The sequence below is a fragment of the Myxocyprinus asiaticus genome, chromosome 34, assembly GCF_019703515.2.
Source record: "Myxocyprinus asiaticus isolate MX2 ecotype Aquarium Trade chromosome 34, UBuf_Myxa_2, whole genome shotgun sequence".
NCBI lineage: Eukaryota > Metazoa > Chordata > Actinopteri > Cypriniformes > Catostomidae > Myxocyprinus > Myxocyprinus asiaticus.
The window spans coordinates 31,572,314-31,644,402 of NC_059377.1; the positions used below are offsets into that span (position 1 = coordinate 31,572,314).

At 37.7% G+C, this 72,089-nt stretch overlaps 3 protein-coding genes across 7 annotated transcripts; all 3 read right to left on the reverse strand.

Moving 5' to 3' along the window:
* Window positions 1-26,254: 26,254 nt before the first annotated feature.
* Window positions 26,255-36,048, reverse strand: LOC127424899 (sorting nexin-10A-like). 4 transcript variants are annotated; one of them, XM_051670437.1, is made up of 8 exons: window positions 35,910-36,048; window positions 35,602-35,802; window positions 31,669-31,708; window positions 30,614-30,700; window positions 30,009-30,109; window positions 29,700-29,798; window positions 28,452-28,667; window positions 26,255-28,194 (listed from the first exon to the last, which is right to left on the reverse strand). In XM_051670437.1, exons 2-8 carry the CDS (start codon window positions 35,751-35,753, stop codon window positions 28,023-28,025), a joined length of 867 nt encoding a protein of 288 aa, XP_051526397.1. In that variant the 5' UTR covers window positions 35,754-35,802; window positions 35,910-36,048; the 3' UTR covers window positions 26,255-28,022. The 4 variants fall into 4 exon arrangements, with proteins under 4 accessions (XP_051526397.1, XP_051526398.1, XP_051526396.1 ...); XM_051670438.1 differs by having other exon boundaries at window positions 35,602-35,799; window positions 35,910-35,973; XM_051670436.1 differs by having other exon boundaries at window positions 35,602-35,946.
* A 2,730-nt stretch (window positions 36,049-38,778) lies between these two features.
* LOC127424901 (chromobox protein homolog 3-like) lies at window positions 38,779-41,016 on the reverse strand. Of its 2 annotated transcripts, none has more exons than XM_051670441.1 (5): window positions 40,803-41,016; window positions 39,965-40,104; window positions 39,642-39,810; window positions 39,407-39,501; window positions 38,779-39,114 (listed from the first exon to the last, which is right to left on the reverse strand). In XM_051670441.1, the coding sequence occupies exons 2-5, from the start codon at window positions 40,096-40,098 to the stop codon at window positions 38,988-38,990; spliced, it is 525 nt and encodes a 174-aa protein (XP_051526401.1). In that variant the 5' UTR covers window positions 40,099-40,104; window positions 40,803-41,016; the 3' UTR covers window positions 38,779-38,987. The 2 variants fall into 2 exon arrangements, with proteins under 2 accessions (XP_051526401.1, XP_051526400.1); XM_051670440.1 differs by lacking the exon at window positions 40,803-41,016 and adding an exon at window positions 40,377-40,760.
* Window positions 41,017-49,234: 8,218 nt separating this feature from the next.
* LOC127424897 (endoplasmic reticulum membrane sensor NFE2L1-like) lies at window positions 49,235-56,435 on the reverse strand. The gene is made up of 4 exons (XM_051670434.1): window positions 55,538-56,435; window positions 52,047-52,160; window positions 51,699-51,785; window positions 49,235-51,543 (listed from the first exon to the last, which is right to left on the reverse strand). Exons 1-4 carry the CDS (start codon window positions 56,051-56,053, stop codon window positions 50,347-50,349), a joined length of 1,914 nt encoding a protein of 637 aa, XP_051526394.1. The 5' UTR covers window positions 56,054-56,435; the 3' UTR covers window positions 49,235-50,346.
* Window positions 56,436-72,089: the final 15,654 nt, after the last annotated feature.

Here is a 72,089-nt window from a genome sequence, read left to right on the forward strand (position 1 = left end):
GTTTTTTATGTTATTATTCCCCACATCGATGACCTCCCCATTGCTCAAAACACAGAGTCTGGGGCAAAACTAAATCCGAGTGCCCAACACGTCACACACAACACACTGAACCTTCATCCAAAACCCCTGGATCTCAACACACCACCAAAAAACATGGCCCGTGTCTTCATCCTCTGATTGGCATCACCAGCAGATGGGTGTTTCTTTAAGACTGAGCCTATACAATCTAGAGGGTGTCCAATAGAATCCATGTATATTCTTGAATTGCATAAGGCGCATCCTTGCATCTCTAGATGCAGACTTGACGTTATTTAAAATCCTAGCTACACTCCTTCCTCCAACACCAAGTTTAAATCTTTCTCCCATAATCTCTTGATAGAAGTTAAAGCTCTGTCCCCCAGACTCTGAATTAACAGGGGGTAATACACTGATGCCTCATGACCTTTTCCAAAAGCAGTAATCACCACTCCCAGAGTATCTGCTGCTTTAGGGGGGTGTATGCTACTCCCAAAAATAGTACAGAGCAGGTGGCGCAGCTGTAAATACCTAAAAACTGAGATCTAGGAATCCCAAAATGTTGAACCAAATCTTCAAAAGATCTCAACACTCTGCTCTCAGAGAGTTCACAGAGTGTAGTAACCCCCCTCGCAATCCATTCTGACCAGCAGAAAGGGGACTTATCAATACATAATTTAGGATTCAGCCATATGCTTGAGGCAGCATTTAAATAAATGTCCGAATTAAACATTCTGGACACTTTTGTCCATATTGAGTGCAAATGCTAGATAACGGGGTGTAACTTAACTTCTCCGATTAGTTTGATAGAAAGGCTTTGCAATGGCGAAATAGGGGCAAGAACTTCCTGTTCAATACAAAACCTGGGAGGGGCTCTCTCAGGTGGAAGCGACCAGTGAGCCAAATGTCTGAAACCGAATACATAACGATAAAACAAAATCTTGGGTAGGCCTAGCCCACCTTTGTCAATCGGCCTATGTAACTTATTAAAATGCAATATAGGACGCTTACCATTCCAAATGAAGGACTTTGCTATGCTATCAAATTGCTTGAAATAAGAGAGGGGGACATCTACAAGGAGAGACTGTAGCAGGTAGTTGAATTTTGAAATACAGTTCATTTTAATAACATTAAACTTCCCAATCATAGATAAATGTAATGAAGCCCACCTGCTCACATCGCTCTAAAACCTTTTTATTTAGGGGTCAAAATTAACTAACTAAATCACACAAATTTGCTGGGAATAAAATGCCAAAATGCTTAATGCCCTGTTTGGGCCACTGGAAGGCACCTGGCTGAAAGGCCATTACTGGGCAGTATGCTTTCAGAGCCAAAGCTTTGGATTTAGACCAATTGACTATGTATCCTGAGAACCTAGAAAATGTATTAATAATTCTGTGAAGGCAAGGCATAGATCTAATGGGGTTGGAGACAAATAATAAAATATAATCTGCATAAAGCAAAAGCTTATGCGCCATACCTCCCACCACCACCCCTGGAAAATCCTCCTCCTTTCTTATCACAGCTGCTAATTGCTCCAGAGCAAGACAGAACAATAATGGGGAAAGAGGGCAACCCTGCCAGGTGCCCCTATCCAGAGTAAAATAATCTGAAATTAATCAATTTGTTTGTACCACCGCTACCAGATGTCTATAAAGTAACTTAATCCATCCAATAAAAGTGTTCCCGAACCCATATATTTCCAAAATCTTAAAAAGATAATTCCATTCTACCATATCAAACGCCTTTTCGGCATCAAGTGAGATGGCAGCGATCAGAGTCTGATCATTTGCCACTGACCACATGATATTGATGAAACACCTAATGTTATCAGAAGAACTGCGGCCCCGAATAAACCCCACCTGAACTATAAGAGATGTCATAATTTTACTTAATCTGTTAGCAAGAATTTTTGACAATATATTTACGTCTAGCTGGATCAGGGAAATTGGACAGTAACTCTTGCACTCACTTGGATCTTTGTCCTTTTTAAGAATCAGACTGATCCGGGCTTGTGTCATGGTTGGCGGAAGCTTTCCATTCTTTAATGATTCCGTATAAACTTCTAACAAAAGTGGAGCCAGTTCTGTAGCAAAGATCTAAAAAATTCAGCAGCAAAGCCATCTGGCCCCAGAGCCTTTCCTGTAGGCAAGGCTTTAATTACCTCGCCAAGCTCCTCCAAGTTTATCTCAGAATCAAGATAATTTTTTTGGTCAGTCATCAGTTTAGGAAGTTCTAATGGTTCCATAAAGTTTCTAATATCTTCATCAGTAGACGAAGATGTGGAACTATAGAGATCAAGATAGAATTTTTAAATATTTCACCACCAGCAGATTTCACTGAGGGAATGGTAGAAAAAGACTCTCTCTGCTTTATGTGTTTAGCCAAAAGCTTCCCAACTTTGTCCCACAACTCAAAGCATGACTGTCTTGCCCTGAATAGCCAAAACTCCACCTTCTGCGACAAAATAGTATTATATCTGTATTTCAGTCGAGTCAATTCTCTGAGGCTACCAGATGACATTCAGCACTTCAGCTCTGCCTCGGCACTTTTAACATTCCCTTCCAACTCCACGAGTTCTCATGCTTTGGATTTTTTGATGAATGAGACATATTGTATGATCTGGCCCCTAAGAACCGCCTTAAGTGCCTCCCAAGCCACGCCCACAGAGGATACTGAGGACCAGTTGGTCTCCATATAAACATTGATTTCAGCCTTTAACATTTGTTGAAATTCAGGATTTTGCAAAAGGGATACACTAAAGCACCAACTATATGATTTCTTTTTCTTAGTATATGGCAACACCTCTAAACTCACCAGGGCGTGATCTGAGACTAAGATGTTTCCAATTGAGCAATCAACAACAGATGAAATGAGGGACTTAGATATAAAAAAATCTATTCTATAATAAATCTTATGGACTGATGAAAAAAATGTATAGTCCCTACCAGATGGGTTCAAAAGTCTCCAAATATCTGCAAGACCAAGATTTTTACACATCCTGTGAAGCGTCAATGTTGCTCTAGTTGGCTTACACACTTTTGCTTCACTATGATCAAGTTTAATAGATTAAAGTCTCCTCCCAATATCATATCATGAGGGGTGCCAGTGGCTTGCAACATCCCTTCAAGATCTATAAAAAAGCCCTGATCATCAGCATAAGGTGCGTAAATATTAGCCAGAATCAAACTTTGCCCCTGAATTTCTGCTAAAACAATAATGACTCTTCCTAATTTATCATTAATCTGTTTGAAACATTTGAACTGTAGATGTTTACTTATTAATGTAATGACTCCCCTGCTCTTACTTGAGCCAGCACTAAAGAAAACATGCCCACCCCATATCTTCCCAAATTTTTCAGCTTCCTTCGGGGAAAGATGCGTTTCTTGAAGGAACACTATATCATATTTCTTACGTTTAAGAAAAGAAATAACCTTCCTTCTTTTTATGGGGTGCCCCAGCCCATTCACATTCCACATGGAGAGAGACAATCCATTCATATTAACATTTGACATTTTGACATATAAGAAAAAATAGATTGTGTGTCAAAAATAAAATTATAAAGACCACATTCCACATTGGTGGAATAGAAACAAGAAAAACGTGCGCATTAACCCCGCGCACGACAGCGCCAACCGGCGTCCATCCCTCTAAACTCAAACAGTCCATGTACGCCTACCAGAGTCCCCGCAACAACTTTGCTGTCAGATTGCTCAAGTCCGGTGTTTCTATGCAAAAATTTGTAAAACAGAATTACATAACAGAAGATAATCTATAAAACAGACTCCAGCCAATAAGTGAAATAAACACACACAAAAAACATGTAGATTCATCCACTTAACTGTCTCGAAGGTGTGTGCCTCCACAAAACAAGCTCCAACCACTAGCGGGGTTTTTTTTACTGTTCTTAAGGCAGTCAAACTCACACCAGTGTCCTGCAAGAAATATTCCACAAACTCCAGCCAATAGGAGGCATAAGCACCCAAAACGAGCAGATTCATCCACAAGCTGTCCCGAATAAATTATTCTACACAAAACAAACTCCAGCCGCTAGGCGGAACCAGCACAAAAAGAAACATAAAAGATGCCCAGTTTCCTCGGACAGTCGAGTGTATGTTCAGTGAGACAGGCCCACTAGGCAGCAACATGAAAATCACCAAATGGCTTACTCACTCCAGTGTCTTTATGTAGGATAATGCTTGATGTGGGCAAGTAAATTCTCTACGGACAACCTTAGAATCTATTCTCAGTTTGGCCGGAAACATCAGTGCAAAAGTGATCTTCCATTGATGTAAGAGATTCTTGCATTCCTTGAATCGATCATGATTCTCTCTTGTCGAATTCGCAAAGTCTGGGAACAAAAAAATTTTGTGGTTCTTCCAAGAAAGCCTTCCTTTACTCCTCGCCTCATGTAACACAAGATCTTTATCGGAAAATCTCAGAAATTTGGCCAGAATTGATCGGGGCCTGTCTCCCTCCACAGATCTGCAAGCCAGGACCCTGTGAGCTTGCTCGATTTCCAGCTTATGGTCTGTTATGTCAATCAGACTTGGGAGGAGCCCGTCTAGGAACTTCACCATATCTCAGCCTTCCTTATGCTCAGGAATTCCAACAATTCGGATGTTGTCTCGTCGATTACGATTCTCCATATCCTCCAGTTTTTCCCAAACGCGTTCCAAATCTATCTTGGTCGCAAGCGGATTAGCTGCTTATTCCCTCTACGATGACTCCAGATAATTGATCCGTTTCTCAACATCCGATATTCTTGTAACCAACTCAGTGAATTTCGCCTCCATGGAAGTGATTGATCGACGTATCACAGCAAGATCCTCCAAGTCTGCAACGGCCTTCATCAGCATTGTCGACACGTTCATCAATTCACGCCGGATTTCTCAGTTCACCGTCCGAATTGAGTTCGGAGCTTTCGGCCTGTTTCTCTCCATAGCCCGAGTATTTTGAATTTTTTCCTAGAACAGTTAAGAATCAGGGTGTATCAAATCTCACTGGTTTATGACACAAATAGTAATAAAACTAGCAAAGTGTGCAGAGCTCGCGTTCACACGTCCACTCCTCACATGATGTCACGTGACTCCCGAGAGCTCAGTACTCTTAATGGTAGCTGAAAGCATCATGAAATTAGCCAGAATATTTAATAAACAACAATATTTAATAAACAATGACACTTCAGTTTTCTGCAGTGTTCTGTGTGTGCAGATTCCGTCTAGGCCTAAACATCACTTGAATTTTTTTCCTCTTGGCTACTTGAATTATATGTTTTATTAGAAAGGTCGAATGGTTCACATTAGCATGTTATGTTATATGGCAAACAAATTTCAAAGTGCTTGTATCATATTCCATCTTCTGTCTTGCTGTGACTGGCAGCTGTTCCACCAGTGATTGTGAGTATTTCTTACATTTTGTACTGAGTTGATTTCCAGCTGGAAATTGACCCCTCACCCACACCACACACCCCAAACAGTCAGTGCCCTCTAGTGGCTTTGGTAGCTTTTCATGTACTTCATTATCACCTCACTGAAGAATCAATTTGTCTTTTTAAGCTGTGTTAAATGAACATCCCTATTTGTCATTCCTCTTTCCACTCATCATGTTCTAATCATATATTTAAAACATTTGTATCACTTGTAATTCATGTCTCATGGTCTTTTTGGCACTACAATTAGATAACTTTTACATGTCCAAATCCATCTCTTTAAGTGTGATAAAGTCTAAAATGTGAAAATGTCCTGTTGTTAAGGAGCTATTTCTGACCAGAAATTACATTTGATGATGAAACCCAGTCAGGTAATGTTAATTTAGGCACATTTACTAATACTAAACAGTTTACTAAACAGTTAATTCAGAGGTTACAACATTTTTAGGTTAGCCTACCTAACAAAACATGTTTTACAGTGTGGATAAATGTAGGCCCATACTAGCTTATTTTCTGTCTACATAAACCTAAAGGCTAGGGCCTACTAGTAGGGTAGACCGAGTAAAGTTTGAACAGTTTTTGCTTTTTGTTGTACTGCACAAATACAGAGCAGAATACACATGCCATTTATTCACATGAGATACCTTTATCTGTCCACTAACAAAATAAATGCCAAAAACCTGCATATATTGTTCCTATTTTCTACAATTACTGTTTGAAGACAAGGAGTGCTTTTGTAACAACTGTCCCCATATAGTTGCAACACTACCCCAGGACAGTTGTAATGTGTTGCCTAACTTAAGTGAAATAAACTAACACAATTTATATCTTAATTCATTAATTTGTTTTGCTTACTTATTTAAGCTTTCTGACCAAATAAAAGCTAACAAAACTCTAGAAGGAGCATTTGCTACCATGTTTCTTAGCGGGTACAGTTATAATGTTACATCTGTCCCCCACCGATCACCTTGCATGTTTGCCGGATTTTCTCTGTGACCTTACATGCTAGGATGACCCAAAATACATTAATTGAAGGTACACAAATAAATAATTGCAAGAAAAGTTTTTCTTTCATTGTGAAAGAAATAATGATTTATTCACAATGAAAGAGTAAGAAACTGAAAAAAATTACCCCCGATGTTCTCTAATAATTTCTCATAAAGGTAGACCATTTTCTTCAAATTTCCCACACAGAGAGAGGATATTATTGTAAATATGCATAAAGAAAATGAAAGCTCTAACTTGCTTTCATATTCACAGTGTTTCAACTGTTCCCTTACGACTCAGTACACTTGACATTGCATTTGCTAATGCATATGGGGAGTGTCCATCCACACGACCTAGTTGAAACCTCTCTAAAATAACGCTAATATTCTAATATTGGCTATGGTGTTTGAGCCCTGCCCGTTTAGGTGTGAAGCTGTCCACTATAATAGCAGGCGCACAAACACCATTCCTCAGAATTTTCTTCCTACAAGACAGCGATTCACCTCTAGAAGCCCTCCACTGCTTCGCTGTTGACTACACAAGTCAGCGGGCAGGATCTTCACAGCAACGAGAAGACTCTCCGCTCCCCTGCAGTGCTCCAGCGAACATCACTCCGCCACACCGCTTGACGCTTCGCTGGTGAATGGGCCGCTACAGCATCCTGGTTCCCCGCAACAATTCGGTGGGAGTTGCATATCCTTATGAGCATTGTATATTGTCATATTGTGTGTATATATACACTTACGGTCAAATGTTTTGAAACACTTACTCATTCTTTATTATAATTTTATTAATTTTCTATCATATTTTTTTTTCTTCACATTTTAGAATAATAGTAAAGTCATCAAAACTATGGAATAACATAAATGGAACTATGGAAATTATCTTGTGACTAAAAATCCAAAATAAATCAAAACTGTGTTATATTTTAGCATCTTCAAAGTAGTCACCCTTTGCCTAGAATTTGCAGACATGTACTCTTGACATTTTCTCAACCAACTTCTTGAGGTATCACCCTGGGATGCTTTTTAAACAGTATTGAAGGAGTTCCCATCTATGTTGGGCACTTATTGGCTGCTTTTCTTTATTATTTGGTCCAAGTCATCAATTTCAAAAACTTTTTTTATTTGTATTAAATTTTAGTTTTATAGTGAAATAAATTAATATGGTGGCACAATTATATTTTTGTCTACAAAACTAATTTCAAACATTTAAGCATACGCCTTCAGATCACAAGATTTTTCAGTCAAGTGTTTCAAAAGTTTTGACCGGTAGTGTATATGTATATTATATACATTGATCAGCCACAACATTAAAACCACCTGTCTAATACTGTGTAGGTCCCCCTCGTGCCGCCAAAACAGCACCAACCAGCATCTCAGAATAGCATTCTGAGTTGATATACTTCTCACCACAATTGTACAGAATGGTTATCTGATTTACCGTAGACTTTGTCAGTTCAAACCAGTCTGGCCATTCTCTGTTGACCTCTCTCATCAACAAGGCATTTCCGTCCACAGAACTGCCCCTCACTGTTAGTTTTTTGTTTTTGGCACCTTTCAGAGTAAATTCTAGAGACTGTTGTGTGTGAAAATCCCAGGAGATCAGCAGTTACAGAAATACTCAAACCAGCCCATCTGGCACCAATATGGTATATACGATATTCGGGGTATTCGATCCAATTTGCACGTCGGCCAACCCGTTTCAACAGCGTTCTGTCTTCCATGATTTCGTCCGAAGACGCATCAGTGTTACGAGCCGAAATACACAATCTCCTCGTGAAAAACGCAAAAGAGGTTGTTCCAAATTGTCAAACCCAAAAAGGGTTTTAAAGCCGTTATTTTCTTGTCCCAAAGAAAGGTGGCGGGCCAATCCTAGATCTGAGACATTTGAATCGTGCACTTGCAAGCGCTCAATCAAAATGATTACTCAGAAACGGATCTTATCACACGTCCACACACATGATTGGTTTGCGTCGATAGATCTGAAAGATGCGTACTTTCATATCCAAATTGTACAACATCATAGGATGTTTTTGAGATTCGTGTTTGAGGGAACAGCCTATCAATTCAAGTCAAGTGTACTGAGTCATAAGGGAACATCTCGGTTATGTACGAAACCTCAGTTCCCTGAGACAAAGGGAACTAGACATTGCGAACGCTTGCTGCACTACAAGACTCAGAGTTCTTTGTGGTGCAAGCGATGCGCTACTTGTCCCTCAGTCAGAAAATTCTGAGAAATTATGTTTGCGCACCTGCTTTTATAGCAGCCAGCTTCACGCCTAAATGGGCAGGGCTCAAACACCATAGCCAATATTTGAATATTGATGTTATTGTAGAGAGGTTTCAACTAGGTCATATGGAAGGACACTCACCATATGTGTTAGCAAACGCAATGTCTCGTTCCCTTCGTCTCAGGGAACTGAGGTTACATACGTAACCGAGACGTTTTCCGTTACAACTGTACTCGGTCCACCCTATACCCTTCGAAGAAAAAGTTCTATATAGAACCCTAAAGAACCTTTTTTCTAAGAATGTAGTGTGTCTTTTGTAAATTAGTTTATTTTATGAGCTGGTATTCAACATTTTTATATAAAACCTTTTGTAGGCTAGTTTTTTGTTATTAATGCATCTTTATGTAACACATTTGAGTTTATAAAGGTCAGTGATAGACCACAAAGGAACTCCTATAGCCTGCTGTCTTTTCATATGCCCGATATTAAAAGCCTTTTAATTATTCGCTGACACTATGTAGCCCTAAAGAATATGCCCCCACCACAACCTCTAAAGGCCTTCGGTCATATCGCCACGGTCATGAACTGATTTCATATGAGCACACAGAGACAATTAAAACTCATCTGCCACTTTGCCTATCTGCTGCGCGGGGCTTCATTTAATGGCCATTTGTCTCTGTGATGGATTTCCTATTTTTACCGACAGCAACAGAGCCGAGGGACGCTTGAATTATAGATGGGGGCTCAGCAGCTCGCGGTGAAATACTGTCACAGAAACAGAGAGGGAGAGAGGGGGGAGTGGTGGGCTTTCTGGCAAAAAAAGTGGACAGCAGCTGTTTTTTACTCACGTTTCTCTCAAGAAGGGCGCTTATCACCGGGGTCGCAGGAGGTGATGTATCGTCATGCAGACAAGCGAAAGAATGGCGGCGTAATTATACTATTAAAAGAGAGTCTGGACACAAAGCGAGAGGAACGTAATTTAAATTGTTTTGTTTCCCTGGAGCTTGATCCTGCCCTTGAGTGACACATTGAAATTGGAAGCAGTTATTTATGTCTTCACAATAAATGGAGGATTTAATAAGGTCTCTGAAAGAGACGTCTCGTTTTCGGCTTTTTAGTAGGGTAACAGTTTTTGGTAAAAGGGTGCACCATTTACTGTTAATTTCAAATCACATTTGGAATTTCATAACATCTCAAGTATTCCATAAACAAAGAAATCTTCATTGTTCAGTCAATGTGAGCCCAATTTAAACTAGGTTTTCATAACAAGACTATTCCCTCCACTTGAGAGTGTTTTTAAGGGGGGTCTTAAGCCCCTGCAGGAGGGCTTTTTGTCCCAAATACTGCACTTGTTGGTCAGTTATTGATTTTTTTTTTATATTAAAACACCAATGAACAAAACTGAAAAAGACTAACAAGTACTTTTTGCTTAAAAAATACATAAAATTGATTTTAAATAATAATTTCAAACTCATCCTAACAGCCATTGTAGCCAAGTACATTCAAAATGTTTAATGAAATAAAAATCTAGTTAAAGATAATTAATACAAGATTTCCACAAGAAACACTTTTTTATTTTTTTTATTTTAATGAACAGGGTGTGCAAAACCTACTACTTCAATTACGAACATTTTGGAATTCAGTTGTCATTTATTATTATTATAACACAACAATTATTTATTGTTGTTCATTTTGAACGGGCCCTAACTCATCCGTTTGCACGTACAAGAGTGAGAGCACATGTGCGAAACAAGTTCGAAAGGACTGTATATTTTTTCATATATTACAAACCCAAACTCAAAGTCCTACTTGAAAAACTCAACCAAACCCAGCGGATCTCTAAACGGTGAACTGCTCTGAGAGTGCTGACAACAGCATATTTGCACCGCACATGTACCCAGAACAACATGTCACCCCTCAAGCGGTTTTTGCAGAGCTTTGCTACCAGGGCGGGGGCCCTCCGATGTCTGGGGCCCCAGGCGATTGCTTGGTTTGCATGGTGGTTAAAACCGCTAATGGCGCTTCTTCATGACAGCAACGGCTCAACTGTGAGTGTTGCCACCTTGTGGACCCATTAATTAGTGCAAATATATCCAGGCGCAGTTAGAAAAATCGGGCTACGCGCGTTCAGTGCTCAAGCACTCTGCTGAAATGAAATTTGCATCATGTGAATGCTCAGTGGTTATACTTCTTTTTTTTGCATTCCAGATCACGTCTGGTCAACCGCGTTGTCTTTCACAGTATACTTTTTTGACAACAAATGAATATGGACGCATTAGACGCATGCGAACTACAACTGCTTTGTGATACTCTTTTAGTACAGTCAGTGGCTGGCACATGCGCCTACAATACAGACAAATGAGGACTGTGCACACGTCGGAAAAATCTGGACTGCGCACGGACTATTCGCACAGACTTTGGTGATGAAGAAATTGCCGTCACCCATACTGTGTGCGGAGGAATCAACAATGCAGACAAACTAAGTATACTTTGGGCTTAAAAGGAGATGTTAGACAGAATGGTAGCATCAGTCACCAGTTCCTACCAGTATATCTTTTTTCCATACAATGAAAATTAATAGTGACTGATAAACAGATTTATCAGTCAGGCTGATTAATCAACCAATATTGGGCCAATTTGAGATTACCTGCATTGGCCATTAACACTGCCTGCTTGACCGATTACTGTAATAGATTTGGTGGGAACGTATCAGAATCAGAATGAAATTTATTGCCAAGTGTTCTCACATACACAAGGAATTTGTTTTGGTGATAGGAGAAACAAGTGCACACAAAACACTACAATGAGACACAGAATATAAAACAAGATAAGAGTATAATACACGTAAACATACAAATAATAAGACATATAAAAGAATGGTGTATGTACATGTGCATGTGGTCATGTGTGTCAGTTATGTATGTCAGTTCCAAATGTATCGACAGCTTTGTCAATTGTAGATAATAAAAATGTTTTTTTTTTTTTTTAATTACACTATGTAATTTTTAGTACGTTTTGAGATAATATGTGTAAAAGGTATTCATTGCAGCAATTTTGTTTATGTTTCAGTTGCCAAACTTGCCATTTTATTATTTGTCAATCAGCATCATATACTGTATACCATCAGCCACCCTACTCTAGATATCGGCATCTGTATCTGCCACTGTAAAATCCATATCATTCGACCACTAATCTGAACTGATACAAGGGAAGGTAGTCATCAGGATGTAAAGGGGGTAAAACAAGGAGGAGAGATGAACAGATGGTCTCCCTTGCCTTTCCTCCCTCGGCCTCTTTCTCCCATTAGTCACTAAGCCATTTGCTTTTCCTCTGTCTTCCTATTTGTCTGTATCCCTCTCTCCATCATTCCCTCTTTCATTATCAAATAGGAAATATGATCATTTATGCTGCCTTGCAGCTGCATCATCCACACTATTATTAATATGTTTCTGTGAATGACTGGCATCCATTACAAGTCACTTTGTTACATCATTAACTAACATGAGAATAATGGTTGTCACAATAAAAGCTGCTGACTCTAAATATACTTGTATTTGATGGGTACTATGCTGTGTAGTGTGATGAACTTTCATGCCAAAGAGGGGCTTTTATGGTATGTATATCCTCTTTAATGAATGTTAAGTCAAAGTTACTTTGAAGGCAGAGGCTATTTGCACTAATTGCAAATAGCGATAGATTATATTTGCACTAAGTGTAAAAAGCAACAAAAAGCATCTTCTTTGCACTCAGTGCAAATAGCGTTAGATGCTATTTGCACTCTAGTGCAAATGGTGGCAGATACTCTAAAACCCTTATTTAAATACTAACATACAGTATACTGGCATCACTGCATCATTTTATTGTTTATTTGGCGTCTCACAGACACCCCACATACCTTATAAAAATTAACCATGGTTTTACTACAGTAACCATAGCATCGCCATGGTATTTTTCTAGTAAAATCATAGAAACCACAAAATTAAACATGGTTACTATTAACTAATATTAACAACATGTTACTGTAGTAACACCATGGTTAGTACATCAGAACTATATAGTTTCCACCAAAACACATGGTTACTACAATATTACTACAGTAAAACCATGGTTATTTTTATCTGGATCAAATCCTTCTCTCAACTTCCTGACCTTCACTGTGACCAAATCACTGTGAGGAATCTCTTTTATTTATTACTATAAGCAGTATTATTGGAAATATTAAGAGTAGAGACATGGGAAAAAGCATGTCAAGGGGTGGGATTCGAACCCAGATCTCCAGCATGACAACACAAACACATACTGGCATTACACCCAGAGCTACTGCAACTGCGCATGGCAGAGCAGTCTGTCGTAAAATCCTGTGTTACCACCAGACTACTGGAGCACAAACAGTCACTTAGTTATCCAGTCTCTTAATCCACTAAATATCTAACCTGTTAAACAGTTTAGTGTCTTTGCCTCATCGCAAAAAATTAAAATATGCCCGCCTTCATTTGATCAGCAGTTGAACCCAAATAAATCTGTCATGGCTGTCTTGAGTTTGGTCTGAGCAGTGGTGGGCGGAGTTAGTGTAAATAGCCTCTGCCAACAAGATGGGCTATTTGCTCTTAGTGTAAATAGACACTCCATACTTGGCAATCATGCTTATCAATGTTTTAAGGCAAGGAAAAAGTAAAAGCAAACAGAATGTATACCGAAGTATTAGTCAAATATCTAAATCCTTGACACTAATTCTGTCCAAGTGATTTTGTCCAAGCTGCATTGGGGTATACTCAGCACAATTGTCATAGCAACAAAAACCCCACCATCTCAGTAGCTGTTAGCCCAAGGTTATGAGCCAATAAACCAGAGAAACATAGCAATTACTGCACAATATAACGCACGCACAAACCCACAAACTAATCCATCTGTTCCTTCTCCCCAGCTGATCAGTAGCAACAAGATTTGGATTAGGTGACCGGTTACAGTGGTGCCATGACCCGGATGGGAGTGAGGTTTAGGGGGGTGAGTGTAATGGTAGCCAGCTGGTAAGGTAGCTGTGCAGTGTGTAAACCTCACTCCCCTGGCCTCAAGTGGCGTACTAGCGACTGACACTAGGGGCTGTAACCTTCATCCTCCTTGATAGCCTGCACGCCTCCCATGCCAGAGACCCCTGTTCGAATCCCGGTTACATGTGGAACAATAAAGGAGAAATTTTGAAGAATTTTACAGTGACAAACAAACTCCAAACAGGACAAAAAAACACCTAAAAGTACCATTAAAGTAGTCAATAAAACTTGAGTGCCATATTCCAAGTCTTCTGAAAAGCCACGATAGCCTTATGTTGAGGAACAGACCAAAATTTAATTAGTTAAATAATAAACAATACACTCTGCCATAGCTCTCATATCTCATTCACACTTTCTCATATCCAAACTTGCCACGTTGTGATTGGTCATGTGACACGGAAGACCCAAAGGCGTTCTGCATTATTGACATCAAACCTTCCGTCTACACAATGCATATTTAAATACAGACAAACGCAAATCAGATTTTAGACCTATGAGGTACAGGGAAATATTTTAAACTCTTTAAAATAAAAGATGCACATTCTAATATTAATACATTTACAGTATTTCTACAACACAGTCTGGTGACTGATTTTCGTATTACCTCCAGACAGAAAGGTATTTTAAAATGCTTGATCAGATTAAATACTCATCATTTTCAACATAAATTAACAATTTCCTTATAAATTGAATGTTTTATCTGCCGAATAGACCTTATGTAGCTTCTGATGTTTTTGCTATTGGGTATAAAAGGGCAGATGTGGTTGATTTTCACAGTCTCGCCTTTACCTGAATGTTAGCATTCCAGACAGCCAGTATAAATGGCCAATCCTTGTCATCTCAGATATCAAAATCAGATGTGGCAGTGATTGGTGAGCTTAATGGAGAATATGAGCATGTGACCATGCTTGAGGTGCATTTTATTGCTGTGTGAGGGGAATGATTAGCTGGCATTGCAGATCAAGAAGAATCCAATTCGTTGAGTTGTTTAATCCATCAGACTGCTGAGTTCTGATCACTGTATTGACGGACCACAGGGCAATGACAGCCGAGAACTCAGAGGAATGTTTAGTAGTTTTACAGGACTCTGTTATCGGCCTCTGGGACACATTGAAACAAATATTAAATAAAACACAGCATTAAAGCATAATAGAAAAAGATGGCATATCATATTTAGAGTGAACAGATACTGCATGTCCTGTTAATTGCATTGTAACCCATTCTTGCTCTTTGCTCTCTCTCTCTCTCTCTCTCTCTCTCTCTCTTTGTTTCTCCTAGGCTCCGTTATCGGTTGTGGGGAGTCAGGTAATCAGTGCTGATTAATTCTCTTTATTGTTGGTCGTTTGTCTGCAGAGTCTGCGCTGTCTTTTCCTCTCAGGCTCACCATGAAACTGCCAGTGATAAATGACCATCTCGACCCCCACCCCCAACATCCACTATTACCACTGCAACCCCTGCTCTGCCTAAGTGCTTCTGATTAGTGACCCATGACTTGAAGGTAAAGGTGGCTTTTTGTTTTATTTCTTAATGCGACAAGTTTCAGCCCCCTACTCTGCCCTTTAGGATTTATTTGGTACTTATACTTACAATATTGTACACACTACTGTCATTGCCGGCCATAGGTCAAACAGGTAGAGATGACAGAGATAACATCTCTTTATGATGTATATGTTTTTTAAATGTATGATACACTGCCGTTCAAAAGTTTGGGGTCACTTGATTGAAATGTTTCTCATGATCTTAAAACCTTTAGATCTGAAGACATATACTTAAATGTTTTAAATTAGCAGTGTTGTATAACGTATCCATTTTTCATACTTGAGTAAAAGTAAAGATACCTTCATGGAAATTGACTCAAGTAAAAGTTAAAGTAGCTCATGAGAAAATAACTTAAAGGTGCAGTATGTAAGATTCAGAAACCCTTTTTATTAATGACACCTGTGGCCATTAAGTGAACTGCAGCCAGCTACCTGTTGCTTGTGCTCGAGCTCGTGCACACACTCCATAGGGATGCGAGCATCGACCAAAACAATGACGTAACGTACAAAGAGGCTGAACGTGATTCACCGGCATCATGCTGACAGATGAGGTAGCATAATTAAAATTACACAGTTATGATTGTTTTACTACAAACTTAAACTACTTATCAGCTAACATAGCATACTGATAAACACATACAGCTACACACTACCGAACTATACAGTTTACTGTTGCACTGCAGTTATGTTGCACTATTGTATGTTTTGTATGTCATATGTTGTACTGTGAATAAGAAACCAGTGTATTTGCTTAAATTTATCCTGTATACCTGACTTTTAGTATAAAGAGAAGTTCGTTGAAATTATTTGAATGTTACAAAGCAAGGTAGCTTGCAATTCGTCAGCGTTAGCAGGCAAAAATTACACAGATCAGTCCTTATAGCACTAAATTTCACATGCTTTGCAGTTATAAGCTTACCTGTCCAATAAGAAGAACACCAGTTCAGGGTCGGTTTTGATCCCCAAAACCAAACGAAGGTCCCTCCAGGAATCAAATGCCCTGCAGATGTTCACTCTAGTTTTTGCTCGACCATGATCACGTTCCCGCTTAGCCAGACGGGATTCAGTAGATAATTTTTTTTTTTGCTTACTCTGAGTTTGTGTAGGAGTCGGTGTTGTGCTGGGAGCCGGACGTTTGCTGGATTCCATCTCTAAGATAATGTTACCCAGTGTTGCAGTTTGTTGTTGCTGTTGAATAGCCGAAGAGAAGCACTGAGGCAAGGCTCTCGGGAGCGCGCATAAACGTCACATCCTTTGGATTTTCCTGGCAAAAGCGACCCACTCCCTTCGCATGAAAGTCAGTCTACAGGCTTTAATAAGCAACCTAGGAAGTCCGGGAAGGGCTCATTTTTAAAGTTGCGTTACATGCCGTTCACACATTGGCAAAAAACAGTTGTTGAAAATTGTTACATATTGCACCTTTAAGTAAAAATATTAAAGTAACTGATTTTAAATTTACTTAAGAATCAAAAGTACAAGTAAATTGCATAAATTACAGAACAGTTCATTTAACCCATGGCAATTTATTTGATTGGTGGTGCTCATCATTTACTCATCCTCATGCCATCCCAGATGTGTATCACTTTCTTTCAATCAAACAAATCAAATCAAATCACTTTATTGTCACACAGCCATATACACAAGTGCAATGGTGTGTGAAATTCTTGGGTGCAGTTCTGATCAACATAGCAGTCGTGACAGTGATGAGACATATACCAATTTACAATAACATCAAATTAACACAACACAATTTAAACATCTGTTATACACATAATTACACTCAACAGTATACAAATAATAACATACACTGTACAGTATACAATACGCACTATATAGATACACATTATTCAATAAAAATAAAAAATAAAAATATATAAAAAAGTATATATATATAGAATGTACAGTATTGTACTGTATTGACATTCAGGCTGTCGGTTGATAGTCAGTTGTTAAGAGAGAATATAATATAATAATAATATAATTTATGACAGTCCGGTGTGAGATATAAGAGTAAGGGTAATAAAGTGCAGTGCTGATGTATTTGATCGTGGGAGATCAAGAGTTCAAAAGTCTGATTGCTTGGGGGAAGAAGCTATCATGGAGTCGGCTGGTGCGGGTCCTGATCCTGCGATACCGCCTACCTGATGGTAGCAGTAAGAACAGCCCATGGCTCGGGTGGCTGGAGTCTCTGATGATCCTCCGAGCTTTTTTCACACACCGCCTTGTATATATTTCCTGGAGGGAGGGAAGCTCACCTCCGATGATGTGTCTGGCAGTTCGCACCACCCTTTGCAGTGCTTTGCGGTTGTGGGCGGTGCTATTGCCGTACCAGGCGGAGATGCAGCCAGTTAGGATGCTCTCTACAGTGCAGGTGTAGAACCGTGTGAGGATGTGGCGGTTCATTCCAAACTTCCTCAGCCGTCTCAGGAAGAAGAGGCGCTGATGAGCCTTCTTCACAACGACTTCAGTGTGGATGGACCATGTGAGTTCCTCAGTGATGTGGACACCCAGGAACTTGAAGCTGCTGACTCTCTCCACTGGTGCTCCATTGATGGTGATGGGTCTGTGTTCTCTGTCTTTTCTCCTGAAGTCCACCACAAGCTCCTTTGTCTTACTGACGTTGAGGGAGAGGTTGTGCTCCTGACACCAGTGTGTCAGAGTGTGCACCTCCTCTGTAGGCTGTTTCATCATTGTCAGTGATCAGACCTACCACCATCATGTCATCAGCAAACTTAATGATGGCATTGGAGCTATGTGTTGCCACACAGTCATGTGTGTACAAGGAATACAGTAGTGGGCTGAGAACACAGCCCTGCTGGGCTCCAGTGTTGAGGGTCAGTGATGAGGAGATGTTGCTACCTATTCTTACCACCTGGCGTCTGCTTGACAGGAAGTCCAGGATCTAGCTGCACAGCGAGCTGTTTAAGCCCAGAGCCCGGAGTTTCTCATCTAGCTTGGAGGGCACTATGGTGTTGAATGCTGAGCTGTAGTCTACAAACAGCATTCTCACATAAATGTTCCTTTTTTCCAGGTGGGAGAGAGCAGTGTGTATTGTAGATGCAATGGCATCGTCATCGGCAGAACACAACCAAATTTTTTAAAAAGAACGTTCAGCTCTATAGGTCAATTCAACACAAGTGAATGGTGGCCAGACATTTCAAGCTACAAAAAGCACATTAAGGGAGCATAAAGTCATCCATACTACTACAGTGGTTAAATCCTTGTGTTTTGAAGCAATTCAGTCGGTTTTGGGTGAGAACAAACCAAATTGTAATTCATTTTTACTGTATATCTTGCCATTGCAATCTCTAGGCACGATCATGATTTCAAGCTCGATTTCACTTTCTAGTGCTTGACGCATATGCAGAGCCCTAGATGGCGCTATAGGAAGTGTAATCGAGCTTAAAATCCTGATCGCCAAGGAGACTGTTGATGTCAAGGTTTATAGTCTAAATAAAATAGTTAAATTTTGGTCTATTGTCACCCAAAACCAATTGGATCCGTTCAGAAGACATTGATGAAACCACTGGAGTCTTATGGATTACTCTTATGCTGCATTTATGTGATTTTTGAGCTTCAAAAGTCTGGCCATTATTCATTTACATTGAATTGACCTACATAACAGCGATATTCTTCTGTAAATCTTTTTGTTTGTGTTCTGCAGAAAAAAAAAAAATAAAGTCATACACATCTAGGATTGAATGAGGGTGTGAAACTTATGAGAGAATTTTCATTTTTAAATTAACTATCCCTTTAATGCCACATTCAAGTCACATCAGAATTATCATATTTATGGGATGAGTGTAAATGAACACCACAGTCCATAAAAATTGGAACACTGAAGGAGAGAGTTGAGTCATATTAGTGACCAGAACAGAGACTTGTGGGGGTGGACTCTTTTCATTTGGGCCAATAAGCAACCACCCAGAACACCCTGGCAACTGAATAGAAATGTGCTAAAAACATAGTTAAAACAACTTAACAACAGCAAAGCAAAAACCTGACAACCACCAAGAACACCCTGGCAACTGCAGAGCAATGTGATAAAAACACAGAAAACAACTAAGCAACAGCACTGTAACAACCTGGCTACTACATACTGTAGCAATGCACTTAGTGGTTCCCAATCCTGTTCCTGGAGGCCCTCCAACACTAGACATTTTGGATATCTCCCTTATCAAACACACCTGATTCAACTCATCACCTCCTTAGTGGAAACTCCAAGACCAGAATTGGGTGTGTCATAAAAGGGAGATATACAAAATGTGCAGTGTTTGGGGGCCTCCAGGAAAAGGATTGGGAACCAAACACACAGCAGAGATCACCTTGACAACTGCATAGCATACCTTAGCAACCATCCAGAAAACCCTAGTAAGCACATCTGTAGCATAAATGTGCTCCAAAGTAAATATAACACCTTAGCAACCACAAGAAAATTAGTTTTGCTTAGGCAAAGACCATTCACATCTTCATAAAATATAAAAATAAATATTGTTGGACATTTTCATGAGCGCTGGTACACTAATTATTCATACACATCGCACATTGCTAAATGTAAAATGTGAACACATGTGATTGACTTTTATATGAACAGGTCTCTTGGAAAGGCGGGAGACTGATAGCACATAACTTCATTATTTCACAGCTTTCATAATGTTTATGCCTAAATGTATAAAATTAATTAGTCAAAAAACAAATTTAAACTTACATGAGCAGTTTCTTGTCTTCCCCAGTGGAGGGAACACGTAATCTGTCGCGTTTTGCTTGTGATTTTGATTCAGATTCATGATTCGCAAAACGAATCATTCAGACCGCTTTTTGAATCTTTTTGTTCATTTCAAAAGAATCAAATTTAAAAGATTCGACTCAATGATTCTTTCAACGAGGGGCTGGTTTGAGTATGTCTGTAACTGCTGATCTCCTGGGATTTTCACGCACAACAGTCTCTAGAATTACTTCAAATGGTGCCAAAAACAAAAAACATCCAGTGAGGGGCAGTTCTGTGGACGGAAATGCCTTGTTGATGAGAGACATCAACAGAGAATGGCCAGACTAGTTCAAACTGACAAAGTCAATGGTAACTTCACTATTAACTACGGTAACAGCGGGTTGGCTGTTTTGGCGGCACGAGGGGGGCCTATACAATATTAGGCAGGTGGTTTTAATGTTGTGGCTTATTGGTATGTATATATATATATATATATATATATATATATATATATATATATATATATATATATATACATACATACATACATACACTGGCACCAAAAGTTTGGAATGCTGTACAGATTTTGCTGTTTTTGAAGGAAATTGGTTCTTTAATTCACCAAAGTGGCATTCAACTGATCACAAAGTATAGGCAGGACATTACTGATGTAAAAAACAGCACCATCAATATGTGAAAACAAGAGGATAAGTACATCAGGTTCTCTAGTTTGTGAAATAGACATCTCACATGTCCTCAGCTGACAGCTTCATTGAATTCCACCCCCTCAACACCAGTTTCATGTACAACAATAAAGAGAAGACTCAGGGGTGCAGGCCTTATGGGAAGAATTGCAAAGAAAAAGCCACTTTTGAAACAGAAAATCAAAAAGAAAAGGTTAAAGTGGGCAAAGAAACACAGACATTGGACAACAGATATTGGAAAAGAGTGTTATGGATCTTAACCCCATTGAGATTTTGTGGGATCAGCTAGACTGTAAGGTGCGTGAGAAGTGCCCAACAAGACAGCCACATCTATGGAAAGTGCTACAGGAAGCGTGGGGTGAAATGTCACCTGAGTATCTGGACAAACTGACAACTAGAATGCAAAGGATCTGCAAAGCTGTCATTGCTGCATGTGGAGGATTTTTTGATGAGAACTCTTTGAAGTAGCTTCTGAACATTTTTTCAAATTGTAATAGTAATTTTTCACAATAATGTCCTGACTATACATTGTGATCAGTTGAATGCCACTTTGGTGAATAAAAGTACCAATTTCTTTCCATAAGAGCAAAATCTGTACATTATTCCAAACTTCTGGCCGCCAGTGTATACAGTTGAAGTCAGAAGTTTACATACACTTTAGCCAAATACATTTAAACTCAGTTTTCACAGGTCCTGACATTCAATCATTTAATACATTGCCTGTCTTAGCTTAGTTAGGATCACTACTTTATTTTAAGAATGTGAAAAGTCACGTGACGCCATGCAAGAAGCAGACGTGTAAACGACGAGCTCTGCGCACTTTGCTAAATTTTTTATTATTCTCATGTTATAATTTGGTGAAATTCGATACACCCAGTTACACATTGCTCTTTGAGGTAAAACACGGCAAAGAAGTCAAAATCATCGGGCTCTGGAGACATTAAAAGACACTTACGTGTTCAGGATGAAAGCCCTGACAGACCTACAGACCGGGGACTCGATTTGGATGGCGCGGCGGGAGAGGTGATCCAGCATCATTTGTCCAACATGTCGGTGATGTTGAAGAAAGTTCTTGCTGACTTGGAGGATCTCGCTGTAATACGTCGAAATAAAATTCTCTGAGTTAGTTACAAGAGTGTCAGATGCTGAGAAACGAATCGATTATTTGTAGTCTTCGGAGAGGGAATTAACCGCTAATCCGCCCACGACCAAAGTTGATCTGGAAAGTATTCTTGAAAAGCTTGAAGATCTTGAGAATAGAAACCGCAGGAATAACGTCAGAATTGTTGGAATTCCTGAGCATGAGGAGGGCAGAGGTATGGTGAAATTCCTAGACGAGCTCTTCCCGAGTCTGCTCGACATAACAGGCCACAAGCTGGAAATCGAATGAGCTCACAGAGTCCCAGCTCACAGATCTGCTGAGGAAGAAAGGCCCCGATCAATTCTGGCCAAATTTCTGAGGTCATCCGATAAAGATCTCGTGTTGCACCAGGCGAAGAGCAAAGGGAAGCTTTCTTGGAGGAATCATAATATTTTCTTGTTCCCGGACTCTGCGAGTTCGACAAGAGAGAAACACGATCGGTTCAAGGAATGCAAGAAACTCTTACATCGGTGAAAGATCTCATTGCTTTAATGTTTCCGGCCAAACTGAGAATAGAAACGAAGAACTGTTGCAAAGTATTTACATGTCCCAATCAGGCAGTGTCTTTTATTGAATCAATAGCGGAGTAAACCATTGGATGTTTCTCATATGAGTGGGTCTGATTCGCTGTACTTACTCTGGCTTTTGAGGAAGCTGGGCGACATTTTGGTTTCTTTTTGTGTTGGCTCCGCCTAGCGGCTGGAGTTTGTTTTGTGAATAACACTTTCCTTAAAGAAGTTTTTGCATTGATGAAAGATTACTTTTGCATTGAAGTTCCCAGCCAGTTTGAGAGTGGTCACTACGGATGACCGCAAAATATCTACATGCTCACACAAAGGATGTCTTTTATAATGTTGACGGATTGTGTAAGTCAAGGTATATACTTTTATGCGGCCTCCGAGTGAATTGACTTGACCATCCGGGGAATCTGAGACTAAAATGTTTCCAATTGAGCAATCAACAACAAATGAAATTAGGGATTTGGATATAAAAACAAAAAATCTATTCAAGAATAAATCTTATGGACTGATGAAAAAAAATGTATAGTCCCTACCAGATGGGTTCAAAAGTCTCCAAATATCTGTAAGACCAAGATTTTTACACATCCTGTGAAGCGTCAGTGTTGCTCTAGGGGGCTTACACACTTTTGCTTCACTATGATCAAGGACTGAATCCATCAAAAGATTAAAGTCTCCTCCCAATATTATATCATGAGGGGTGCCAGCGGTTTGCAACATCCCTTCAAGATCTATAAAAAAGCCCTGATCATCAGCGTTAGGTGCGAAAATATTAGCCAAAATCAACCTTTGCCCTTGAATTTCAGCTAAAACAATAATTACTCTTCCTAATTTATCTTTAATCTGTTTGAGACATTTGAATTGTAAATGTTTATTAATCAATATAATGACTCCCTTGCTCTTACTTGTGCCAGCACTAAAGAAAGCATGTCCACCCCATATCTTCCCAAATTTTTCAGCTTCCTGCGGGGAGAGATGTGTTTCTTGAAGAAACACTATATCATATTTCTTACGTTTAAGAAAAGAAATAACCTTCCTTCTTTTTATGGGGTGCCCCAACCCATTTACATTCCATGTGGAGAGAGATAGTACACTTATATTAACAACTGACATCTTGATATAATAGAAAAAAATACATTGTGTGCCAAAAACAAAATTATGAAGACCACATTCCCCATTAGTGAAACAATCAACCCCCGAACATCCCCCCTAACAAAACAAACAGAAAAAAGACAAATGTGTGCATTAACCACGCGCACGACAGTGCCAACTGGCAACAGTCCCTCTAAACTCAAAAGGTCCATGAATGCCCATGAGTCCCTACGACAACTTTGCCATCGGATTGCTCAATTTAATTACATAACAGAAAATACTTTGTGAAATAAACCCAGTCAATAGGAAGAATGAACACAAAGAACATGTAAATTCATTCACAGAACTGTCTCAAAGGTGTGATCTTCCACAAAGCAAATTTCAGCTGATATAAAACCATTCAGATTCCTCGGACAGACAAACGAATGTTCAGTGAGCTGGCTGTTATGAGTTCAACGGATGACGTAATCATTCCAATGTCTCGTGAAAAAAAAAAAAAAAAAAAACCTCAACAAAACAAACCACAGCCAGCAGGAGGAATAAGCACGAAGAACCAACAGATTAATCCACAGCTGTTCCAAAGGAGTGTTATTCAACAGAACAAGCTCCAGCGGCTAGGCGGAACCAATACAAAAAGAAACAAAACCGGCATCCCGGTTCCCTGGATGGTCGAGTCAATTCACTCAGAGGCTGCATAAAAGTATATACCATGACTTACACCATCCGTCAGCCTTATAAAAGACATCCTTTGTGTGAGCATGTAGATATTTTGCGGTCATCCATAATGTCCACTCTCAATCTGTCCGGGAACTTCAATGCAAAAGTTTCTTTAAGGAAAGTGTTATTCACAAAACAAGCTCCAGCCGCACGACGGAGCCAACGCCAAAAACCTAAAACCTGCTTCCTCAAGAGTAAGTACAGCGAGTCAGGCCCACTCACATGAGAAACATCCAATGGTTTACTCAGACATTGATTCTATAAAAGACATTGCCAGATTTGGACATGTGAATACTTTGCGACCGACCTTCGTTTCTATTCTCATTTTGGCCGGGAACATTAGAGCAAACGAGATCTTTTTCTGATGTAAGAGTTTCTTGCATTCCTTGAACCGATCGCGTTTCTCTCTTGTGGAACTTGCAAAGTCCGGGAACAAGAAAATATTATGGTTCTTCCAAGAAAGCTTCCCTTTGCTCCTCGCCTGGCGCAACACAAGATCTTTATCGGATGATCTCAGAAATCTGGCCAGAATCGATCTGGGCCTGTCTCCCTCAGCAGATCTCTGAGCCGGCACTCTGTGAGCTCACTCGATTTCCAGCTTGTGGCCTGTTATGTCGAGCAGACTTGGGAAAAGCTCATCTAGGAATTTCACCATATCTCTGCCCTCCTCATGCTCAGGAATTCCAACAATTCGAACGTTATTCCTGCGGTTTCTATTCTCAAGATCTTCAATCTTGTCAAGGAGATGTTCCAAATCAACTTTGGTCGCGGGCAGATTAGCGGTTAATTCCCTCTCCGAAGATTCCAGAAAATCGATTCGTTTTCAACATCAGTCACTCTTGTAGCGAACTCAGAGAATTTTGTTTCCATCGCCGTAATCGATCAACGTATTACAGCAAGATCCTCCAAGTCAGCAAGAATCTTTGTCAACATCACCGACATGTTGGACAACTGACGCTGGATCTCCTCTCCCGCCGCGCCATCCAAATCGAGTCCCCAGTCTGTAGGACTGTCAGGGCTTTCATCCTGAACACGTAAGTGTCTTTTAATGTCTCCAGAGCCCGAGGATTTTGACTTCTTTGCCATGTTTTGTAACAAAGGGCAAATATGTAACTGGGTGTATCAAATTTCACCAGATTATAACATGAGAATAATCGAAAATTCAGCAAAGTGCGCAGAGCTCGTCGCTCACACGTCCGCTCCTTGCATGGCGTCACGTGACCTCCTCTCCTCCAGCATCTTCACAAGGTCCTTTGCTGTGGTTCTGGGATTGATTTGCACTTTTCGCACCAAATTACATTAATCTTTAGGAGACAGAATGCGTCTCCTTCCTGAGCGGTATGATGGCTGCGTGGTCCCGTGGTGTTTATACTTGTGCACTATTGTTTGTACAGATGAAAGTGGAACCTTCAGGCGTGTTTTTTTTTTTTACTCCCAAGTCAATTTTTTTTTTTCTGAGGTCTTGGCTGATTTTCTTTGATTTTCACTTGATGTCAAGCAAAGAGGCACTGAGTTTGAAGGTAGGCCTTAAAATACATCCACAGGTACACCTCCAGTTCAGTACACCTCCTGTCAGAAGCTAATTGGCTAAAGGACTGACATCATTTTCTGGAATTTTCCAAGCTGCTTAAAGGCACAGTTAACTTAGTGTATGTAAACTTCTGACCCACTGGAATTGTTAGATAGTCAAATAAAGTGAAACAATCTATCTGTAAACAATTGCTGGAAATATTATACATCATGCACAAAGTAGATGTCATAAATTACTTGCCAAAACTATAGTTTGCTAATATGAAATCTGTGGAGTGGTTCAAAAATTAGTTTTAATGATTTCAACCTAAGTGGATATAAACTTCTGACTTCAACTGTGTGTGTGTGTGTGTGTGTGTGTATATATATATATATATATATATATATATATATATATATATATATATATATTTTATTTTTTTTTTTTTTTTTTTTTTTTGGTTTTTTTGTTTATTTGTCCAATTGCTGAGGTATTGAGTAACTTACAATTCTTACAAGTCACTTTACACTTGCAGGTCAAATTTGTTCAGGTTTTAAAAATGGCCAAAAGAAACACATTTCTAATGATATTCATCACTTTATTGTTCTTTTGAGAGATGAAGGCTATTCCATGCACTGTTTTGAAAGAAGACAGCAAACTGGAATCAACCAGGAAAGAGAGAGAACTGGGCAGCCTACAGGCACATCAACAAGAGGGTAAATGCATCAGAGTCTCTAGTTTGAGAAATAGACTCCTCACATGTCTTCCTGCAACTTTAATGACCAGTACATGCCAAACACTTGCATTTCTGCAAATATGAGGATTCTTGGATGAACAGAAAGTTTGAAGAATACAGCATTTATTTCAATAGAAATAACCATTTGTAACATAAATGTCTTTACTGTGATTCTTCATAAATGTAATCCACCTTTGGTGAACAGTAGCATCAAAAACATTTTCAAAAACAAAAATGTTACATTATGTTAAAGTGATCTACAACTTTTGACCAGTACCTAGTATAGATATAAAGTTTGTACATTTCCAATCTGTGATATAACATAATACATGTATACTCTAACAACATGATGGGTTACGGGTTTAGTGATCACCACAGTGATGGTTATTGGCAGTGGCACAGATTGCTGAGGTTTTGTGACTCTGCTGATATTGATGACAACTCTGAAAGTGTTTATCGGCTGCTAGACACTGATGAACATACCCCAATCAGACCACCAAGTTCACCAAAACATTTCTGTCACAAACTTCATCCCTCATTCATTGAGAACTTAATCTCTCTCTTAAACAACAGTTAGATACTGAAGAATTGCTGTGTTGTATGTGGAGACGCAGAGAAAGAAAGAAAAAGACACTCCTTTATCACATTGCCAGGTAAAGTATCCTTAACCTTTAAAACAACAACTGGCAGTAAGTTGAACATGGTTGTTTCCAGAATTTTCTCATCACCCTGATGTCCTTCATCTGAAAGTAATTAAAATTATGAAACTTATGGGCATATTTTTGCTCTAACAAATAGAATGCTTTGCACATTACCGTATATTTCTATTATGGTTTCTATCATTTGTGAACAATGAAAAACTTCATTTGTGCATCAGCAGAAACGGTATTCTCTTTTTCTATATTTGTAAATACTGTGTATGATTTTATTTGTCAAGTGATACAGTACTCACTTCTATGCAACTGTTCAATTCTTTCAGTGCTTAAGGATGTGCAGTTTGCATGCTTTATTTTCTTCAGATGTTCAGCAGATTGTATTCACAACTAAAAAAATTTTTTTTATTCATTTAAGGCTATATATATATAATCACAATAAAAGCATATTTGTTAAATAAAATCTTTTCCTCATACATTTACAGACTTCAGTGCCCATGCTAATATGAAAATAGAAAATATGATTTTAAGAAACATTCAAGGATATGTTATCAATTTACTGATATTCTTTTAAAATCTGTTAAACAATAGCACACCTGTACAGAGGGCCAAAAGCTGTATTTAAAAGGCTTCTTTGACAGGCACATATTAAACTGAGTCTACACCTGAATTACAGTGTCAGTGAAGAAACACTGAAATTCAGAATAACTGCTGTAAACCACCCCTCACATCTAACCCCACTTTTCTGCATATGTTTGTTGTCCTTCAAGGTCAATGCTTTAGACATGGAAGATTTAATGTGTTGAGCACAAAAATTTAAATAATAGAGATATAGAACATGTAATAAAGCAAAATCAAGACCTCTTTTCCTCTCGTTATCATCCATCCAAATATAACTTTGGAAACTGTAAGCAGCAGTCGGGGCTCTCTTTGCCAGAGAGTATACATGTATGAACATATGTGCACATTTGAATGGATATATCTTTTCAGTTTATATGACAGAGTGCACATGCTGCTTGTTGCTAGATGAAGACAGGCTGCTAAAGAGTTCTGTCTCAGGGATTGTGGCTTGGAATTCATGGGCAAGGCTCTCACTGTGGAAGGAATCCTCTTTAACAGATGAGGCAGGTCCAACACTATGGCCCAGTCCAGAGGATGTTGTACTGTAAAGAAACGTATACAAATATTTTGGTATATTAAATCCAATTTCTGCATATTGTTAATTGGAACAGACATACTGCAATTAATTTTTAATAATTAAAAGAAGGGCTCTTCTACAACTGCTATGTATTTATAGTTTGAAAGGATCACCATGGCATGCTTAACATGCCTAAACCATCTGAACTCAAAGCATCTCCAAATCCATTTAATTTAAGCTATTTACGTCATCTGAAAAAAGTTGGGGTACTTAAATACACACCTGTCACAGTCTGAGTCCCAGCCAGTTTTGCGGTCTTCTTCTCGAAGCTGCTCCTCCAAAGGGAAACGTGCATCACAGACACATCGCTGTATTGCCTGCCCAACAGTGTAGTGCGTTTGTCCCCGTGCACATGCATCCATTTTTTCAATGCTCAGCTGTGACTGCAAGAACAGGTGCAGCCGACTGTCTGACAACAGTAATGGTGTCTGTAGAACTCTTAAAAACACAAAACACAATCAATTAACGAAACTAACATGCATCAAGTAAAATCATTTTTAGTAATTAGTGATGAGGCTATACTCAAAGTGGAAAAGTTCTCCATTAAAACCCCCAGTGGTCAATAATCTAGAGCCATTTTGTTTGTTTTTAATGCCATGCCAGCTTCTATGGTTGACTTCATGGCAAAATTCAGGTTAAAATATAATTCTAAATTTTGTATTTAAATTCTATTTGAATTTCTATACTTGTATATTTTTCATGTATTATATTTTTGTGAAAACAAGCACTTCTTTTGTTAAGATATAAAGATATACCGGGCAGTGGTAGCTCAGCGGTTAAGGCTCTGGGTTACTGATCAGAAGGTCGGGGGTTCAAGCCCCATCACCGCCAAGATGCCACTGTTGGGCCCTTGAGCAAGGCCCTTGAACCTATCTGCTCCAGGGGCGCCGTATCATGGCTGACCCTGCACTCTGACCCCAGCCTAGCTGGGATATGTGAAAAAGAAGAATTTCACTGTATATGTGCAAATGTATAATGTGTGATAAATAAAGAAAATTATTAATTATTAAATTATTAATTAAAATTATTATTATTATTAATGTTTGTTGCGAGTTTTACACTTAAAATCTTAAATCAGTCTCCATGTGGAGCAAGAGGGATGTGACTCAGAGCAGCCACAAGGTGGCAAAACTACTGCATTTGCTTCATGTCTAATCTTTTTTTTTACATTTTTTTATTCTATTTTTATTTATTTTATTGAAAAAAATATCAAAAAAATACAAATATAATACAACATTTCAAATGCTAGGGGGAGCTTCATGTCTAATCTGAGATGAGTGTGACAGTCAAAATGAACACCCAAATGAACTGATGAATTATTAAACGATCCATCACCCATATTAAAACACAGAAAAACATGATGTCGTATGTATTACGATTACAAAGTGGAAAAATGTATATTTTAATCAGGATAATCAGAAACTGAAACAACCAGAGGAAGAGAGTCACAAAGTGACTGAAGAAACTTACGCCTCAAGAAAGTGTTGTAGCCCCTGCATCCGCTGAGTGACCTGGAAATCGTTATTGAGATTGAAGAAAGGATTCCAAGGAGGGAGTTTAGGCAGCTCTCTACAGATGAAACAAACATGATATTACAATGACAAGGGGAGATGATGCTTAGATCCATAATGCTCAAGTTACACATGCAATGACATGAAATTAAATAAACACCCATATAAAGTCATATGATTGTTTTTTTTTTATTATTATTACTGAAAATATATTGTAATATTGTATTGCTGTTTTGGCTTAGAATGTGATATCCTTAAATTTACTTACATGAGCAGAGCGTTGTTTTGTAGTTTCTGACGCAACCAAACAAACTCACTATACCTCCTCCTAACACAAGAAGTTTTCTTTCCGAAACACATGCTATTGGTCTACAAACAAGAAGTATACAATAAACTTAACACTCTCTTGATCTGATGTTCTGCCAAACAGTGCATACTCTTTGTAGAAGCTTTAATTGCTACAGATTGTTATTCATAATTTTCATAATAAATATGGACCATGGGAAGAGGATCAAACCCTAAAAAACACTTGACAACTGATACAACAACAGCAATTATTGTCTTGGAGACTCATTAAAAGCACAGTTTCCTTCTAGCATTGCAGTAACTGTTAAATTCTAAAACAAGTCCATTTGGATTGAATGCGATAATTTAAGAAAGGTTTTTACTAATGATTCGCACAAAAATATGCTCTGCTTGAGTTTTATCAATAAGGCCTGTTGCATGCAGACAGACAGCTCTCACTGGTTAGCATGTGATCATGGAAAAATATCTACAGGCAGAAAGCCAAACATCCATCCAAAATAAAGTTGTCTGAGCAGCAACATTTATTATTAACAAAGGTGCACGTAAACATACAAATATTGCACTCACATGAAGACAGATCTCATAGTCAACGTACATGTGCCAGAAATCCTCCTTGTGCTGCTGAGGATCCCTTACCCATACACTAATAAACTCCTGCAACAACAAAGGAAATGTCAGTGAAAATGTTTCAGGGAAGTGACTCATAAAAAAAAAAATAAAACAGTATTGTACTTTTTCTTTCATGACTAACACTGATTCGGACTCTGCCCTTTAATGTGACTCTAACTGGAGATCTGGATGGTGTTTATCACTGGTTTGTGGTATGGAAGGAATTTCTAAAATCAACAGACAATGTGGAAATACAGTCAACACACCAATCGTCCCCAATTGAGGTCAAACATAACACTTCCTTAAAAACACACAAGGCAACAGATCCAAACCATTTCAGTTTCACCTGATTTGACTTTAAGGAATATAAAGAGAGATACAAAAAATTTTCAGATTAATATAATAACCCATCAATGATTATTTATGATCATTAATAAAAAATAAATTTAAATCATTCTTTTAAATGCAGGCAATCATTTATACTAATGTAAGGTTTATTTCATTAAACCTTTTGAGAAGTCAGTGACTCACTGGAGGACTATAATTTCTATTGAGCTCATGGGGAAATTCTGTATTGCAGCTACTTTCAAAAGGTAGACAAACACATGTACCAGCATGAATGTCCACTGTTGCTGGGGGATTTGTGTGTTACCCAGTTTCCTCTTTAAAAATTCCAGACAAAGTCATGATGCAATGGCAGTTTCAAAGTGAATGTAAAACCTTATCACAAAAGAGGTTTTTCTGTAACAACATTGAAGAGTTCATTTATTTGGCCCTTCCTTGGCCTTGCGGAACTTTTGGACCCATTTAGAACCATTTTAAAAACGGGTCAAAATGACCCGCAATTTAGGGGAATGTTGTATGTTAAAAAAAAATTGCCTCCAGGCGATCACACTTAGACAAAAATGCATTTATGATCAGGAAAATATGTTTTGGAGTATCTGTAATATGTACTGTGTTAAAAAGCATCAACCCATGGACATACAGACATAAAAAATGAACAAGACACTGACCTTATTCACATAGCTTGTGTTTTCCATCACAGAGACTTGACTGAAAAAGAGAAAGACTATTGTCAGTGCTGTTTCATTTTCCCTTTCCCTTGGACTAAGAGGAATAGAGGAAAACAAGTCTTTAAATACAACACATTTTTAAGTGTTACAACTGTAAAATACCATTTTTAGCACCTCTGACTTTTAACAAGACAATAAAACACACAACTGTGATTAATCTATAACTAATAGACTACCAAACACTTCACTGCAGAAATCAGTGCTTAAATGGCAATGGGGACTTTTCATAATATTGAGCAAGGAAGGTCCACTGTGGCATGGGCAATGTTGGGATATTAACAAGGCAAGTCAGCCTTACACTAAAGCATACACACAAATGTACTTAAAGAGATTCAAAAGAGTATTATTTAAAGCAGACCACATTTCTCATGCATTCTAAAATAAATGTCCCATCAGTCAAAAAAACTTTCATTGATACTCAACTAATTAACTTTGAAAACAACTTAATTATTCTGACTGGGAATCGAAAGATAATTTGGCCAGCAGAGAAATTAAAGTGACCCTGTGCACAATAAACTGGAACGCCAAGATTAAATTGTTCAGAGGCTTTCATTCTGACCCATTTTTATATTTTATCATATTTGAGATGTATTATTGAAATGCCACTGTTAAATTGACAAAATGTAAACATACTTCACAGTAAAATAATTTTCAGAACCAAATATTGCAAAAAAAGGGTCCAAACAATCAAATGTATATATATAAACTGGATATATATATATATATATATATATATATATATATTTTTTTTTTTTTTTTTTTTTTTTTTTAAACAAATCACATGCCAAGAAAAAATATTACATTGTGAAAACAAATAATGCATCAGTAATTTTTATGTTAGAAAATCTCCCTGAACTGCAACAATATCCATTGAGACGCTTGGGCAGCATCTGCTCTTCGTCCGTATCAACAATACAAACGTTTTTCAAACACAACGGGGTTTAAGTTCATTATAGCCCATTCATCTTAACGTTTAGGATACATTAATTGGTTGTTCTCACCTTCTCTATCGTTTTTTGTCTCGGTTTAGTGTAATGATGCCGAGCGCTTCTGCCAACACAGGTGCCGCTGGAACTAATGTGATTGTAAGTGGCAAGTTTGCGCTCACGGATATCTGAAGTTCGCGTACCAGAGGGGAAATGGACTTTTTTTCAGACTCGCGCATGCGCAGCTCTCTCAACCGTGAGCGCTTACCATTAACCAACCACCCATTCAGAACCAAAAGATTCTCAGTATCTCGTTTTACCCGTGTATTTTCCATTATTAGTGCCTTTTATTTACGTGTAATACCAGCAGAGGCTGCAGCTTTATTATTTAAACAAATAGCACGTGACTTTGGAAAATCTATCCGAGATTTTCTGCCTTATCCAGCTGTTATATTCAGAGGTAGTTGCCAATCAGCAAAGTTGAGTGTGACGCATCTGTGAGTAGGTGGCTCGCACAAACCCAACACTTACAGTGCAGTATAATATTTTACAGTATACATTAATATATACTGTAAGTATGATATAAGTATTCTATTAATATATAAGTATTATATACTTGTATTTGTAGTACTCTAAAGATGTAAGTATTGAAAATTAATTGCAAAATTAAGCAAAATTAGCTGCAAAAATAAAGGGCATCTTGTGAGCACTTGCTTCTGTTTCGCACATGATAATAAAAGACAGAGCAGCACAAGCTGGTCCTGAATAAATTATTTAATCAATTACAATAATGACACTTGTGCATGTGCACAAATGTATTTTTTACTCTGTGCTTGTGCATTGTGGGATTTGAATTTATCCATGTGTCTCGAGTGTTTTGACTACGTTCACCAAAAAATTTTCAGATCCATTTAATGATTCATTCAGTGACCATTTCTGGTGATGCCAGAAGGTGGTGACAAATGAGTGTCTTGTATGAAATGAGTTAGTCACTGAATCAACAAATCAAAAGAAAATTTTAATCCTTTAAAATTTGTATGTCTATAGACATACTTTAGAATAGGTTTTAAGCATTATAAGAACAAAGCAAACCTATCATTTCCTTACAGTTTGTGAGCTGCCGAGCATGACTTTAATCAAAAGACAACAATAATAGTCTAATAATATTTATAATGAGTTTCAATAATGTCCAAATGTTTACATGTATAAAATCGTGTCTACATATCTGTTGACTTCAGTTAAATACATGAGGTCTAAGAACACAGCAGATTTTTTTCTTATAGTTTGTCGACTGCACACCAACATAGAGGTAAAAAAACAGGAGCTGATATTAAAAATAGCTTTACATATGTAGCCAAGTAAAGAAATTTCATGTAATTTAACTCTAGTCATAAACTGGACATGGCCCCTTAAAGAGTTCCAGCACTCTCTCGTGTTACACAAATGTGTGCTGTTTAGAGACTTGAAAACATACGTTGTGCAAGAGAGCTCCTGGTTTTGTTTCTTTGGTTGATAATTATTTGGGTAAAAATAATATTTTACACAAAATGCCTATAAATTACATTAAATATGTGTTCACAAGAGTCATATGTTAAAATTGAGTGTTTGTTATGGATCATTTCTGAAAGATGCATATGGATTGCATGTGTGTAGTTTGACCACATTGTGCACATGCAAGGACTGGGACTATCTTATTTAATTATTTATAGCCCAGTTTTTTCCATTTTAGTGAATAAGTGTAATACATGTTATATGTGAAAATATGTGTAATGAGAATTGTATTATTTAAAATACTATACGTGTCCTTAAAGCCTGGTTAGAAATACATAAAATGCTTTGAGTGATTTAAGCATGTGTTAAATGTATAAAATACTGTGTTTAAGCATGTTAAATGCATAAGATGCTTTGAGTGGTTTGAGCAAGTACTTAAGTGCATAGGGTGCTGTGAATGATATAAGCATGTATGCATGTATTAAGGTGATGTATGCTGAAGCTTATGGGTAGGCTAATGCACTGTTTGTATTTTCTTTTGACATTAGCCTCTACCATATTTCATTTGTTGTATTTCTTTGTACCATATTTCATTTCTGTATCTCATTTTTGGATTTCATTTTTTTGTAATTCATTTCCTTTTATATATATATATATATATGACCACCGTTTTTTTTTTTTTTTTTTTTTTTTTAAGCAGCCATCAGAATAAAACCCCAAAAGATATTTTTGTATCCGTGGTGATTATTTACAACAAATGCTGAAGTGGTTCAAGGCAGATGACAAGTGACATGACAGCCACCACAAGATGGTCAGTGACAGGCATGCCACAACTCACGACTATCTCAACATCTATCTATCCTTTTCTGTGGACTGTTGAGAGAGCAGCTATTGACTTCCACAAGACCCATAATTTCTGTCTGGCATCTGTGACAGAGATATTTAACTCCTTTCCATTTTCAGCATACTACAGATAGACGTGCCAACAAATATTCAATTTCTTGGAAGTGTCCAAAAATGGCTAGAATGCTAGCCATTTTGTTAGACCATTCTTCAAAGACATCAAATGTAAGTAACAATTTAATGTAGAGTTTAGATATTTACAAGCACACAAATATTTGTCTCATATTTGCGTGCATTCTATATTTTCAGTATGCAAGCGATCCTTATCTATTTACCAAAAGCCAGAGGATACAATCTTGGGAACTATTATACAAAATTATGTTTGTAGATTAAGTATATTGTTTATGAGACATTGATTTAGTATTCTATAATAGTTTATTTTGTTACTGTAAAAAATGAATATTACTATAAACAATAGCATGCCATAAACAGTATGTAGTGCAGGAATGTTGTGTTTAAAGAAAATAATTTTTAGCTCTGTTTATTTTGGATATTTATATATTTATACATTTATTATAAATATATAATGTAGATTCAGCATGTTTAGCTTTACCTTCCATTGTGTTGATCCTTGTCTTGGTCCTCCATAAAGTGTTGATTTGCTTGGATGGTTATCAGGGGTTGACTGCTTGCAAAGTTCCTCTCCTTTGGTAAGAGTTGAGTGCTCTCCTGCTCTACAGTATTCTCTGTTTCACTACTTGACATAGTGTATCATGAAACTTTCAGCTATTCTTCAGCTACTCATTTGATCCTGCTGGTTATGAAAACATAAATAAGCAGAAGTAAATAAAAAAATTATACCTACATTTATAATTGGATTTATTTTAAGTTCTATTCTATTTTTAGCCCCAATTTCTTTACCCTTTTTCTTGAAAATCCACAGTGAGATTCAAATTCACACAGAAGACCCAGTTTACATCACACAGTTTACTGGATTATATATGCTGATAGAGGAAGGAATACATGGGCAGCTCCACTGGGTGGAGTGTGTGAGTCAAATATACTTACAATAGTTGTGTAACTTGAGCAAGGGGTTGTTGTAATTCAAGGAGATGAGTGTGATTTTGTTGAATGTTTTATTATTGTTATTATTATTATTATTTTATCTATAATCTGTTTCCGCAATTTTTAAACCAATTGTAAGCATTTTAGACACCATGAGTGTTCAAAAATATTTGTCAAAGACCTGATGTTTGTTGATTGTGTAATTTTAACTCTGGTCTCTGGACCGCCGGAATATATCTGACCAGATTCCTTTTTACTGATAATTTACTCAAAAGGTCCAGTAGGGTGGGAATCTGGACTTTAACTTATCAATACTGTACAAAAAATCTCAATACAGTCCACCACATCAATAAGTCATGTCACACAAGAAAAGATTACCTAATCCAGATATCAGTAAAGTACATGTTACATGTGGCATATGATATATTGAGGACTAGGCATTTGGAACAAAAATATTTTGGGTGGACATTGGGGGCAGTCTGGCTAGCTGTTATGTAGCATGAGGTTTATCCCTTATGTTTGTGTGTAAGCAGTAAGCACATAAACACATTCATCAGCCAACCAGTGCAGATTTTCATTAAGACTGTAATGAAAATTCTTAGTCATGGTTCATCATTAAAGGGATAGTTCACCCAAAAATGAAAATTCTCTCATCATTTACTCACCCTCATACCATCCCAGATGTGAAAGTGAAACTAAACAGGCAACACATGTGACTCTCAGATGTTTGTTTGTCAGAATCTTTGTTTGTGTTCTGCTGAAGAAAGTCATACACATCTGTGATGGCATTTATTTTTGGGTGAACTATCACTTTAAGCTAACTTGCTTATATCAGGATGGCATTACAAAAGTAGGTGATTGAAAGCACAAAAACAAACTAACAAAACAAACTCAGAGTCCATCTCTATACTGCTAATCTTTGTCATGAGACCAATTACCAGCTAAGCAAATGGTTGTAAATGTCTTTTCTATGTCATAATCCTTTGTGAGCGGGCAGTGAGGTTACAGACCCCAAAAGAGCCCTTTCCCCTTCTCTTGTTTGTTCAAAATGTAATCAATGAATCTTTATCTAGAGTCAAATACACTGTACATAACTGTTTTCCCCATTTAGATAGACATAGTTAACAAAACCCAGATGACAGAAAGTTTTTCAGTAAATTTGCCTGATGTGCACATATTTTGTTAGTATTTACATACATATGAGACAGCCCGAGGAAGCCATTTTGCTCCCATTGGCACATGAAATGTTACTGTTTCATAATTATGTAAAAAGAGGCATATGTGTGCATTCAACCTCAGATAGTATACAGAACATGTACTCAATGAGCTCTGACTCTGATGGGGAAGGAAGCAGAGGTCAGAGACTGTAATTATTGGCCACGTTGGTTTAGTACTCAAACCAGCAGCTAAACTCTCTTCACTCCCTCTGTGTGAGTGTTAGATATACAGAATATACTGTGAAGGATGTCTGGCACAGGAATTTCTGAGTTGTATATTTGAGGAAGAGAAGGAAAAGATACTTTTTTTGGGGGGGGGGTTCTAACACACAAACACAAAAGGAGCCTGGTGAATGATTCTGACTTTGAGAAATAATGACTATTATTATGAATTATGCAATTGAAGCTTTACAAGCTTTTGTTGTCATAATTACACAATGTGGGTGATTCTCTGTTCTAGTTCCTAAATTTCCAAATGTCTTGAGATGAAATCAGCACAAATGTCACTGAGAAGCAGACTTTTGAAAAACAATAGTTCTGTTGGAGTCTATCCAACTGCAGCAGGAAACAAAACATAAATAAAATTTTCAACAGTTTTTCCATAAATACACCAAACAGAAAATCCAATGGAGACCAGAGATTACCAAAACACAATCACTTTGGAGGCAAATGAATTGTGCAATAAGATTGGAATTATATGGCCCATCTCATTTTTAATCTATTATGGAACTGGTTTTAAAACCACAGGGGCACACAAAACAGGACTAATTTGAATTTTTGGTCAGAATTACTAAAATTATTTGAATCCTGAAGACATGTGATTGGGTTGCATGATCTGGTTATTTTGTATCCATGACATAAGTAGGTCAAAAAAGCAAAAAACAGTATGTTTTGTGAACTGTTTCTTATGACCTCATTGAGCAATGTTAGGTTTTCCCATGTAACTGACAGAGTTCAGAGACATGTTTTAGATCAGTAGCATTTTTACATAAAGTGAATTGTGTTTTTACCCAGTAAATTAGATCAAGTGTTTCTTAACACAACTAAAAGCCAAGTCATGGCATTTAACCAGCTTTTTGGTGTGGTCAAACACAGCATGCCTCAAGATGCTAAAAATATGAAACCATAATACCATCTGACAAAACAATAGTTTTATACTGGAAATACTGGTTGCTTTGGATCATGTTTAGGACACAGCATGCAAACAGATTAAAAGCAGGCATATAAACTTTTATTGAAAAAAGAAGACATATTTACACAAACATTTACAGCAACAGACACTAATCCAATATTCACGTAAACGATGACAATTAAAAAAAAAAAAAAACACTACGATAATGAGGGTACTGTTCACCAAAAGAAACTATGAACAAATGAGTAGAAAGGATGTTTTGGATCTCTCTAGATGACTACAACATGGAGGAAAAACAACAACCCAGTGCATTAATAGCAAACAGCACTGCTGACACTTGATCAAAAAGAGTTTAAGCATCCTACATTGTTACTTAAAAAAAAAAAAAAAAAAAAAAAAAAACCACACACCCACTGTCCCACTTATACATCCTTTCATCGGTTTTCTACAGTCATGCACATAGCTTCCAGCCCAACCGCAACAGTAAAATAATATCCCCCATCGTCAGGTTACCCTTACTTCAGCTAACAAGAGTGTACGCCTTACAGGTGGAAGACAGTAAAGCATAAATCAAGATGCGGGGTGCTACTGCTGCTCATCCTCAGGACAAGAATGCCAAGTAAGTCTTTCCTCATAGAAGGCAATGACTATCTGTGGGCAGCGAGTGTTGGCCTCACGCGCAGGCACCAGGTCTGCCTCATCAGAGTCCTTCCTATAGAACAGAAGACATCTCTTTATAAAAAAATAAAATAAATAAAAAAATAAAAAAACTGTAACACCCCGTAATGAGAGCAGGAAAAGTCCAGTGTAGCCCCTTAAAGTAATTACATCTGGTGTATTTGAATGAGGCTTTGCATGTGGAGCAGTGGTACCAACAACTCCTAGCTAGAGTGACTGAAGTGTGTATACATACTGCCCCCTTCAGGCTTTTTAAATTATTAGAAGTGAGAGCATGTTGAGATTGTTCTTTTTTTCCCTCCAGGAAATTACAAAGGTTTCCTTACCACTTCATGAGAAACATGAGTTCACCGCTGCTATCAGTTGCCCCAATGATACGCTCTGGCTCGAGGTTTCTTGCAAACCCTCTGGGCTTCTCAGACTGGAGACACACAGATCAAGTTTTTGAATTAATGAGCAGGATTGCTAAGATCAATGTTAAAATCTATCACGCCAACTAGATAGGAGCAGGTGCCTTCAATTGGTGACCTAATCAATGGTGGAACACAAAAAAAGCCTTACCATTTCTTTCTTTCTCTTGGCCTTGCTCTCCTCGGTTTCTGGTTCACTAGTGGAGGTTTTTCTTTTATTGGAATCCGTTTGCTCCACCACTCCTTTCTGAGATTCCAGGAAGGCTGAAATGAGTTCAGGGCAGTCCAAATTCTCCTCAGGCTCCCATGTGTTGTCAGCACTTTAAGAAAAATTAAGAAAATATGCTGATATACTTGTTGTATACACCAGACTTCCACTAACTCGAGTAAAACTTATAGTTGGAAAATAATATTTCCCCATTCATTTCACCTGTGGGGAAAATAAAAGTAGAGTTGGGTCCTATCAGTACTCACTCTGTGAAGCCTTTCCACTTGAGGAAAAACTCTACTTTCCCATTGACCACTCGCTGGTCCATCACTTTCTCGACCACAAACTCCTCAACCTCCTGGACGTCCTTCTTTGATTTAGCGGCCTGTTTTTTACCCATGTCGACCTAAAAAATAAATAAAAACAAACACGTTAATAGCCGTTTCACCTTAAAATTCACATAATCCCAACTCCCATTCAAACCAAGTTGAAGTTGAAAAGAAAAATTAGTTTTTTCAATGGCTGGCTAAAACCTGCTAAATAAATGGAGGATTTTTGCATTTGCTCAAAGTAAAGCCATTTCGATCATTGTAAATGATCTGGCTCCCTAACAAAAATTTCACTGATACCTTGTAGTAAAACTAACGTCGAAATACATTAGGTTTGTAGTTTGCTTACCGTGTGTGCTAACATGTTATCAAGCTATCTACACCTATATAAATGAACAGGCCTGAGTAAAAATTAAACAAATTCTTGGGTATTACGCTTTCGGGTATTGTTGTTAATCCTTTCCGTCCGGGTCAATGCCTTACTGTTTAAAAAAATAAATCTTAATTCGCTTTATATTAAAAACGAACACGGTAAATGTTTAAATACCCAAAGTTAGCTTGCTAGCTAACTGAAAAGAGCACATTATTCCACAAAACGATTTAACGTTCTTATAATGCGTCATGCATTGCTCTATATTAAACATATGTTAAATTTAACAACTAGAAAGGATTTGAAAAAACAAATAAAGAAAAAAGCATTTTGCACTGCAGCATTCGAACATCAAACTACAATGGTGGGTTCTGCAACACGAGATGCATGCGCGCGAAAACTCACCTCCACAATGGAAAAGGACGAAAACGTTAGTTACAAGTCTTGTCGATAGCCGACCTGCAAATATCTGCAGCTAAAATATAATTCAATCTAAAAGGGTGCAAACTTTTTTATTATTAATATAAATATATATAACTTTTCTCTCTTCGCTTTTTGTAAATCAATGGAAATGAATCCGACTGTCTCGAGGAAGGCCAAAACGAATCGAACGTGATGACGTCAAGCCACTCCTCTGCGCGTTCATGTATGGCCAATGAGACTTTCACTGGGGGGGAGCAACACTGTTTTCAAAAACATATTTTTATAATGTAAAAATCAGAAATCACTATATTTAGAAGTGCGTTATATTTTAAAAGTCAAAACATACTAGAAAATGACAGGATACTCTAATTCTATTCATTGTTGTAGCCCAATTTTATATCCGCAAAATGAGAATGGCACCAAACAGCATTTGTTTTGCACTACTGACCTCAAGACTTACATTGACTTATATTCAGGGGTGCAAACTCATCAGAGGTGAAAAAGTTGAGAAAGTCATAGCAGGTGTTCCAGGGATATATTTTCGGATAATTTTTTTTTAATGATTTAAAGAACTTTAAACTAAAAATACCAATTTCAAGTGATTTAATAAGTAAAATGTTGAAAATTGTACCAAACAATTGGGCAAATTAGCTTAAAAAGGTGACTATAGCCAAAATATGAATAGTTTGCATCCCTGTAATATTGGATCAGAAATGCAAACACTAAACTCTAAATTTGCACACACACACACACACACAAAAAAATAAAAAAAATAAAATAAATATATATATATATATAACCTCTATTTTAATGGTAACGCCATCCATAAAGGATTTTTTTTTTCCATAGAAACAATATTGTAATATATGTGTGTTATATTAAATTTTTTTGACCAATTTAAGGAATTTGACAACTTCCATCACTTTTCTTTAAATAAGTGTGGTTTGGAAGAGTATGTAGGGACATTGACATTTACTGTTTCTGAAAGGTTACCACATGAAATTTGACTTTAAGCCCCAGAAAAATATTCAAAATGACCTTGAACTCAATGTTCATCATCGAAGAGGTGTATTCAAGTAATAGTTTTGTGTGATTTGCAGGTTTAATGTATTTTTTAATAATTTAATCGATCTGGACAAAAGAGTGAGCTTCACGTCATTGACCCTGTAGTCAGGGGTGTAAAGTAATTGAGTAAAAATATTTAAGTAATATACTTAAGTATTATTTTTTAAGATTTGTACTTTACTCAAGTGCAATTTAAATGGAATACTTGTACTTTTACTTAATTACATTTCCAAATAAAAAATAGTACTTTTTACTCCTTACATTTTTATTTAAACTTGAAAAGTTCTCACTACATTTTTGAAGATAATTTTCTTTCATCTTACTAGACTGAAGCCGCCTTTTCACTATATCCAACAAACGACAGATGACAGACCAGAGTCATTTCAAATGGAGTGTCGCACAACGGCTGTGTGGAGTTCTGACCATCTGCATAGGCAGAATTTCGGATCTGAATTGAGCTTTGGATACGCTGAAATATTTGTGCAGCTAGACCATATGTGAGCAACTGAATGTGATGTATTCATTCAAAACTATATATGCACGAAGTGAGAAACACTGATAGATACTACATACTACAGATTGGACAGTTGCATATATATATATTTAAATCACATCTATGAATTTCTACTCCCTATTTGCTGAATTATTATTATTGTTGTTGTTGTTAGGCAACTATTAATTATAATAATAACTATAAAACCAGCAATGATAATGATAATAATAATAATAATAATAATAATAATAATAAATAATGGAATCTGAGTAAATATAAATTATAAATTTTATTGAATTCATCCATCTGCTCAAAAGCAAGGTTTGGTAGCAAACCTCAGAAAACAATTCACAACACCAACAACATTACTAACTTTCTTCAAATCTTATTTTGAAATGTTTTTTTTTTTTTTTCCTCTATGTCTCAAGGGACTGGGTGCTCTGACATGGCAATCTGTGAGTGCTTTCTCCTGAGCAATGAACATTGTGTGACTGTGGCATCATTTTTACAAAATAAAATTATGTGGTTCATTCCACTTCTCACGGCAGTTCAGAAGTAAAATGCCCACCATGTGGTGCTTACAGCGAGTGAAATGTTCACCCAAACAGATGAGGTTTTTAAGGTTAATGTTTTATCGAGATTTAAATCAACAAAACTGTACTCCTTACCCAAAACCTTAAACCTAAACAATAGTGTCAGAAAAAGAAAATGTGAGATGAAAAAATCAATTTCTGAATCAACCACGTTATTTTGTAGTGCTTCTATGACACTTTGGGCTCACGTGTCGACTTGTACCCTGGTCCTTTGTATAGCATATGCAACACTCTATCAGTTGAGCTACTGCACAGTTTGATCACACTTAATCAACCTTAATCACACTTAAACAAAACCACACTTGTAGTTGGTTTTGTAATGCAAACTTTAAAATGAGACATGCCCTATAGTAAAAGTATTTACAGTATATGTCATAAGATAGCATTGTGTGAAGAACAGAGCGAAAAGTGTTTATGAACTGATAATGTGCCGTTGTACTCGTGATTTGAGTGAAAGGGGATAAAAGTAATTGTTATTTTAGCATCTCTAGTGTTCATTCCACCAGGAAACTGCTGTGTTACGTACAACAGGTCACATAAAAAAACTATTTTGCAAAAATGTTGTTATTGTAACATTCACATGCCTGATTCTATGACCAGGTTACGAATGCCACTGGGGGAGAAATATGCCGGTCGTCAGAGACAGTAAAAAGGCGACTTAACAAACCAATCAAATTTAACAACATCCTCTCTCACACAATCTCCTCTCTTGATTTCATTCCAGCTAGAAAAAAAGATAGTACAATTTAATGTGAATACTTTTTGACTTCCTGTTCCTTTTGCTGCTTGCGCCTAGCTTGAGTCTGTGTTTGTAGCCTGCTAGCTTTTTTTTTTTAGCATCAATTATCTATCTATTTTCAGCTTTTAATCTTTTACATTTTTTCAGCGTGCGGGCGGGGGGGGGGGTGTCCACATTATTCTCTTATCGCGATTCAACTGCACGCTTTCTGTTTTTATCTCGGTTACACTGCGTGAATTTTACCGAGAGCACACGTTTTCTCCTCTGTGTTACACGGATTATTGTACCGATCTCAAAGCACTGCTTATCAAGAACAACCATAACAACAAACAATTGCGTGAGGGATTCACATCGATCTCAAACCCTCGCCGCTCGGGAACAACTAACAACAACAAACAATTGCTGTAAGTCATGGTATCTGCTCATGTTATCACTTCCTGCATTACATGCCACATGTTTACTATAGCTTCTTCCATCAGCAGTGAGGGATTTACATGTGATAAATTTAAGGATTTAGTCAGGCTAAAGGAGAAGATTAATGAGTTAGAGACACGCATCCGAAGGCTAGTGGAGGTCAGTGAGGAAAAGAAGCCAGGTGATACTGTTTTGGATGCAGGTAGTACAGCGAATAACACACACACTTTGGTTCTGGCTGTAGAGCCCCTGCAGCAGGGCATTTGGGTGATGTCTTGGCAGCATACTCGCTCAGCAAAGCGACACCACCGTTCCTGTTAGGGTTTCCAATCGATTCTCCCCACTCAGTGATGTACCCACTGAGAATCATGTTGAAAGAGTCCTGGTTATAGGAGATTATATTGTAAGGAATGTGGAAATAGAGACTCCAGCCACTATTGTTAAATGCATTTCGGGGGCTTGGTCATCTGACATCAGATCTAAAATCAAATCAGATTTACAAGTGCTGGCTAATGTTAAACGTAGATTTTCTAAAATTGTTATTCATGTCGGCACTAACAATGTCAAGCTTCGCCAGTCGGAGATCACTAGAGATAATGTTAACAAAAGGTGTGTGAACTTGCAAAAACGATGTCAGACACTGTAATATGACGTGGCCCACTCCCTGCTTGTTGTGGTGATGAGGTTTATAGTAGATTAGTGTCACTGAATGGCTGGATGTCTGAGTGGTGTCCAGAGAATAGCATAGGATTTATAAAAAAATGTGAGTTTTTGGGGTAGATCTGATCTGCTAAAGAGAGACGGATTCCATCCCTCCAGGGAAGGTGCCGCTCTCCTCTCTAGTAATTTGACTCATAGATTTAGTAGTGATAGTATCTGACTAACTGGGGCCCAGATTAGGAAGCAGACAAACTGGCTAATTCAAACATCTGCTAGCTGCCTTGTCACACACTACAACACAGAGACTGTATCGCCTAGATATCATATAGAGACTGTGTCTTCTCCCCAAACTACCAAACACAAAACTCACTAAATTATTTAGAAACAATTTGATTAAGGTAAAACTCTGTAACAAACTTCAGGACAGCAGGGGAAGGAGGACAAAGGGAACTGGTTTCTTCCACTTACAGGTAAGGTTTTTTTTAATGAATAAACTCCAGTGCTTACAGCTTCACAAACAGACTTCAGTTTCACAATAAATCTCTGGACCCAAACTCTCTCTCTCGCCTCTTGCTGGTGGCGTGGTCCCTTATATACCGCTCTCCCCAAACTCACTGCAATTGGAAACAGGTGTTAATCATTATCTGGCTCAGATGTATGCATCCTTACTGCTTTCTCTCTTTCCGGACGGACGCTCGACCACGCCCCCGCTGCCACAATCTCTTTCAACCAAAGCACTAATTGTAAATTCAGTTATTACTGATCATAGTTTGGATGTGCTCTATTTGACTGAAACCTGGCTTAAAGTTCCTCAACTGGCGAAGGAAGTACAACTTCTGCTGGGCCTTTTTCGCAATGGAGTCAATTAGTGTTATATATATTTATATATATAATAAACTCTTATTTAGCACTATATTTACTCAATTTCACACAAAAAAAATAAATGTATAAAAAATAAATGGTAGATAGCAGTTTCTTCAGATTTGTGTTTAGTCATCAAATTTAGTCATTTATTTGCACATGAAGAAATTATTAATATATTAGGAAGAAAGAAATAACAGTACACACAATAGTCCAGCAACCATGGATGGCATGTCCACATTAGCAACTGCATTTTCTCAGAAAATAACAAATCAAACCAATTGTACATACAGTGCATAGTGAATAAGACATTTACTTATAGCACACGTGAAGTGCTTTTACCTTGGGCAGCATCCGAAAATGTAGGGAGCTGACTTGCCACATTGCTGCCTTATCAGTTGATGGCTTAACTGACAGCTGTTTTGAATGAATGGAACTCTTTTTTTTGGGGGGGGGGATTTTCTCCCCTTTTCTCCCTAATCTGGAATGCCCAATTGCCACTGAGTCCTCATGGTGACATAGTGACTCACTTCAGTCCGGGTGACGGAGGACAAATCTCAGTTGCCTCCACATCTGAGACCATCAATCCATGCATCTTATCACATGGTTTGTTGAGTGTGTTACCGTGGAGACATAGTGCATGTGAAGGCTTCACGCTATTCTCCGCGGCATCCATGCACAACACACCACATGCCCCATGAGAGCGAGAACCACATTATAGCGACCACGAGGAGGTTAACCCAACGTGACTCTACCCACCCTAGTAACCGGGCCAATTTGTTGCTTAGGAAGCCTGACTGGAAATGAATGGAACTCTTAAGGAAACTGGTTTCTGAACAGATTTTCATCTTACCTCCAAATACAGCCTCCGGAGGCAGCATTTTCATGCTGGTCATGCTTTCATGCAATCATGACGGTCACTCCGTAACAATCCAAGCAGGCGATCCAGGCCGTTTAAACTGTCAGGAGATTGAGGCTCGCCCTGGACCCGCCTCAATCTCCTGACAGTTTAAACGGCCTGGATCGCCTTTTTGGATTGTTATGGAGTGATCGTCATGATTTGTGAATGAGAGGAACTGTTGATTCTGATCCTGAAGCTTTTAATTCTGGCTGATAAAATATGCGCTTCAGAGGAAGATGTTAGATGAGTGCTCAACAGGAAGAAAACGCTGGATTTTCGTGAGGTTCGTGAATGACATCTGTTTAAACAAGATATCTGCATATTTACAAATGGAATATAATACAAGTTTTATTAATATTTGCGTTTTATCATTAGAAAAGTTACAGGGAACTGTTGAGCAGAGACTGTTAGAATACGTGCTTCAGAGGAAGATTTACTTTTTACACACCTGCCTGTAGTCAAACACTGTATGTCAAAACATATATTTACAGAATGGCAAATCCTCAGATCTCCAATTACTGAACGTCCATGGGCACACATAATCGTAATGCACTGTAGTGAAACTCTTCTCTTGTGCCATACCTCAGAGGTATCGCTTAGCGCCAAAACAGAGTAGTTATTCCACTAAAACAAGGTGGGCACTGCCCCCTTTGTCACATCCGGTGGAAGTCTTTGGTTCTATCAAATCATCACTTTGTGACGACTACAAACTTTTTTTTCAGTAATGGGGTCGAGATTCTCATGGCGAATATTTTCAATCTTTATTGAATATTATTGAATATTTATTGAATATTTCCACCTTTTCCAAGTGTATCTGTTTGCATCCTGTAGGACTACAAGGACCCCCACTACATGACACACCTATTCCAAGTAACGCCCACCCCTTGGATCATAAAGCCATTCTATTGGCTGGGAGAACTTATGTAGTCATATTCAATCGCCATATGATACGTTATCCTAACTATGTACATTATATGTCACATATGATATTATGTATTCAAAGATATACAATTAAATTAAATTCATTTAAATAATTATCTTATCTGCATTCTCAAGTTAGACTACAAGCTAAGCTGCCAGCCTATTAGCTTAGCTACCCTTAGCTTCTTCTCCTCTTCATTTTCATCACGTTTTCCCCTCAAAGTCACCCCCTAGTGATACGGTGGTATGATTGTGTCCAATAGAACTTTTTAGTTGCAGAATATTCAATAATTTCATAAACTTTTAATTTTTTTAATTTTTGTGGTTAGGGTTAGCATTAGGGTTAGGTATAGGGGTAGGTTTAAGGTTAGGTTTAGGGTAGGGATAGGTGTACAATTGCAGCAGGACTCCAAGTAAACGCCACAAACACACTGAATGAATGAGACATCCAACTGTTGCAAGGCTTCAGCCAGCATTTATTAGAGGGGGTGTAACTTGTAGTGGGTGTGTCTTCTAGTAGTCCTAAAGGACACAGACAGACCCTTCTCACATTTTGCGCCATTCTTGGTCCATAGGGAAACCGTGAAAACTTAGGACAGAGTTAAACTTTGCGGAACCATGACACAATGGGACACAGCAATATCCAGACCAACTACTATCCACATGCTCTTGATATTGAATCCTCTTGCCAGGTATATTTCTGTTGTGTCTAGAAGGGATCCCTCTCTCGTCAATCTCGCGAGATTCTTACACGGCATTAATTTGAAGTCGCACAGCGAGAAGCGCTCTTAAACGATTATTTTAAATCGTCTGTTTATATGAACAGTCAGTTTTGATGATCAATTCAAGCTCTAAAATAAATATTTCACATATTAAATGTGATAGCTTTAGCTCTACATCTGCTACTTTCATTCATGAGATATGATTGGTCACTGCAGAAGTAAATCAATCAGCTCATCATTAAGAGTCTGACTGGGAGGTCTAGTGGTAACTAATTCGCTCCTTGAAGTCCCAGGTTCTGATCAGCTCAAATGTAACTTTATATTTTAATAAACAAAGATTGCATCCGCACCTCAATGGACGTATATCTCGAGTGGGGACACATTTGTTAGCATTTTTCTTTGCGATTCGACTGGAAAGATTTGTTTAAAATTGTTCAGTTCTAAGAGATAAACGTCTTTTGTTTTTTTCACAAACACCTTTTAGTTCATAAGTTACTATTCGTGTCAATTATGTAACGAAGCTCAGGCAGGCAGTGACAGGCAGACGAAGACGATGATGAAGTGAGAAACCCAAATGCAGTTTATTTCCAATCGTGATAACCAGAAACGCTAACTATAAACGTGAACAAAACATAAACAACTCGACTCTGGAGCTGACTCTGACTCCCATCAAGAGGCTTAATTCTAGCCATTCTCTCAAGGGAGGCACATTTGATAAATGTTGGAGTGTTGGTGACTTCTCTAACAATTGCCCTTTTTGTCTGATTGCCAACTTTGTATAGGACAGCCTGATCTTATATCAGACCTAACTTTGCAAATAAGGTGTCACCTGTCCTAATAATTGCCATAAAATAGCTATAAACAGAGTATTAACTATGCACCTTATTTGAAATTGCTTTGAAAGGAAAGGATATGATAAAATAGAGTAAGATGTAGATCAACAGGAATGGCTTTAGAGAATTCAATCAATCAGTGGAACGATTAAGTGTTTTCTGTGGAATGAAATAAGTGTTATGAACTAGGAAACAAAAGGGAAACCATCGAGTTGAGCAGTTCATTTTCCTCCTTTATTTTAAAAGATATAAAAGCCACATTTTGAACATCCCTGTTTAAAATTAAAAGTAGGTATTCCAACCCCATTCACACACAAATTCTTCTTCAAAAACACACAGAATAGAAAAGATGATGAAAAACAGAAAGCAGCTCCTACTCACAACAAAAATCAATCCACTCTGCCAATAACAAGAGATTAAATTGTGTCCAATATTATATTTTTATAAATCTCAAATTAATTACTCATTAAGCTGATATAGTACTTGCCATTTCAGAATCGTTTTGTTGTGCTATGAGGAAGACAAACTCACCAAGACCATAAAAAAGTAATTCAACCTTATAAACCGTTGATAAAAATAAAAAAATAAAAAAAGTTATTAAGGCCATCAGAACACAACATATTTATTCTTGTTAGGCAAGTGACATTTATTTTGATGAATGGGAACAGTTTAAGCAGTGCGAGGGTGGGGCTGTAGCAGTTTGCTTGGATAAAGGTTGGGTCAAAGCAATATTACACATTGTACTTGTTTAACCAGATGGTTGGTCAATTGCAAAAATCAGAAAAGGGGGAACTGATGATTACACAATGCTTGACAGTAAGCAAATGAGGCAATATGTGAACTGATTCATTTATGAGAGTAGTTTAAATTGAGGTCACTGCTGAACCTGTGTGCTTAAGCTCAATCCTGCAAAAAAATAGAGATGCAAGTGAGACTTTTTTTAACATGGTCATCCAGTGACCATCAGCTTCTATCCGCAAACATTCTTTACTCAGTAAATTTCCATTTAAATTAACAGTTAAAGAAAATATGCTTTCCTCTTTTCTAATGAACTCTTTAGAAATTATTTTTATTCACACTCTTATTATACACATGTCCAGTGTTTTCATTACATTCTCTCATGCAAGTGAACGTGGCTACTCCCATGCTGTAATTGTATTAATTATTAAAGTTTTTCTGTCCTCCTTTTGAGTAACGAATGGCTTGTAGGAACAGAGAACAGAAACATCTTATCTAGGATTAAAAACTCAGCCTTTCATAAAACATAAAAAACATTTGTATGTAAACACAGACACACATACACTCACACACACACAAATGTCTCTTAAGGTTTTTTGTCCTTCTTTCGCTTTGTCTTTCCCCCTGTCATTGTTCTTGATGTTGTGTTTGTGCGAGGCTGAACCACCACCCTTCCATTAGTGCTGCACTGAAGTGCATAGTGCTCGGAGCTTAGAGGCTGGCCATATTCATCCCGGAGGTGGCTCAGCACAGTCCGTGAGAGTGTTTGAAAGTGTTCTGTTGCAGCAAAGAGAGCTTTGGAATTGTGGGATTTCTGCCGCAGGAGAGCCTCTCGCTGTGCTGTAAGGACCTCAACCTCACCTTGAAGGCTCATGATTGCATCTAACTTTCTCTTGCGGCAGTTTTGTGCGGCAAGCTTGTTTTTTCCTCTTCTGCGGACATCCCGCAAGAGCATGACTTCTGATACTGACAGATTTTGCCTGTCCAGCAGCTCCAGGAAGTCATCTACACACATGTTGACAATCTGAAAGGCTGAAAATGGAAGACCCAATGCCTGCACACGTCGTTCATCACGACTCATCTCTTCTGGTTCAACTTCATCTTCACTCATCACTTCTTGTTTGATCCCTTTGATAGGTTGGACCCAGCTAGTAGATGTGGAATTCTGAACCTGTGGGACTGAGTAGGTGTGGTCATGCCAGATGTTGTCATTAAGGTTCACTGGTGACCAATGACGGTAAGTGGCAGCACAGGCTCCTCCTTTGGAAGATAGGGACTCCACCTCACTGCTGTAGCCTGTAGCTTCACCCTCATCTTCGCAAAATGAATCGGATGATGTAGATGGGGAAGCAGGGCTTCTAGAACTGCTTTCCAAAGACAGACCAGAGTCTGAATCTTCCAGCCATGGAGTGTCCATGTCACCCTGCATGCAGTCCAGCATCCGAGGATCAATTGTATCAAGATTACAAAGATCCAACATATTTATCTGCTCAAAAACAGCCTCATCTAGATAACCTCCAACCTGTAAATGGGAAGTTTCATTACGAGAGCTGTTCCCCGTTAAAGAGAAGAGTGATGAAGGAAGTGCCCCTGCCGAACTTTGAGATGGATCTGAGTGGGAAGAATTTGTAGATTCTAGATGAAAGAGGGGTGCTCGGCTAGATGTGGGCCTGCAACTAGTTGAATCTCCCCTGGTTACCATGGCATCTTGCAGGCTTACATTATAGCTGATAGGATTGGGAAGATCAACCTCTAAATCTGATATACGTTGGGAGTCAAAATCCTGTTGATGGCAAAAACAAAATTAGATTTCCAGGGAAAATGTTAACAAACAAGAATCAGCAACAACTAGGTAATATTTAGTTGGAAACAAAAGACTTGTACCATTAAATTATTGGAACCAATTAATCCATCATTCTCTCCACAGAAGTTACTTACATCAAATTCAGAGAGGAAGTCTTGCCACTGTGGCGTAAGCTCAAGCCCAGAAATAGGTGGAGGCAGGGCATTGCTACCCAGCAAATCCTAGAAAGAAGAGAAAAAAGCTCATTAAAACAAATATTTCATGTCTCACACCACCAATACAGTTACTATGGTGCTGAATTGACGTCAGTTCCCTTTTCAGTTCAGCTTGTTGAGGAGATGACCAGAAATCTTACTAGCCGTTCAAATTCAATCACATTGAAGTAATATCAAAATTAATGTAGTGTACTGAATTAATTTCTGAAGGCTTGCCTGATATACATCATTCTTGTTATACAGGTAGTGAGGTTAGTGTTTGTTTACCTCTTGCTCTAACGCTGAGCTCTGTGTCAGCTGGTTCACCGAAGCAAGGCTGATTTCCTCTTGCCCTCGCTCATTTTTCACTTCGTCCTCATTTTCTTGGTTCAGTAATGTGTCCTGGAGACAAAGAAATAGGGATGTCAAAATAAAGAATTAAATAAACTTTGCTTTTAGGAAGCTTTAAACATGGGTGTATGATGTAATTCAATTTCATTTCCCAAATGTCAATGATTTACCCCGATTAAAAGAGTAATTCCTGATGGAAATAGAAATATTCAACAAGTGATGATACAACAGTTTAAAGGGGATAGTTCACCCAAAAATAAAAATTCTCATCATTTACTCACCCTCATGCCATCCCAGATGTGTACAACTTTCTTCTGCTGAATACAAACAAGGATTTTTAGAAGAATATCTCTGCTCTGTAGGTCCATACAATGCAAGTGAATGGTGATCAGGCCTTTGAAGCTCCAAAAAGGAGATTAAGTCTGCATAAACATAATCCATTAGTCTCCAGTGGTTTAATCCATGTCTTCTGTAGCGATCCAGTTGGTTTTGGGTGAGAACAGACCAAAATCTCCAAAAACTCCTTTTTCACTGTAGACCTTGTCATTTCAGTCTCTAGGCACGATCATGATTGCAAGCTCGATTACACTTCCTAGTGCTTGATGCACGCGCAGAGCACTAGATGGCGCTATAGGAAGTCTAATCGAGCTTGAAAACATGATAGCAAAGAAGACTGCTCTCAAGATGTTCAGTAAAAAAGGGAGTTCAATTTTGGGCTGTTCTCACCTAAAACCAACTGGATCGCTTCAGAAGACATTGATTAAACCACTGGAGTCATATGGATTACTTTTTTGTTGACTTTCTCCTTTTTGGAGCTTTTGGAGTTCTGGTCACAATTCACTTGCATTGTATGGATCAACAGAGCTGAGATATTCTTCTAAAAATCTTCATTTGTGCTCAGCAGAAATAAGTCATAAACAGTAAATGATGAGAATTTTCATTTTTGGGTGTATTAACCCTTTAATACTTGGGTTTATGCTATACTCCTGTTTAGTGTTTTGTACCCTAGAATAGAAACGGAATGTGTTTCAGGTTCAAAGTACTTTACATATTTTACTAGCAACCTTCACAGAGAGAATTTATTTTTTTAATATAAAGAAACTGTCAGAAGTGGCTTTAGGAATAGTACATGACCTAAAGGATTTCAGAAATTAGGTTAAGCGCTGTCAAGACATGAACAAATAACGTTTCAGAGAGAGCAGGTTTGGCCTGGACCCAAAACTAGTTTTGGACTCTCTACATAGACGGTTATATGTCTCCCCCTAAATTTGTTTTATAACGCACGTGTATAATGACAAATTGAGAGTGTAAAAGTTTGCCTGTCACTCCTACTGCACTTGACCAACACCTACATCTGGTGGCCATGGTGACCGATTGTCAAACTAACATGTAGTCAGATAAATCACCTCTGTACACAGTAAACACCACATTGCTCATCACAAACCAACAGTTCCAAAACAGGCATTAATGTGGCTAATAACCATTTAAAAACAATGTAACTACATACCTACAACCATAGCCACCATTAATACCACTAAAACAAGGTATTATACCACATTTAATAAAATATTTATCCATTTGCATCAACTGTTTTGTTTGTGGGTCACTTATTGTTTCGTTTTCGACTTACAGTTGAAGTCAGAAGTTCACATATACCTTAGCCAAATACATTTAAACTCAGTTTTTCACAATTCCTGACATTTAATCGTAGAAAACACTCACTGTCTTAGGTCAGTTAGGATCACTACTTTATTCTAAGAATGTTAAATGTCAGAATAATGTAGAGAATGATTTATTTCAGCTTTTATTTCTTTATCACATTCCCAGTGGGTCAGAAGTTTACATACACTTTGTTAGTATTTGATAGCATTGCCTTTAAATTGATTAACTTGGGTCAAACTTTTTGGGTAGCCTTCCACAAGCTTCTCACAATAAGTTGCTGGAATTTTGGCCCATTCTTACGGGCAGGACTGGTGTAACTGAGTCAGGATTGTAGGCCTCCTTGCTCGCACATGCTTTTTCAGTTCTGCCCACCAATTTTCTATTGGATTGAGGTCAGGGTTTTGTGATGGCCACTCCAATACCTTGACATTGTTGTCCTTAAGCCATTTTGCCACAAATTTGGAGGTTTTGTTGAGGGCATTGTCCATTTGGAAGACCCATTTGCGACCGAGCTTTAACTTCCTGGCTGATGTCTTGAGATGTTGATTCAATATATCCACATAATTTTCTTTCCTCAAGATGCCAACTATTTTGTGAAGTGCACCACTCCCTCCTGCAGCAAAGCACCCTCACAACATGATGCTGCCACCCCCATGCTTCATGTTTGGGATGGTGTTCTTCGGCTTACAAGCCTCACCCTTTTTCCTCTAAACATAATGATGGTCATTATGGCCAAACAGTTCAATTTTTGTTTCATCAAACCAGAGGACGTTTCGCCAAAAAGTAAGATCTTTGTCCCCATGTGCACTTGCAAACTGTAGTCTGATTTTTTTATGGCGGTTTTGGAGCAGTGGCTTCTTCCTTGCCGAGCAGCCTTTCAGGTTATGTCGATATAGGACTCGTTTTACTGTGGATATAGATACTTGTCTACCTGTTTCCTCCAGCACCTTCACAAGGTCCTTTGCTGTTGTTCTGGGATTGATTTGCACTTTTCACACCAAACTACGTTCATCTCTAGGAGACAGAATGTGTCTCCTTCCTGAGCGGTATGATGGCTGCATGGTCCCATGGTGTTTATACTTGCATACTATTGTTTGTACAGATGAACATGGTACCTTCAGGCATTTGGAAATTGCTCCCAAGGACAAACCACAATTGTGGAGGTCCACAATTTTTTTTCTGAGGTTTTGGCTGATTTCTTTTGATTTTCCCATGATGTCAAGCAAAGAGGCACTGAGTTTGAAGGTAGGCCTTAAAATACATCCACAGATACACAATTAGCCAGTTGGCCTATAAAAAGCTAGTTGGCTAATTGCCTAAAGTCTTGACATCATTTTCTGGGATTTTCCAAGCTGCTTAAAGGGCACAGTTAACTTAGTGTATGTAAACTTCTGACCCACTGGAATTGTGATATAGTCAATTAAAAGTGAAACAATCTGTCTGTAAACAATTGTTGGAAAAATTACTCATGTCATGTACAAAGTAGATGTCCTAAAAAACTTGCCAAAACTATAGTTTGCTAATATGAAATCTGTGGAGTGGTTAAAAAATGAGTTTTAATGACTTCAACCTAAGTGTATGTAAACTTCTCACTTCAACTGTAAGTGTCCCACTTGTGCAAAATACTGATAGCTATGAAGCTAAGTAGCTAACCTAGCGAAAAATACTTAATGTGTGGCTCCTAGCTCAACCCATGACTATAAATCATCATAATAAACTGTAGAATACTGAAATGTTATGAATATAATATGGTCCTGTTTTGTTACCCCTTTAGAAAGTTCTTCATCTGCACAACAAGGCCTTGAAATAGTGCGATCCTGAGACACTGACAGCACCGAGCCCTCTCCAGTCCTGCGCTCATTCTCCACCTCGTCCTGGAGATTTTCGGTGTTTACATCATCGTTACCAGAGTCCCCGGACAGGTCATGTTGCTCGCTGACATCAGAGCCATCATCAGGCACCAGGTGCACCAGCCATGCGCTGACACGCGTGGGGAAACGGGCCGGAGACCCGAGCGCACGCACTTCATTCAGCAGCCTGCGACTGGTGAAATAATAATCCAGCTCGGGACATTTAGGATGCACTTGATGGCCCGCCCCGGTGTCTCGGTAGTGGTGAAAGGGGGTTTGAATGAAAGCCGAGCTCGGCCCTCCGTCAGTCTCTATCAACGGCGAGAAGTAGCCGTTCAAATAGGTATCGACATCCACGCGAACTCCTATCAAACTCAGCAGAATCGTAAACTGAATGAGTCCCTCGGTGAAATATTTCTTCATATGTCGCATGTTTCAAAACAAGATATTTCAACCGCGAGAGGCCAAAACGAGAACAAAGATCGCCCGTTTGCAGTTAAACAAAGACAAAACCCAAACAAAAGAGCAGGCGTTGACTACTCTCCGTGTCAGACAAAGAGAGCAGCACCGACCGGCGAAACTGTTTGCTGCACTAACACACTACCGGCTTTTCATTACTTCCTGCCATATAACATAATTCATAGATGCAATGCCATCCTCTGAACTCGCATAACAGAACGCATAATATTCATCCAATATAGTAAGCACTGTACGACAGGTGATCAAACTTTTACCTTATTAAGAACAATAAAACTCCCCGGCTATCCTGAATCTAACCTCTCATTCGCGGAGAGGAACAACTGCTCAAATTTGCATAATTTATAAAATCACCCTCACACGCGACGGAATTACCTTCGCAACAGGCGCTGATTGGCCCATTCCTGCTGTTCTTTATTTTAAGAGCCAATCACAAAAAAGAGTGCTTTCTGATTCGTTTAAACACTTCCGCTCTTGGAGGAAATTGTAAACCTTTTCCTAATATATTTTTGGTTTGATAATTATATTTGTTGGTGTGTAAATCTCTAAATCAATTAGCCTATTAAGAACGACGAACAAGCGTTTTGCACAGCTATATCGAACCATCCTGTGCTGTTTGACCTACTAACCCGCTGCACTCCTCTGAGTATTTTCAACGGTGGTAGATGTCATTGGGTGGTGCAGTCACCACTGAACTGTTTATCTGATTTAGCCTAAGAACTACAGACACGAGATGAAAATATTGATTCATCAGCCCGATTACTGGACACTACGTTTAATAAATAAATCTATAAATGTTAATTTCGAATCTATATAAAGTTAAACATTTAAGTGGTCCAAAAACATTTTGGGATCATATATATATATATATATATATATATATATATATATATATATATAAGTTCTTTAAATTTTGGCTTCGAGTACTACTAACTCAAAATTATCAAGTAAAAAATTGTGGCTGTGTGGAATATCCATAAGCCCTTGTGCTTGAATAAATGATGTATGTTTGGTCAAACCAAGGGAACTTATGTAGAAATATACAAATTGTTATTTAATAATGTATATAGTTTTAATTCTTATGACTATTGTTGTTTTTATGTAGCTGGTTGATAGTTGTGATTTGTGTGAAGTCACTATTAGGATGATTAGTGTTACCTCTGGTGAACTTGGAGCCTGTTAAATTTAAGCCATTCTTCTTTATTTGTAACTAGTTAACGTCATTAAAAAAATTATGTTCAGTTTACTTGAGCCAAATAAGTACACTTATTTTAAAAAAAGCATGCAAACTGATTGCCTTAAAAAAATCTAAGTAAGGTTGCTGTTTGGATTTAAAAAAGCAGATATTTAAGAGCCTGTGATTGGATCATTATTGCAGTGATTAATATGTTTCAGCTGACAACAATTCTTTTAAACCTAACTGATGCAGTGTGTAGCTTCTCATTTCTTAAACAACCATGACAGAAGAGGTATCCCATGGTCGTGGAAAAGATGTTACTGTGTTTCAGAAGGGGCAAATTATTGGCCTGCATCAAGCAAAGAAAGCAACTAAAGAGATTGCTGAAATCACTGGAATTGGGTTAAAAACTGTCCATCGCATTATTAAAACCTGGAAGGATAGTGGTGAACCGTCAGCTTCGCAGAAAAAATGTGGTCGGAAAAATCTTGAATGATCATGATCGGAGATCACTAAAATGCTTGGTGAAGTAACATCGTAAAAATTGACGATTTTTGTGACGAGAACTTACAGGATTGGGACTAAACAGCTGTGTGGCCACAAGAAAGCCACTTGTTATTGAGGCTAATCGGTCAGATGACTTCAGTTTGCTAGGGAGCATAAAGATTGGACTGTGGAGCAATGGAAAAATGTCATGTTGTCTGATGAGTCCAGATTTACCCTATTCCAAATCGATGGGCACGTCAGAACAAGAAGGAAGCGCATGAAGCGATGCACCCGTCATGCATAGTGCCCACTGTACAAGCCTCTGTTATGGCAGTGTTATGATCTGGGGTTGCTTCAATTGGTCAGGTCTAGGCTCAGCAATGTTATGTGGCAATAAAATGAAGTCAGCTGAGTATCTGAATGTACTGAATGACCAGGTTATCCCATCAGTGGATTTTGTTCTCCGACGGCACGGGCATATTCCAGGACAACAATGCCAAGATTCATCAGGCCCAGATTGTGAAAGAGTGGTTCAGGGAGCATGAGGAATCATTTTCACACATGAATTGGCCACCACAGAGTCCTGACCTTAACCCCATTGAAAGTCTTTTGGATGTGCTGGAGAAGACTTTACGGAGTGGTTCGACTCTCCCATCATCAATACAAGATCTCAGCCAAACATTAATGCACTCTGGACGGAAATAAATGTTGTGATGTTGCATAAGGTTGTCGAAACAATGCCATGACGAATGCACACTGTAATCAAAGCTAAAGGCGGTCTAACAAAATATTAGAGTATGCGACTTATTTTTAGCCAGGCAGTGGATCGATCGATCGATCTATTGATCAATCTATCTATCTATCTATCTATCTATTAGTGATAGACCGATATATTGGCCAGGCCGATTAATCGGCCGATATTTGGCCATTTTGCAATTATCATATCAGCCAATAACTGTGTTTGCTTGGCCGATTAACAGAAGTGATAACATTCCCTTGTGTCAGTTCCAAAATCTACCAATAGGTTTGTCAATGGATGGTCAACACTTTCTGTTTTCAAGGTTTTTATTTTCAAGTTTATGCAAATTTGAGTAAATACTGCATAAAATATGTTTGTTTTTTCTTTAGAAATGTTGTGTAAATCTGATTTGCTGCTGTCAAATTGTATTATGTTTATCGGCATTTATGTATATTGGCCATCAGCCTACCTGCTCTCTTGATAGCTGTATCAGCATCAACCACTGAAAAATCCATATTGGTTGACTATCTATCTATCTGTCTGTCTGTCCGTCCGTGGTGGGGTGGAATAATAACGCAACTGGATCGCTGATGCAACGTTAAACTGCCAGCAGGAGGTGAAGCTACCAGAAGTGTTCAAGCGGCCATTTTAGTATGCCCAAACTGCCATAGAGCATCAATGACTGACAGTTGAAAACACCCCCGTTTCACCATCTTCGACCTGCGGATATGACAGTTGCATTTCGCCCTCTAGTGACAATCATGTTTAATGTTTAATTAGCTTGTTATGGATTTATTAATATTCGTTATGAGAGAGAAGATATATGCGTATTGCAATGTCAGAGCATTCACCTGCCCAAGTGTTCAGTCCATCAGCAGCACAACGATCACCAAAGGAAGCGGTAAAACGGTCCACAAGTTGTAATGTAAGTAGGAAAAGCTGTAATATCTGCTTGTTTAGGGTGTCAATACGTCCTTACCCCCGAAAGGGACTTTAAAAAGGTCAGAGCGGGATTTCTAAATCATCTTAAATGCCTGCAATTTGCTTGCTTTCATATAAAAGTGCTCTCTGTAGTCATACATGGATACATGTCATTAATACGTGTTTGTTTGTCATTTAAATCTAGCATATCAGTAACATTTTTTTTCTTCTTTTTTTTTTTAATCCCCTTTTTCTCCCAATTTGGAATGCCCAATTCCCACTACTTAGTAGGTCCTCATGGTGGCGCGGTTACTCACCTCAATCCAGGTGGTGGAGGACAAGTCTCAATTGCCTCCGCTTCTGAGACCGTCAATCCGTGCATCTTATCACGTGGCTCGTTGTGCCTGACACCACGGAGACTCACAGCACTGGAGGCTCATGCTATTCTCCGCGATCCACGCACAACTTACCACATGCCCCACTGAGAGCGAGAACCACTCATCGTGACCACGAGGAGGTTACCCCATGTGACTCTACCCTCCCTAGCAACCGGGCCAATTTGGTTGCTTAGGAGACCTGGCTGGAGTCACTCAGCACACCCTGGATTCGAACTCACGACTCCAGGGGTGGTAGTCAGTGTCAGTACTTGCTGAGCTACCCAGGCACCCCTGTCAGTTTAATTTGAACTAGCTTTGCTTCGTGTCTCCCTCAGACTCAGCACCCGCTGCGCACGTGTGATAAAGAGAGAGAGAGAGAGAGTGCACGCTCTTATCCAAGTGACCAAGAGAAAAAGGCACTTTTTGATAAAAACATAAAACAAGTAACTCTGAACAAACACTTTGATGATCACAATAAATAAGTCTGAAAATGTCTGTTTGTATCTTACCTCAGTTTCAGTGAACTTGTTTACATTCAGCTGATCTATTCACTGATGAAGTTTGTTAGAGGTGGATACTGTTTTATATACAGTAGATATACATAACTCACTCAGGCATTCAAAAAACAGGAAAAATTCCAGACTTTAAATAAATGAATAATTACGTGTGGGACGTTTGCATTCTAGTGATGTACATGCCAATTTCAGATATAAAATAGGTGATTGAGTGATTAATGTTTATTCGCTGAAATGGTTTCCTATTAAGTCAATAAGGACATTGGAATGTTTGGGCATAGCAATATGGCGGCGCAGTGGCTTCACTGATATGACGTCATGAGCAATCCAGTTCTATATATATATATATATATATACACAGTATATATGTATTAGTGGTTACATCCCATTCAGAATATCACATATTAGGTTATGACTGATATTAAGTTAAAGACTAATAATTAAACCATAATTAGTGTGTGCTCATGTTATCCCTGCAGAAAGTGTTGCTCTTAGGTGTGTTTCACTTTAAATTTTAAGTTCAATGCATGCAAAAAAGCTACTCTCGACATTTTCGAGATTTATTGTATTTTATTTTATTTATTTTTTGCTGGATCAACGACAATACCAACAAATAAAACAACAATAGCAATATTAATATAGCTGCAAGCAGCAATTGTCGGGGTTCAAGCCTTTTAAGAACTTTCAAAATATGCAAAAAAGGTATGTATTTGTATATGTACTTTGTAAGTTGCTGAATTTGCAAACTGGTGTTAAATATGACTCTGATGTCTTGTGTTCAACGATCCTGAAACGTGGTCATTTTTTTTTTATTATTTTATTTTATTTTTTTACTTTTTAACTGTTATAAAGCCACAAAGCACCCAATCTCCAAAAAGGTTTTAGAAATTCTAATATTTACTTGAGGAGTTATGGGCTTTTGGATACACTTGGTCAAACCCACAAGATAAATGCAACCCCTAAAAAACTAAATAAATGTTAAACTTTACTTTGATAATTACTGACCTAGGGAGTCCTAGATGTAGTTCACAAGGTAACATTGGATAATATACAATAATTTACGCACCATTTATACATCCATTTTGCTGAAATTGGATTGGCTGCTGGTGGCCATGTTTTTTTATTTGTCTGAGTCATATTGTAAAATATGCTAGTATTTGGCCCCTACAAGAAGCATATCAGTTTTCAACTTAATTGATAATACAGTGGCAGAGTTATGATCATTTTTTTAGTTGTAGCGCCCCCTAGTCATATTGCAGTCATATTGTAGAATATGTTGGCCTTTGGCCCCTACAATACTAATTTTCAACTTCACTGATCATATGGTTGCGGAGTTATGAGCGTTTTTGTTTTTTGTTTTTTTTTTGTTGTAGCGCCCCCTATAGGCGACAATTTTCGCGACTTTGCGTGAATCCTAATAATGTCCTGTTGTCTATGTGTATCAAGTTTCGTAACATTTGGCCTTTTCATTTGGTAGATATTGGTCAATAAGTACAAAATGGACGGTGCCTGACCAATTTGTTGGCTTATATCATAGCAAAGCTTCAACGATTCAAAATTCCTTTGATAACTTTTTGTCTGTGGGGGGGGGGGGGGGGGGGGTTCATAGTAGAAACACCCGTATTTTCGTGCGAATCGGACATATGGCCTAAGAGGAGTTCGAAAAAGTAGGTTTTTCTAATTATGCAAATTAGCGCAAAAATTCTCATGACAGAAATGAAATATAGAGATATAAAATGAGATATACGTTTTGTTCGTCTTGAGCCAAGGAATCCAATGAAGTAAGACACATGTCAACGACAAACGGTTTAGGAGTTATGGGCCAAAACGTAAACATGATCACTATAGCGCCACCTTGAGGGTGATCGGGCCGAAACTTTGAAACGCTGTAGCACTCTGGGGGACTACCTTCCCTCAAAATTCCAGCTCTCTACGACTTACGGTTTGGTCTGCACGATCAGTTTTAGGGCAGAATAATAATACAAATAAAAATCCTTACAATTACAATAGGGTTTCAGCCCTTCGGGCTTGAACACCTAATAAGATGATTAATAATAAGAAAAGACTTCTGCTCAGTAGGGTCTTTGTGTTCTGTTGGTTTCATCTTCTGGTGAATAAGTAGATTACAACAGTAGCCTATATGGTCTTCTCCTTTAAATCCTTCATTTTGTCAACCAACTGAAAATTAACATGTCTAGAAAAAATACTTGAATAGTTTTGTATCGTTGAGATTCCATTTCCGACAGCATCCCCAAACAATGCCCAAGTTATCGAGGTCGCCTGGCATTTCAGTGAACTTATTGAAAGAAAATGTGGGGAGGATCCATGAATCCTAGTCCATAGTCACACACGTTATTTAATTTATCATTGGTGATGCTTGAAATGCGGTAGAAGTGAGGAAATCAATGACCTTCCTTCTACCTCCACAACAATAACCATCCCACTGATTGTTCATTGTTCAAATGGTAAATTATACGCTGATGACACCAATTTAATACATTTAACATTATCATTTGATTGGAAAAAAGACAAAAGTAAAAAGTTAATACATTTTTGACTTGTTGATTGGATCACTTTCAACTAGCTGTGCAAAAAAAAAAAAAAAAAAAAAAAGACAAGGGGAGTTTTATTTAGTTTACATTAAGCGACTATTATCAACTGTAAAAGTATGTTTAATTAAACTATATTTTGAAATAGAAGATCTCCATGTTATAATAAATGGATGTTGATAAAGTTATGTAATTAATAAATATTAATAATTATTTTCCCTTAAAATCAAGAATATTTGAGAGAGAGAGAGAGAGAGAGAGAGAGAGAGCGAGAGAGAGAGGTTAGCTGTGTTTGTGATAAAGACCTTCGACGTCACAAACCAACTACTGGACAACACTGGACATGCGCATAAGCATGCGTTTCTACGCAAGGTTTTATGGGATAGCACATGGTTTGAAGGGCTAAAAGGAAGTAGGTTTCATCGGGTTGACATCTGTGGAAAGAAGAATATCCCTTGGCTAAACGAGCAGATGCCATGTCAAGTGTAATAGGCCTAGTGATAAGTGAGCACAACAGTGGTAAACATTTTTTTAAAAAAAATGCAAGACTGCAAAACCTACATGAACATTAATCTCATCTTTTCATCTTTATTTCTGTTGTTTGATGTGAATATGCCTGAATCATTCGCACCGATAAAGAGTCTTAATCTAATCATATTTTTGTAGCTGGGTAAATAACTTCATTTCTAAAAAAAGAGCCCAACTGAACAATGAGCCTAATTTGTAAAAACCTAAACTTAAAATTACTGCTTTATTTGGAAAATTATTCTTTGTCACATATAATTTATAAAGCCTTTTGTAGAAATATAATTTTTATTTTGCAATCAAGCAATTGTGGCAGTAACAAAAAGTGATCCTATAATTATGACAATAAATATAATAATAGCAATAATCATACTGACAGTCTGGTGATTTGAGTTTTATTTTATTTTATTTTCAGCGTTATATATATATATGTATATTTATTTTTTTTATTGTGTATTTTTGTGTGGACCCCAGGAAGACTAGCGACCACTTTGTGGAAGCTAATGGGGACCTAAATAAAGAATAAAGACAAACACAACAATTATAGTAATGATGCTGTGAAAAGTTACAACCAATAATTCAATTTAATTGTATATAATAATAATAATAATAATAATAATAATAATTATTATTATTATTATTATTATTATTATTATTATTATTATTATGTGGTATAATGCATAGAATAATTATCTAGGCTACTTCTAATAGTATAATAATATAAAATAATAATTATAAACTTTAAAATAAATTATACAATATTCTATAATACTTTTCTATTGAATTTTACTTAATACAATAATAATAAGCAACAGCAATAATAATAATAATTGTTATTATTGTTATTAGTATTATTAGTAAAATTTATTTCAGTTATGCTAGTAAAGTAAGAACTGTCTCTGACTAAATCTGTGCTTTGTGAGAGCGCTGAGATGTTGCCTGTAGCCTTGCACATTTTCAACTGACTGACAAATGTTGCTTTGCGAATGGCGCTCTTTGATTGACACTTCAACCCTGTCCAATCAGAGCCGCTGTGTTAATTACCGCATTTTCATTTGTCCGTTGTTGGTTACATCATCACTCAAAATATCCAATAGCAAAATGTCCGAATATGACGACTCTTAAGACCATGGCCAGCTCCCTAGCGCCCCGCTGTGGTCACATGTGACACCCTTAAAATCAGCAGCACTGATGGGAGCGATTTACTTTGCCACAGGGTATCGCTGTCATCTAGGTTCCACATACAAAATCTGACACTAAACTACATATTCTGTTGGTGTGCAACACTTAAAACTTATTTTCAGTGTTAATCCCCCCTGAATTTTATGCAATTACAAACAGTGTTGCTATAATTAGATGTTATTTAGGATATTTCTAAGCATGCTTTAGGGCTTGTGGGGTTTGGTGAGGGACAGATATTCTAGATCATAAGGGCATATTTCTCGGTGGAAACAAAAATAGATAGATTTATGAAAAAAGGTGGAAAACGGCTGACACTCTAAACAGAAAGTTGTCTAAACAGAAATATGGCTGCAAAGTTTCATTGCACCGTTTTCTGAATTTGTTCATGATACTTCAAGCGATTTAAGTGTTTGTGTGTGTGTGTGTGTGGGCGGGTTTGGATTGTTTACAAGGACATTTTTTTTAGGTTACAAACTGGTAATTACAAGGGTATTATGCTATAAATGTGGTTTATGAGAACATTTCTAGTGTCCCCATAATTCAAATCGCTTAAAAAACATATTAAACAATGTTTTTTTGAAAATGTAAAAATGCAGAAAGTTTCTTTCTGAGGGTTAGGTTTAGGGTTAGGGTTAGATGATAGAATCTATAGTTCATACAGTATAAAAATCATTATGTCTATGGAGAGTCCTCATAAGGATAGCCGCAACAACATGTCCTGTGTGTGTGCGTGTGTGTGTGTGTGTGTGGAAGAGTGCGTAAGCATTTCAAAGTGTGTCTTTGTCTCCTGGTCGATACCGGATCACCTGTATTCTCCCCCCTCACAAAACACTAATGTATCTGCAGTCTGCTATTGATGTGAGGGAGAGCAGAGAGAGATGGAGATATACACTTAAAGACACTGAGGAAGGATGATATATACTGACCATAGGTCAAGGTGGAGAAGATGAGAGTGGAAGGGCAGATAAAAGAGGAGGGTGGTAAATCATAACACAAAATTAAAGGAGAAAGAGAGAGAGGATTGAGAGAAATCCAAGGGGGAAAAAATCCATGTAAAATTGACTGTGAAGATGAATCAGTTTAAAGTGTTTTAAAACAGGAACAAAAGTTGCCTCTTAATTTTTCTAAAGAAACTATAAAAATGCCAAAAACAAGGTGAGTAATAACAACCATTCATAACCACAAAATGTTGATCCCAAACATCATACATATAAGAAATCCTGCTTGTTATAGGATTTTTTTTTTCATGTGACAGTTATAAAATTGTTTCTGCACTAATTAGAAACAAGTACTTTATTAACCCAAAAGAGTAAGTCGTTGGCCATCATGTATTGCTTGAGGCTGCTGCTGCTGGGTTAATAGGGGGACAGAAAAATCTGGCCAAATGAAAACAAACATCAAGGATTGCTGATCCATTTAACCTTGTGCGACCCCTGTGGATGTTGTATTTTGGCTTTGCTATAGGCAACGCATAATTTTATTTAATTTGAACGGACTGATCTCAGTTCAGGAGACTATGTGCTGTCAGTAAATGGTCAAACTTTCGTAGTCATGTGACAAAACAACATGGAGCCGATCACAGCTGAGTTTGTCTTTGGGAGAAACTCCAACAAAACTACATCTGGTAAGAAACCTAATTCAGTTTTTACACTGAAACCTGTTTGAGTAAAAGAACAGTGTCTAGTTTCATCTGATATGCCATTTTTAAAATTTGAGCGATTTATCATGTAACGTCACACTGCTAAACACAATGTACACTAATGTGTGTAAATGTTATTTACTGTGCATTATCACACTGAGAATCAATGGGTTCATCCAAAAGCTAAAACGATTTTGCTTTCAGAGTAGGGTGAAAATTAGGTGAATTTTGAACTGTTCTGGGACCAGTGCAGACAGACAGCACACTGGTAGTTAAGTCATCCACTAAATAGGGAGCAAGGTAGCATCAATCCTAAAAAGTGCATTCAATCCTAAAATATAACCAAAAGTTCAATTTCAGGCTGCAGATGATGTTTGAACCACTCATCATATTTGGCAGACAAGGAACAATGGTGACTAGTACATAGATTCAGAATTTATAACATATAATTTTATTTTTTATCGTGGGTGTCAGTGATTGGATGATGCTGGCCATTACTTTAATGCAAAATTAATTATGCTAATTTCTGATACATCTCAAAAACATCAATAACCAACACACCTGGAAACATAATAAACAAACAAACAAACAAAAATCTGACTTTCTATAGCTTGGTATTATTTAAAATTTCCCAACAATAATAATTATTTTTTTTATTTTTATTTTTTGCATGTTTATTAGGTGCTACTACTGTAGTTACAAATCAAAAAGGGAAATGGAAAATGCCAGCCTGATGTCACAATGAAATCAGAAAGATTTCATTTTCTTTCATCAAAATCGGTATACGTTGACCGAAATTTCAAAACACTGCCCCAGTGGACAAAGCGGTACATGTTGTAGGGCATATGGGCACATGTGAGCTCCATTTATGTCCAGGAGAGGTCGCCAAAAGCTAGTAGTGAAGCAAGTTGTTTTCAGCTTTGCAGGATGTTATACAATGAAGAGAAAAGCATAAATTTATAGATTCTATCCCCAAACCCAAATCGTACCTTAACCATTAGTGAAGTAAAAAAGTAATGTTAGAGGGAAAAGTGAAACCTCCAAATCATGTTTGTCATTGATTATTCAAATGTGGTTACTGTCTGGCTTTGAACCTAGTCTCCCACACATCTCATGCAACGCGCTGTCAATCACGCCAGGTGGAAAGTTAAACACTTTGAAACCACTGCAAACATGTATGATAAGAATGCTGCATGTCAGCTTGTCGGCATACAGTTGCCGATCCTAGGGGTACCGAAACTATCGGAAACATCATGCCGACTTCACGTGTGATCATAAATGCACACAGCATTCACGCTCCGGTCTCAGGAGGTTATAGTGTTTCAGTTATGGGTGATAACATGCACATTGTGTTTGTTAAATGTATAAATAATTCTGTATTCAAGTAGGAGAGGAAAACAGAGAGAGAGAGAGAGAGAGAGAGAGAGAGAGAGAGAGAGAGAGGAAATGAGGGGGCACCATTAAGTGGAGCTGTATGCTGTAGGTCAAAGTTCGAAAGCCGAGGGGTGAGGGGGATGGGGCAGTAATGACGGACAGATGTTTTTGGGGTGGGGGTAGAATTTGTGATGTGTTAATGTTTTATCTTAAAACACTGAAACTTGCTCTGTCAAACACACACACACACACACACATACACCAGATTCCAACGTTCTCAAATGTTGGCTGGTCCAGCACCAATTGTGTCAACTTTGTTATTTTTTAATTGCCCTGACAAGCAAAAGTGTTTTTTTTTTTTGGGGGGGGGGTTTAGCTTTAATGACTGCCATATTGCACATATGCACATATAAACCATGTTGACAGGCCTCACACACTCTCTACCTTAAATCAAGTTTTAATAAAATGATTTCCCTGAAAATATGTACTTAAACCACCATCAAGTAGCTGTCAGCATTCTGTCCACACATGGCAATAACCAGATGCCGTAAAACCACACTGTCATTTTACAGTTGACCCAGAATCTCAGAAACAAACTAAGGGTGACAATTTAAATATTGTGCCAAAGAAAATAATACATTATGTGTGTGGATATGCATGGGAACTGGCAAATAAAATGTACTTTGGATCAGATTAAGACTTTAGAATATTGACTCTCTGAAGTTTAGATTTATGTGACAGGGTCTGACACTTTAACAAAGGAAGTGGGTTTGTTTGGTTATGTAGTTATTATGATTGGTCAAAAGCAATCAATACTGAATGCTTGAGATTCGTTTGTGCTGAATGTGTTTAATGTTCACCATAACGGAGGGAGATGAGTCACTTCAGCTGAATGAGGTTCTTTCATCAGATCACTCTGACTTTATGAAGCTCAATTCAAATGTGGATTTTATTGGCAAATTTTACACAACAGTTAAATCCAACATTCAGTAGACGGTATAGTCAAAACACCTAGGCACAGATTGAATTAAACATCTCAATCTCTTTCTTCCTCTGTGGTTCATTGAGAGCAGCCTTTCAAAGACTAGCAGTCTGCAAAATCAGAGTCCATGAGATGGATGAACAGAAAAGGAAGAACCACAAAAGAGTGGCAAATAAAGAAATAAAAGAAAAGTGAGGACAGCAGCTGGAAAAGGGGGCCTCTGGTTCCCACTCTCTCTCTCTCACACACACACACACACACACACACTCACACTCCAGCCGCCCAGTCTTCAGAACTTCTCAAAGACCCATATGGCCTCTTTCTCTCACACTTTTATCTTTAATTCTCCTGAAACAGAACATTTTATTTCATTTTTACCTTCTAGAAGCAAAAAATAAATATTTCTGTATTGATGCATTGAAAGGCAATCATTTCTGGAAAACACACCCACATACTCAGTACAGTTTATTAAGAAAGAGTCAGTTTCTCTTTAGAAAATGCAGCCATCTGTCATCTCTGTTGTCATTGTGATACAGATCAGTGGGTTCCATTTCTCGCAAACATGACATTATTGTGTTTTTCACACAATAATCTGTAGTTTTTTTATTTTGCAATTAAATGTGTGCGTAACGGAATCTGAAATACATTAATGGAGGCATATAAACTAGAATTGGAATACCAAAGTTACATTTGTTATGATAGTTGTATGTGTGTGCAGTGGGGTATGCAATGGATGAAAATAATTTCTTATGATCTTATAAACCACAATTGGAAGGAAATATTTTTGTTTTCACTGTCCATGAGTATGTGTCGTGGCATAAGATTATGGGTGTGTCTGTATAAAGATGTATTTATTTTTTGATTGTGTGAGATTGTTAGGCTGCATGTGTGTGTGCTTGTGTGAAAGTGCCAGAGGGGGAAAAAGGGTCAGGGCAGCCTGGCTGTGTTTCAGCTCTCGTCGTGATATCCTAACAGCTGCTGGGTGTTTGAAAGACAAGTTCCGCCCAGCGACAAGGGCGCCTGTGGTTCACCTGCCACTTTGATTGATGACTGAGTGTCACCAATGAGGATTCACCATCCCTCTTCTATTTGAGGTTTACTGACTGACCAAGAGATTAGCCTTTCATCAAGTAGTTTAATCTCTCTTTCAATCTCTTGCTCTTCCTCACCCTCTTGGCATACTTGATGATTTCCAGTGTCTTTTCAGAGTGTACTACTTTCTGTCCATTTCTCCTTTACCCTTTTTTTTTCAGCATGTCTCAGGTTATGTCTGTGATTACCTGTGCATTATCCAACTCTACCAAATGAAAAATGTAATAATTTTTATATTTATATATATATATATATATATATATATATATATATATATATATATATATATATATATTTTACATTTATATGTATTTATTTACATTTGTAACATTTTAAAGGTGTGAGAAAAGGATCCTGACTCAGAATAAAAAAATTGAAAAAACAAATATAGCCTAAAATGTAATTCTGAATTTATTTCTTGTAATTGCAAGTTAAATTTCACACTAATGACTATTTCTTGTGCAAGTAAAACTTGCAATTACAAGAAATACAGTCACAATTGTGAAATATAACTTGCAATTACAAGAAATAAATTCAGAATTACATTTTAGGCTATATTTTTCCTTCCTTGGTGGGATAAAGGCACCATAATTTATATCTAAATTAAAGTCTTGTCCCAAGTTTTTATAGATGATAATGCAGTACAAGGCACAATGTGTATGGCCTACTATACTAATAATTTTAAAGGTGTATTTTTAACCCTTTACAGTTTTCTCAACCAGTTGGTAGTTGGCATAGTGTGGAGCAGATTAAAAGTGTCAAATCTTTGTGAATTAGGCCCAGCTCTGAACTGCTCATTTTCTGAACTTTGATAATCAAATCCCCACCTTCAATGTCGTTAAGCAGGAAACCATCTTGTTGAAAACTGAAGCACTAGGTACATTTTATATTTCTTGTTTCTTTTTTATCTGTCAAAATGACAAACAGAATTTTGAATTATTCGTCAATGTTTCAAAGATCATTGATCAAAGTAATTGATTGTTAAGTGATTGTTTGTGCCTCACACTAAATAATGACCCTGAGATGCCACTGATCTTAGTTAATGTTTGTTGTGTTTGTTAACATTAGTTAAAGAATAGTTCACCCAAAAATGTAAATTCTCTCATTATTCACTTACCCTGTTGCCATCCCAGATGTGAATGACTGTCTTTAATCAGCAGAAAACAAATGAAGATTTTTAGAAGAAGATAGAGCTCTGTCAGGTCCTTATAATAGAAGTACACGGGTGCCAGCATTTTGACGGTCCAAAAGTCATATTTAGGCAGCATAAAAGTAACCCATATGACTCCAGTCGATCAATGAATGTCTTCTGAAGCAAATCGATAGGTTTATGTAAGAAATAAGAAGATAATTAAAACGTTTTAAACTTGAAATCGGCACTTCCATCCATGGCCCTGATGCCATTTGAAATGGCCGAACTCTCATGTGACGTTCGTTCTTCTGTTGTAAATAAGCTCAGCTTCTGAATTCTCACGTGAACTCACCGACGCGCTTACGTCACACTTTGCGTCAGCTGTTGGAAGGAAGTGCTTTTTAAAAGTTAATAATGTTTTAATTATTGATGTATTTTTTACACAAACGTATTGATTTCGACTGGAGTCGTGTGTATTACTTTTATGCTGCCTAAATATGACTTTTAGACTGTCAAAGTTCTGGCACCCGTGTACTTCTATTATAAGGATCTGAAAAAGCTCTATCTTCTTCAGAAATCTTCATTTGTGTTCTGCTGAAGAAAGACAGTCATACACATCAGGGATGGCAGGGATGTGAATAATGAGATAATTTTCATTTTTGGGTGAACTATACCTTTAATGTGCTATAAACTAACAATGAACAATTGTATTTTTATTAACTAAAATGAACAAAGATTAATAAATTCTGTAAAAAATATATTGTTCATTTTTAGTATATGATACCTAATACATTAATTAATGTTATCAAATGGAACCTTATTGTAAAGTGTTACCAATTAAGTTTTCCCTTCAGTATTTTTAGTAGAGACTGTTAAAGAGTTAACTAATAGTTAATCAAATTAATTAAAATAAAAAAGTAAAGATGGGGAGTAGAATAGAGAATTTCAATAGAGAATACAGCAACATTCTTTATGTCTTTTTAAACTGTTGTTCAGTGCAAATTTAATCAATTTAAACATGTAGAAATAATGAGCAAGCAGAGAGGCAACTCAGTTAAGGCATCAAGTCTTTCATTTCTGCAAATATACACACTAACAAATGGAGTATAATGATAGCTTACATTTGTACCACTGTGTGTCGTTGTGTGGCCAGCGAGAGGCTTTGATTTAGAATAAAAAGAGACTGTAGTTATGTATGTGTGTATAATTGTGTGCCGAGGGGCATCTGTGTTTTGTATAAGGATGATGGAAGGTGGTTTAGAGTTTCCGGTGCTAAGAGGTTCAGTTCCTGACATCACTAC

What these genes read in the sequence shown, in the direction of transcription:
- LOC127424899 (XM_051670437.1), bottom strand. Translation starts at nt 35,753, where the DNA reads ATGTCAAGTAGTGAAACAGAGAATACTGTAGAGCAGGAGAGCACTCAA. An exon ending in ACTATGAGATCTGTCTTCAT is followed by an intron (nt 30,110 to 30,613) that starts GTGAGTGCAATA and finishes TCTTGTTTGTAG; the next exon opens with ACCAATAGCATGTGTTTCGG. An exon ending in CAAAACAACGCTCTGCTCAT is followed by an intron (nt 29,799 to 30,008) that starts GTAAGTAAATTT and finishes TTTCATCTGTAG; the next exon opens with AGAGCTGCCTAAACTCCCTC.
- LOC127424901 (XM_051670440.1), bottom strand. An exon ending in AAGTGGAAAGGCTTCACAGA is followed by an intron (nt 39,811 to 39,964) that starts GTGAGTACTGAT and finishes TTTTTCTTAAAG; the next exon opens with TGCTGACAACACATGGGAGC. An exon ending in CTCATGTTTCTCATGAAGTG is followed by an intron (nt 39,115 to 39,406) that starts GTAAGGAAACCT and finishes TCTGTTCTATAG; the next exon opens with GAAGGACTCTGATGAGGCAG.
- LOC127424897 (XM_051670434.1), bottom strand. Translation starts at nt 56,053, where the DNA reads ATGCGACATATGAAGAAATATTTCACCGAGGGACTCATTCAGTTTACG. An exon ending in ATGAAGAACTTTCTAAAGGG is followed by an intron (nt 52,161 to 55,537) that starts GTAACAAAACAG and finishes CTTTGTCTCCAG; the next exon opens with GACACATTACTGAACCAAGA. An exon ending in GCTCAGCGTTAGAGCAAGAG is followed by an intron (nt 51,786 to 52,046) that starts GTAAACAAACAC and finishes TCTTCTTTCTAG; the next exon opens with GATTTGCTGGGTAGCAATGC.